Here is a 63,203-nt window from a genome sequence, read left to right on the forward strand (position 1 = left end):
TGATTCCACTTAAATGTGGTGCCTACGCTAGTCAAATCTGTAGAGACTAGAAGTAGAATGGTGGTTTCCAGGGGCCACGAGAGGGGTGGGGTGGAGAATTATTGTTTGATGAATAAAAAGTTTCAGTTTGGGGAGATGAAAAAGTTCTGGAGACGATTGATGTTGGTGGCACAACAATGTGAATGTACTTAGTGCCTCTGAACTACATGCTTAAGAATGGTTAACATGGCAAATTCTATGTCGTGTGGATTTTGCCAAACACAGAGAAAGCGATGCTAAATCTGCAAATCTTATAACAGGAGATCATTGATCCTATATAAGATCATTAATCATTGATCTAATAAAAGAAATCATTGACCCCATGGGAGATGCAAAAGCTTTGAGAAAGAGACTGAAGAACAAGAAAAAGACAGGATCTTGGGAAATGCCTGCATTGAGGGGCAGGAGAGGAAGAGGAGTTTAGTCAAATCTTCCAAGACCTGACATCCCTATCATTCAAACTTCTAGCCTTCAAGTTGAAAGAGAAAAATCTGAGTCTTGTTGATTATTCCTGAAATATTCAGGGAGGCATTGAAATGCAAAGCTACTGGGGGGTGGAAAAGGATGGTGTGATTTTAATCTACTTTCCAAGTTGTTATACTGGCAACTCTATGAATATGTTTTGAACAAATAATAGTAGCTGCTTGCCAAGAAATGAGTTCTTAATGCTCATTGGCTTCTAGCCAGTTTTTCTTTCAGAGCTTGGAGAGAGAAATAAATACATCATAAAATACATTCATCTCAGTTAGTTGCAGAATTGTGGTTCTGGGCTTGTGGGATGTAGGAAAGGATGTGTATTTGTCTGTATGTGAAGAGGAATATAAGACAAGGAGTGATTTTTAGGTTTTAATTACAAAATATAGCACCCCAGAATGCATAATCGTTTTTATTTAGGGTCACTCTGTCTGGAGAAACAGAAATATTAAAATGGTTTGCAGGAAGAGATATTGACTGTCCTTTCTTTGTCATTCCAACCAGGTAAGCAGCTGAAACAAATAGGTCTCTATAAATAGCAAAAAGACTTTGGCATGAAAAGATTAAAAAGAATTCAGTTTGAAATGTGACAAAATTTCCCAGGAATATATATACCCATAGTCTTATTCTCTGGCAGATCTCATGCCCACAGAAGTCAGTAGTAGGGTTTCTCAGGAAACACAGGACAAAACTGGTATATGGTTATGGGATAAAAAAAAACTGGTATATTTGAGGTGTTTTAAATTTGCCTATCTCCTTACTTACCTGGAATTACCACTAATGTACCTGTCTGCATAGTAGAAAATCAACATTTGAACATAACTGCCCCCTTCCCAAAGCTAATCCTCTGTACCACATGCAACTGAATAGGGAGTTTCTCTATCTCTTAACTTTGCAAAATCCTTGATGACAAGGCCTTATAATAAATGAGCAACCAAATTTAAACATTTTTAAACCTCCAAGCATTAAAACAATTTCTTTTCATTTCACAAAGTCCTCTTTGCTGAAGAAAGGTTAAATATTTTGGCGTCTTCTCTTTCTTGCCTACTATGAAGAAGTTGGATTACACTGGACACTGAGAAGTGGTGGTGCATGTACTGAATTAAACAAACATGTATTTGGGGGGGAAGGGGCTAAAGTATATTTTAAAAGAATGTTGAATTATTTGCCAACTTGAAATATTGGGAAATTTTACAGAAAGTTCTCAATTTTAGGGTCCTTTTAGGAAATAATGAAAAAGAAGAAGGTCTGACGTGCTGGACTTAAACCTTTGCATGGTGACATTAGGATAGAGTTGACCTGTGGCTCCCCCTGCCTTCCAGATCACAATGGCTGGGTGATTTCATGTGTTTAAATTACCTGCTTGACCCCTGGCACAAGAAACTGATGAGTCTACTGGAAAGCTTAGAGATATCATTGTTTCATGGTGCTTAGGTTTCAAAGCTCTGCTGGAGGGAAGAACCTGATCATGCCCAAGACATATGATAGCAGAAGTGAACTGAACTGAAACTAACTAACATGCAACCCCAAATTTTTAGTCGACTGAAGAGAGCTGCCCCTCAACCTGGCTTGCTGCAAGAGGAAAGGGCATAGCCTTAGCTGGGAGTGAGTACTACTTATAAATGAACACATACAAACTGTCTAATGCAAAAACGACAAGCTGGTGAAAAAGTGGGCAAATATGACTTATAATCCAGAGGAAAAAAAAATAAGGAAAGCAGACACAGATAACACAACTGTTTGAATTAGCAGACAAGAATTTTTAAATAACTATTACAAATATGCTAAAGAATTAGATAAAAGATGAACAAAATGAACAAAGAGATAGAGAATTCCAGCAGAGAAATGGAAATTCTAAATAGAGGACTCTAAAAAAGCATAATATCTAAAATGAACTATGCATCAGATAAGAGCAGACATATATCATAGGAAAAAGAACTAGTGAACTCCAAGACAGGTCAATAGAAATTTATCCAAACTGAAGAATGAATTAAACTGTGAGACATAAAAATAGAACAAAGAGAGACCAGACACCTATAGGAGAATATTAAGTAATCTAGCAGATAGGTAGCTGGAATCTAGGAATTGGGGAGAGGTAGAGACAAAAAGAAATATTTGAAGAGGTAATGATGAAGAATTTTCCAAAGTTCTTGAAAGAAACCAACCCATATATACAAGAATTGTAGTAAACACTGAGCCAGATAAATAAAAAGAGAACTATACCTAGAGACATCTTAAAAGCAGCCAGATTAGGGGAAAAGGGACAATGATACTCAGGAGAACAAAAATAAAAATGTTGGTTGACTTACTATCAGAGAAAAAGAGGAAGCCAGAAAACAAGAGAATGTCATCTGAAAAAAAAAGAGCAGTCAAGCTCAAATTCTATACCCTGTGAAAATATCCTTTAAAAAACAAATGCAAAATCAAAACAGAAACAGAAAGAAGCTTTCCCTTAAACACTGCACTATGAAGACATACTAAAAGTTTTTCGAGCTGAAAGATGACTCCAGAAGGAGTCCACAAAGGTCATTGGAAAGAACACAGATGTGAACAAATATAAAATACTCATCTTAAAATTTTTTCTTTGGAAGACTATTGACTGTGGAAAGTAAATATAATGGCAATGTACTGTAGTAGGTAAGAAAAAATATATGACATCAACAGCACAAGGTCAGAAGGGTAATAAATGGAACAACTCCACTATAGTAAGTTCTTAGATTGTTTATGAAATGGTACAATAAGGATTAGTTAAGAATGCATGTTGCAAACTTAAGACCAGTAACCGCTAAAAATAATGCCAAGAGATATCACTAGAAAGCCAGTAGGGGAAATAAAATGGAATACTAAGTTATACTTCTATAATCAATCAAACAAACAATAAAGGCAGGGAAGGAAGAACAAAGAAACAAAGAACAAATGAAATTTTTAAAAATTGACATCCTTTGAATCAACCATATCAGTTGTTAATTTAATACAAATGACCTAACACTCTAATAGAAATTGTCAGATGAGATTTTAACAAAAACAAGAAAACAAGACTCAACGATATGCTGTAAGTAAGAAGCACACTTCAAATTTAAGGACACAGACTGAAAGTAAAAGAGAATGAAAAAATCTACTATGAAAACACTAATAATAAGTCATAATTAAGTGTAAGAAGGATAGTATACACCAGGTAATGCAGAAATACAGGTAGACAAGTATAAAGATGCAGAGGGTCAATTATAGAAACCTTCTTAGAGGTGAGGAGATGAGTCTAGTTTTAAGAGATGAGATACATGTGTATTGATTGGGTCAGTTTTGGTTGGAATAACAGAAAAATCTAAATCAAACTGGTTTAAATGATAAATAGATTTTCTCAGCTCATTTAACTGAAAATGCCCCAGGAACATTTCAGGCTAATTTTGATCAGGGTTCCAATCTCATCTTTCCCAGATTTTCACAACCCTGGTCTCTTCCACATCAGCTTCATACTCTGATTGATGTCCCTCATAGAAGCAAAGTGATCGCAATAAGAGGTCTTCTCTCCCAATTCTAGTATCAAACCATCTTGCCTCACAGATTGGTGCAATTCTCGCCAATCCCTGAGGCTAGGGATTTTTTTTCTTTTTTTTAAGATTTTATTTATTTATTCATGAGAGATACACAGGGAGAGAGAGAGAAAGAGAGAGAGAAAGAGAGAGAGAGAGAGGCAGAGACACAGGCAGAGGGAGAAGCAGGCTCCATGCAGGAGCCCGATGTGGGACTCGATTCCGGGTCTCCAGGATCAGGCCCTGGGCTGAAGGCGGCTCTAAACCACTGAGCCACCCAGGCTGCCCTGAGCATCTTTTCAATGTATCTGTTGGTACAATTCATTCTTGTTAATCATCTGTGTGTCTTCTTTGAAAAAAATGTCTGACTCAGAACCTCGGTCCATTTATTAATTGGGTTGTTTGGGTTTTTTTAGTATTGAATTGTAGGAGTTCTACATAAATTTTGGATTTTAACACTTTATCAGGTATATGATTTGCAATTATTTTCTCCTATTCAGTAGGTTGCCTTTTCATTCTATTAATGATTTCCTTTGCTGTGCAGAAGCTTTTTACTTTGATGTAGTCCCACTTGTTTATTTTTGCTTGTGTTGCCTTTGTTTTTGATGTCAAATCCGAAACATCATTGCCCCAGTATCAGGAAACTTATCACCTGTTCTCTTCCAGGAGTTTCAGGTCTTACATTCAAGTCTTTAATCCATTTTGGGATAGGTTTTTTTTTATGTTGTTGTTGTGTTTTTTTTTTAAAGTATGTATGTATGTGGGATGCCTGGGTGGCTCAGTGGTTGGGCATCTGCTTTTGGCTCAGGGCATGATCCTGGAGTCCTGGGATCAAGTCCCGCATCAGGCTCTCTGCATGGAGCCTGATTCTCTCTCTGCCTGTGTCTCTCATGAATAAATAAGTAAGATCATTTAAAAAAAGTATGTATGTATGTATTTATTTATTTTGGAAAGAAGGTGAGAGTGAACCAGAGAGAGAGGGAGAGAATCTCAAGCAGACTCTCCACTGACCATGATCCTGATGTGGGGCTCAATCTCCCAACCCTGAGATCATAACCTGAGCCAAAATTAAAAGTGGAATTCTTAATGAACTGAGCCCCTCAGATGCCCCGAATCCATTTTGAGTTGGTGGTATAAGATAGTGGTCCAGTTACATTCTTTTCCATGTGGCTCTCCAGGTTTCCCAACACCATTTAATTGAAAAGAATGTCCTTTCCCCAGTGTGTATTCTTGGCTCCCTTGTCATAAATTCATTGACCACATATGTGTGCATTTATTTCTGGGCTCTTCATCCTGTTCCGTTGGTTGGTTTTTCTGCCAAATATATATATATATATATATATATATATATATATATATATATACACACACACACACACAATTATATATATAACTAAGCTATATTGGTTACTGTAGCTTTGTGAAATAATTTAAAATCAAGGAGTGTGGTGCCTCTAGCTTCATTCTTCTTTCTCAATATGTTTTGGCTATTCAGAATCTTTTGTGATTCCATACAAATTTTAGGCCTGTTTATCCTATTTCAAGAGTGCCATTGGAACATAGGAAATTTCAACAGACTGATTGGCTTAGGTCTTGGTTACTATCCATCCTGAGCCACTAACTGGGACAAGAGGAATAAAATGGCATTTATAAAGGAGAATTAGTTTTCCCACTCTTGATATTGCTTTGATTGATTCCAGCCTCTCCAGCATCTCTTGGCTCCTGGGAAGATGGGACCAACTCATCTGATTGGAATTTTGTAAAGCCTAGATGAGACTGCTCTATGCAGCTCTGCCCTTTCTTTTGGGAATAGACTTACTCTCAGACAACAGAAGTCCCCTTCTATTTACTCTATGTAGCAGGACCTGCCCAAGTCCATAGTGATCTGTGACTAAGTGTCCAATCTGTGTAATTTGGAGTTGATTATTAGTAAGTCCACTTGGTTGACAGACTTGAGTCGTGTGCTGCACTACCCTGACCTCTGTGACAGTAAAAGTGCTCTTTGGGATCTTCATATTTACTCTTTGTTTTATTTTTCCAGTTGTTTAGCACCTAGGCAGGGAAAAAGATTACATTTACTAGAAGTCTCATTGAAGTCTCCAAAGAAATATTGATTGACTTATGCCAATTGAAGCCTTCCCTTAGAGCAAGAGGTAGGGTCCATACTAATCAAAGCCCCTGACTACTCCAAGGAGGAAGAGTAGATTCCCTGAAGAAAAATCTAGGTGCTGTCAGAATGAGAGAAGAGCCAAAACAGATACTGAGAAGGCATTCATGGGATGCTTATTAATATGGTCTGATTTATAATCGCTCTGTTTGCTTACATCAGTTGCTCAGGAAACATGCTCATAGACTTAACGTCTCCTATGGTCAGAATGTTTCTGCTCCCTATACCCCTAAATTCATATGCTGAAATCTTAACTCCCAAGATGATGGTGTTAGGAGGTGGGGCCTTTGGGAGATGATTAGCTCATGAGAGCAGAGCTCTCATAAATGGGGTTAGTGCTTATAAAAGAGCCCTCAGAGGATCCCTTGGCCCTTCTGCCAGCTGAGGATACAAGAAGTCTGCAACCCAGAAGGGCCCCTGCCTGAGTATGCTGGTACTCTAATCTTAGACTTCCAACCTCCAGTGTGAGAAAAAAATTCTATTGTCCATAGCTGTTCTCCACACAGCCAGACTGATCCTTCAAACACTTCAGTAGTTCCCCCATTTTATTCAGAGTAAACAGTAGCCTCCAAAGCCCCACACTGCTGTGATCTTGCCTTTTCTACCCTTCCCAGCACTTGCTCTCCTGGAGCTGCCCTGGTGTCTTTGCTGCGGTTCAAACATTCCAGGCAAAATCCTGCCTCAGGGGCCTTTGCACAGACTCTACCTTCTACCTGGAATGCTATCCTCTCAGATAACCATCTAATGACTCTTCACTTCCTTTGGTCTAACTCAAATGACAACATCCCAGTGATTTGTTGCCGGACTACCTCAGCCTTGGGAACAGCAGGGAAGGTCTCTATGGCTGAGTTAGTGGTCAGTGGAGAAGTCTACCTGCTATATGGATTTCTTTGAGCCTTCCCAAAGCATCGGAGTCAGACAGGGAGAACGGTGCTGGGCAACAGAGTCATGTAGCAAAAAAGAGCTACAGCAGTAAAGCTGCTCAATGCTTCCAACTGAAGCCTGGGCCTTTCCTTATTTGCTAGATAGGGCAAAAATCCTCACCCAATCTGGATTTTTAGAAGACCCTAACAAGACGGTGAAAATATAGGTGAAAATATAACTAATATTCGATTTAGAATACACAGAGACAGTAAAAATTCACACACCTGGGTGTTATAAAGCAATTCATATCCACCCCACTATATTTGAAGGAAAGCTTCTCCCCAATTCACTCGTGAGTATAAATAGACAAAAGAAGGAGCAAATTATCATGTTGTACACTTTAAATATACACAATTTTATTTGTCAATTATACCTCAATAAAGCTGGAAAAAATAATTTTTTAATTTTAAAAGAGCATTCAGAATAGCACACTTGTAATTATGTAAAGTAAATGTAATATTTTCAATTTACTGAAGCCATATCCATGGAGACAGCAATGTTATTATAATCATACATATATCTGTTGATTAACACAATGAAATAGCTCAGCTCCCTCAAAAGCTTTGCTTCACTCTTTATTATGACAAAAATCACAACTCAAATTAAATCTTCATGTCGCTGATAAAAACCTCAAGTATTTTGGAAATTTCTTTTTTTTTAAGATGCCCTTTTAGCCAAGAAAATGGGCAAAAATCCTATATTCACAAATGGTTTCATATTAGCAACCATTTGTTTACACTATAAATAGGTAGCAAGCTGAACATTTTTGACAACTTAATTGCAGCTTGACAGCTACGAAGGCAAGGCAACAGGCTACCGTGCTGGATCAGTAAAACTGACTCACGTACATTGTATGAGCTGTTTGATCTCGGAGTGATCACAAAAGACAAATCTGTGAAGAGAGGAATTCATAAAAGAGAATAAAGCTTTGCAAAAAGGAACTGTCTTTGGATCTTCAGAAGTGACTAAAATATTTTAATAGAGTTCTTTTAGTGCCTCTTTCTACTTGCCTATGAAATATTGACAGGTCCTCCTGACTGGGAAAAATCAAAACTCATTAAACTCACTGTGTCTTACATGATTGAATAAAGAGAGGTAGAAAGACAGACTCATTATTACGAAAAAGAAACAATAGAAAGTATGGAAATTGGAGTTCCAAACATCAATCTTAATTTGTGCATTCCTGAGCAATTTTCTAACTTAGGCATCAGCTCCCCAATTCTCTTGTCATGAGCACCCTCTTCTGAAAATTCCCAAGGGCATCCAGACTTACCACTCAATACCTTCCAGTGCATATGTGCCTCCAAGGTTGAACAATTGTCTGTTGTCCTCCTCTGCCATTTCCATATATTTCAGATTCCTCCCCATCCCCCAAGATAACACGTGCTGACTTTGGTTCTGAGACCACATCTAAATGCCACCAAACCGACTTTGGAAAGATTGTACAAGTAGAGAAGTCATCCAAGGGCCCATCTGAAGACAGCCTTCCCTCTTTATGGTTTTTCAGTTAAGGAAATGTTATGGTGAGAGAAAAAAGGATGAGGGGAGATTGACAACTTGTGTGTGACTAAAACAGAAATATTTTTTAAGATCTGACACTATTTAGGGGCACCTGGGTGGATTAGTCGGCTAAGCATCTGACTTGGGTTTGGGTCATGATCTTGGGGTCCTGGGATCCAGCCCCAATTCCAGCCCCAGGTTAAGCCTGCATTGGGCTCCATGGTCAGCTAGGAGTCTGCTTGCCCATCTGTCCCTCCCTCCTTTTGTGCTACCGTTCTCTCTCAAATAAATAAAAAATACTAAAAAACAACAAAACAAAACAAAAAACCCTGACACTGTTGAAAGCCAAATAATACAGTAGGACTTCCACGAGGCAGAAGGTAAATCCTGATGTCCCTCCCCTGCACCCTAAGCATGTGATTCTTTGCCTTACCAGCCTTAACTCCTTCAACCACATCTCTGATGACAAAGTCTCAACATCTGTCACCATTCTGGCCATAATCTTGTTTGTTGCATAAAGCAGATAATGTATTTTTTAAAATATTTTTATTTATTTATTTATTCATGAGACACAGAGAGAGAGAGAAAGAAAGAGAGAGAGAGAGAGGCAGAGACACAGGCAGAGGGAAAAGCAGGCCCATGCAGGGAGCCCGACGTGGGACTCGATCCCGGGTCTTCAGGATCATGCCCTGGGCTGAAGGCGGCGCTAAACCACTGAGCCACCGGGGCTGCCCTAAAGCAGATAATGTAAACATTTTATCTTTTATTTTCAATCCTCCACAGCTGTTGGGATTTGGTTAAACTTGCCTCAAAGTGCGGTATTTGCACAGCATTTTGTAGCCTGCAAAGCACTATGCATAGGCTATCTCATTTAATCTTTACAACCCTCAACTTTACGGAAAAAAGAAACTGCTGATCAGAGAGGTTAAACAATTGCCCAAGGATATGCGGCTCCTAGGAAAAAAAGTGAGAGCTAAAACCCAGGTGAAGCTTTATCTTCTAGTTCAGTACTCTTTTCATTCCACCAATTCCACTTGAAAGAGTGGAAAACTTTTGAAGTTCTTGATAAAATTGAAAGGAAGGCTTATTGTTTAAATATACCCTCTGAAATTGTGCAGCTTTATGAGAGGTCTAAAAAAATATGATTTCCTTTGCCTTGCTTAAAAGGAATACAAAGAAAAAATATTATATTTCTTCATTTAAAGTTCAAGGTCTATTAGAGAACAAGATGGCCTGTAAATCTAGAACCTGTTGATTTTACATAGATATGTAAAGTTACATAGATCACTGTATTCTGAATTTCAGAATGATTTATGTTTTGTTTGCACAATTTCTTACAGGTATGTAAATCTCTCAGTAGACTGAAAGTACATACTCTCTGCCCATCAAATAGGTTTTTTGAGAAATGTTATTGAACTGTTGGACTTCATGAGTTCAAAAGCTTGGAAATTCTTTGGAAACTTTTTCTATGTGTCTGAGTAGCAATTAGGTTTTTGCACAAACATATATACATATATATGTATATAATTTATATATACATATATTTATTTATGTAATTAAATTTATATAACTATATAAATTAACTATATAATTAAATCTCTTCCTTTTTAATATTGAAACTTCTTGATTAACTTTCCTTTCTTATGGATTGCTAGAACGTACAGAAAATCATTAATTAAAATAATTACAATGGGCAGGTTTTTTATTCCTAGCTTTAATGGGGATATTGTGAATGTTTCACAACTCAGGAAGATATTTACCATTAGCATTCAACATGTTTTAAAATAATTTCTTTCTGGGGGCGCCAAGGTGGCTCAGTCAGTTAAATGTCCAACTCTTGATCTCAGTTCAGGTCTTAATCTCAGGGTCAGGAGTTCAGAATCCATGCTGGGCTCCATGCTGGGCATGGAGCCTACTTAAAATAATAATAATAACAATAAAAACAACAATTTCTCTCGAAGCATTTGGGTGGCTCCAGTTAGTTAAGTGGCTGCCTTTGGCCCAAGTCCTGATCCCAGGGTCCTGGGATTGAGCCCCACATTGAGCCCTGATCAGGCTCCCTGCTCCCTGGGTCCCTCCCCCCTGCTCATGTGTACTCTGTCTCAAATAAATAAGTGAAATCTTTCAAAATAATAATAATTTCTTTCTGTTTCTGGCATACTAAGAATTTTTATCAGAAATGGAAGTTTGGAATGGAATTTTTGTTAAGGCATGGCTACCTTTAAGACCACACCTGATTCTGTGTGCTTTGAGCTTTTGAGGAAGAGATTTACCAACTACAACTTCATAAGGAAAGACTAGGAAATAAAAGCAGCTGAAAAGAAATTATTTGGTGTAATAAAGCTTTCAACATGAAAGGAAGTGTTCTTTAAAAACACAAACTTTGAGGTGCCTGGGTGGCTTAGTCGGTTAAATGTCTGCCTTTGGCTTGGGTCATGATCCCAGGGTTCTGGATGAGGTCTACATCCCACAGTGGGCTCCCTGACCAGTGGGGAGTCTGTTTCTCCCTCTCCCTCTGCCTTTCTACTAGCTTGTATGCTGTCTCTCTCTCAAATAAAAAAATAAAATCTTCAGGGATCCCTGGGTGGCTCAGCAGTTTGGCACCTGCCTTCAGCCCAGGGCGTGATCCTGGATTCCCAGGATCAAGTCCCACATCGGGCTCCTTGCATGGAGCCTGCTTCTCCCTCTGCCTGTGTCCATACCTGTCTCTCTCTCTCTGTGTCTCTGTCTCTCATGAATAAATGAATAAAATCTTTAAAAAAAAAGAAAAGGAAAGAAAAGGAAAAAAAAATCTCCAAAAAACTTCAAACATTTTGTATATATCTGTGTCTTGGATGTTTCTATATATTACTATAGGGGAAATAATAAATTCAAAAATAATTATAAAAATAATTCAGACACTGATCAAGATTCTTTCTAAATGCACACTAGTTCTTACTCTATTTGAGAACTAATCCAAGAACAACCTTTCTTTTGGTTGTTCCCAACAACCAAAATTTTGTGATTATTTTTATTCTTTCTGATTATGTTCTTAGTTCTGTACAGTTTGGGGAGCAATTTTACATTTATGAATTAGCATTTCTAAAACTCCATCTCAGTAAACTTAATTTCAATATTTGGGTGACTATTTCCCCATATTTTTTAAAATAATGTTTTATGGGGAATCCCTGGGTGGCTCAGCGGTTTAGTGCCTGCCTTTGGCCCAGGGCGCGATCCTGGAGTCCCAGGATCGAGTCCCGCATTGGGCTCCCGGCATGGAGCCTGCTTCTCCATCCTCCTGTGTCTCTGCCTCTCTCTCTCTTTCTCTCTCTCTCTATGTCTATAATAAATAAATAAATAAATAAATAAATAAATAAATAAATCTTTTAAAAAATAATAATGTTTTATGTAAAGCTATGTTTTTAGACTCTTCACTTTTTACATTTACTAATACAGTCCTCATCTCTTCAGAAAGCCTGTCTACATTGGCTCTGGGCATAATAAATCCATGAGTAGTTTTTTGAGGCTTACTCCTAGTTAGTTCCATGGATATAGGTTGGCTTTATTAGTAAGTAGCCCTGTATAACTTTATTTCAAACATGACTCAAACCATTCTAACATAGTGATACCAGCTAATGATCACAAACTAATCATGTGGAAAAAATTGCTTCCTAGACTAAAATCTGCCTTATGCCAGGCAGTTATCCCTCAGCAATATAAGCTGCTGGTGATTAGGGTTACATAAAGAGAGGATGGATCCATTACTGTTTTTGGAAGGAGAAGGAGAAACAAATACCAAGACTGCATGTCCTGGTTGTCTTCCCCAGAAGAAATTCCAGTTTGACCTTCTCATAATATACTCAGAATATAAAACAACACTTCAAATTCAGTCCATTTCTTTCTTCAATCATTATTCTTTCATTAATGAACTTTTTAGTTCCCACAGTCCTTGATATCTCACTGGCATTACTTTTCCTTTTTTAAAAACATTTTTAGAAGGAGAGAGAGAGGTAGGGTGAGGGGCAAAGGGGGAGAGAGAGAGAGAGAATCTTAAGCCAACTCCATGCCCAGAAGGGAGCCTGACAAGGGACTCCATCTCACAACCCTGAGATCATGACTGGAGCTGAAACCAAGAGTTGGATGGCTAAGTGACTGAGCCATCCAGGCATCCCAAGCATTACCTTTTATTATTCCATTTTATATTGTCTTATTTAGCTTATTAATTGTATCTCCTTTTGTTTCTTTTGTTTTGGCTTGGTTTGGTTAGTGCATTTGGGTTTACACTATGCATACTTATTAGCATAGTCTCCCTTCAAGAAATATTATACCACCTGCAATATAAATATAGTATTATACCACCTATAGCATAAGGACTTCATCTACTGTATAAGAACCTCACAACCGTATTGTTTGTTCAGTGGAAGCTTTCATTCCAGCTTCTCTGTTATTGTTGCATGTACTTTACTTTTATATATGGTTGATCATTAGTTGCAGATTCCATAATTGTGGATTCAACTAGCTACTAAAATGTATTTGTAACCCACACAATCAATACTTATGGCATTTTCCCACTCATTTGTGGACATACATAGAGGAAGGAAAAATTAGAGTCATCCAAGGTCCCACTCAAGGCAGAATAAGGCAATACTCAGCCTTATTTGTTTCATCTATTATATTGTAAATAAGTGTCTCATTTGAACTATTAGTGCCACTTTGTCATATTTTGTACTTGGTGGTGATTTTGCTGTTTAACATGGCCCCACAAGACTTGTATACTGAAAACTATAAAGCCACTGAGAGAAATTAAAGACACAAATCAATGGAGATACATACCATGTTCATGGATTGGAAGACTTAATATTGTTAAGATGTCAATACTGCCCAAAACAATCTACATGTTCAATGTAATCCCTATCAAAATCCCAATGGCATTTTTTGCAAAAATAGAAAATCCATCCTAAAATTCATATGAAATCTCAAGGGATCCCAAATAGCCAAAAAAATATTGAAAAAGAAGAAAGTCGGTAGTCTCATACTTCCTCATTTCAAAACTTAACTACAAAGCTATGGTAATCAAAATAGTGGTACTAGCAGAAAGGCAGACTTACAGACTAACAGAATAGAACAGATGGCTCAGAGATAAATGTCAAATGATTTTTTTTTAAGTTCTTTTATTTTTTTGAGTACTCTCCACACCCAACTTGGGGCTCAAACCCATAACCCAGAGATCAAGAGTCACATGTTCTACTGACTGAGCCACCAGGAGCTCCTCAAATGATTTTCAGCAAGAGTGCCAAGAGTATTCAGTGGGGAAAGGACAATATCTTCAACTGAATATCCAGTTTGGAAAAATGGATATCCACATACAAAAGAATAGAATCGGACACTCACTTTACATCATAAACAAACGTTAACTCTAAACGAATTAAAGAGCTAAATATAGGGGCACCTGAGTGGCTTAGTCAGTTAAACATCTGCCTTCAGCTCAGGTCATGATCCCAGGGTTCTGGGACCGAGCCCCACGTCAGGCTCCTTGCTCTACAGGAAGTCTGCTTCTTCCTCTTCCTCTGCCTGCCACTCCCCCTGCTTGTACTTTTTCTGTCAAATAAATAAATAAAATCTTTTAAAAATAATTAAAAAGATGTAAATATAAGACTTAAAAATATGTAACGCCTAGAAGAAATCATAGGGAAAATATTTATGACATTGGATTCAATAACAATTTCTTGGATATGACACAAAAAGCATAAGCAATGAAAGACAAAAATTGACAAATGGGAACAGAATAAATTTAAAATTTTTTGTGCATCAAAGGACAGAACTGACAGAGTAAAAGGCAACCTACAAAATAGGAGAAAATACTTGCAAATCATATATCTCATAAGAGACACAATTCAGAATATATTCAGAATTCCTACAGCTAAACAACGAAAAAATCTAATAATCCAATTTAAAAATGAGCAAAGGGCTTGAGTAGATATTTCTCCCAAGAAGATATACAAACAGCCAACATGCATGTATAAAGATGTTCAACATCCCTAATAACGTGAGAAATGCAAATCAAAATCACGATGAAACATTACTTTGTACCATTAGGATAGCTACCACAGAAAACAAACAAATCACAGAAAATAACAATATTGGCAGGAATATGGAAAGTTGGAATCCTACTGTGCTGTTGGTGGGATTGTAAAAAAATGGTACAGCCATCATGGAAAACAATATGGTGATTCCTCAAAAAAAATTAAAAATAGAACTACCATATGACTCAGCAGTCCTACTTCTAGATATATATCCAAAAGAAATTAAAGCAGGATCTCAAAGAGACATTTGCACATCCATATGCATAGCAGCACTATTCACAATAGCCAAGAAGTAGAAGCTACCCAAATGTCCATCAATGGATGAATTGATAACAAAATGTGGTATATAAACACAATGGAATACCATGCAACCTTTCACATGTTACAGCATGGATGAATCTTGAAAACATCATGCTAGGGGAAATCAGGCAGTGGTCTAAACAAAAGATTCACCGCAGCTTTACTCTCAGTTTTGAAGGGACCAAAAAACCATTTTATTGATATGATAAAAATCTAACGGAAACACAAAAGAAGCAAAGAGAAATCTGTGCATAGATGAGGACAATAATAAGCTGTAAAGGAGAATAAGACAAAGTGGCATCAAATCAGGTACTCACAATAAGCAATCTCATAAGCTGGGGAAGCCGGGTGGAGACAGCCAGGCTGGAGTCCCGACTGGGAGACCTGATCAGAGCGTCCTCCCCTCAGGTGACTTGCAACTCACCAGTCCCATAAGGGCCATATTTATGGGGCAAATGACGGGATCTGAAGTTAAACATTTGTTTGCCTACGTGCATTTTGGAGCAAGCTGCATTCCTATGTTATCATATCTTTACATCTTCAAGGAGCCTGTGCTAGGTGTGCTTGTCTCCCCTCCCAGATTCCATTCTGGGGGGCCAGCCCAGCCTGGAGCCGGAGGAGATGCAAGGCAGGATTTACAGCTCTTGGTGTCTAGACTAGATGGACCAATTCTGACCTGCAGGCCAGCTAATGTCAACTGATCATGTTTCTGAGGTCACCTATGCAGCACAAGTCTCACAAACAACATTCTTTGGCCTGTCTGTGTACATCCAGGTTGAGGTGGTCCATTAATGCAGGACGAATCACAGAAAACCCCATTCATACAACACAGGCAGACACAAAAGAACAAACACTATATTGATTCTACTTATATGAAGTATCTAAAGTAGTCAAATTCATTGACATGGAAAATAGAACCATGGTTACCGGGGGCTGGGAAAGGAAGAAAAAGAGACTTGTGTAATGGGTGTAGAGTTTTGGTTGTGCAAGATGAAAAGTTCCGGAGCTCTGTTTCACAATGATGCAAACATTTTGTATACTGAATTGTACACCAAAAAATGGTCATGATGGTAAATTCTATGATACATAATTTTACCATAATTTTTAAAGAAGCCGCTTTAAATATTTTATTTATTTATTCATTTATTTATTTATTTATTTATTTATTTATTTGAGAGCGAGAAAGTAGGCAGAAGGGCAGAAGGAGAGGGACAAGCAGACTCCCAGCTGAGTGTGGAACCCAACTCAGGGCTGGATCTCATGACCCTGAGATCATGACCTAAGCTGAAATTAAGAATCAGATGCTTAACTGACTGAGCTCGAAAGTAAAGCTTCAAGAGTCACCAAACTAGGAATTTCTGTATGTTTTAGTTACACATATACTCTAAAGTGACTTCTTTAGGGGTGTCTGGGTGGCTCAGTCAGTTAAGCATCTGCCTTTGGTTCTGGTCGTGATCTCAGTGTCCTAGGATCAAGCCCTGAGTCTGGGCTCCCTGCTTAGGAGAGAGTCTGTTTCCCTCTCCTCCTGGGCTTGTGTTTTCTGTCCCTATCTCTATTTCTGTCTCAGATAAATAAATAAAATCTTTTTAAAAAAAGAGAAGACACTTTAAAACATATGTGTAACTAAAACATACAGAAATTCCTAGTTTGGTGACTCTTCAAGCTGCTGTTCCTTTAAGGAAAAGCCAAGTAGAATGGTAGGGGTTTAGGGGGTGAGGTGGGGGATTAATCACTGCAGTGAAACAGACAATAAAGCATACCATGAAAGGAAAGAAGACAGTATTTGTTTATTTGTTTGTTTGGTTTTGGCTCAATTTTTTTAAGAGATTTATGCAGATAAATCAGATAACTAAAGAATCTGTTTAAAGATCACTTTGGTTTACAGATGTCAATGCAGCGTAAGGGTGGACATCCTGCCATTATGGATTGAATTGTGTACCCCTCAAATTTGTACGTTGAAGATGTAACTCCTCATATCTTACGATAGTAAATTTTATGTTATGTGTTTTTTTCAAAATTATAAAAAATATTTTAAAAATAAATAAATTCAAAATAGACCGAAGACCAAAATATAAGAGCTAAAACCCTTAAAGGAAAATACACGGAAAAAGTTTGATGACTTTGAATTTGTTCTTTTGTTTTTGTTTTTTAAAGATTTTATTTATTTATTCATGAGAGACCCAGAGAGAGAGAGGCAGAGACATAGGCAGAGGGAGAAGCAGGCTCCATGCAGGGAGACTGATGCGGGACTCAATCCCAGGACTCCAGGATCATGCCCTGGGCCAAAGGCAGGCGCTAAACTGCTGAGCCACCCAAGGATCCCGATGACTTTGAATTTGGCATTATTTTTTTGCAAATGACACCAAAAGCACAGCAAACAAAAAAAATTTTTTTGACTTCATCAAAATTAAAACTTTTGTTCATTGAAGGACAATATCAACAAAGTGAAAATGCAACCCAAGGAATGGGAGAAAGTATATGCAAATCAAATATCTGATAAGAGAATGATATCCAAAATATATACAGAACTCTTAAAACTCAACATTAAAGAACATCCGACCTGATTAAAAAATAGGCAAAGATTTGAATAGACATGGCTCCAAAGAAAATATGCAAATGATCAACAAGCACATGAAAAGATGCCCAAAAATCAGTAATCATTAGGGAAATGTAATTCAAAACCACAGTGAGGTACAACTTCACATCCATTAGGATGGCTAGTATCAAAAAACAAAACAAACAATAAACAAATAAGCATTGGTGAGGATATGGAGAAATTGGAACCCTTGTATATCACTGGGGAGAATACAAAATGGTGTAGCTGCTATGGAAAAAGTATGGCAATTCCTAAAAAAAAAAAAAAAAACTATACATAGAATTACCACATGATCCAGCAATCCCACTTTTCGTTGTATACCAAAAGAAGTAAAAGCAGAGATTCAAACTAGTATTTATACACCCAAGTTCATAGTAGCACTATTCACAATAGCCAAAAAGTAGAAGCAACTCAAATATTTATTGAGGGATGAACGGATAAACAAAAGACAATATATATATATATACAATGGAATATTATTTAGCCTTAAAAAGAAAAGACATTCTGACATAAGCTACAACATGGATGAACCTCAAAAACCTTATGCTAAGTGAAAAATGTCACATAATTATATAACATATGTCACAAAGGACATATGCTATATAATTCTTCTCATATGAGGTACCTGGAATGGTCAAACCAATGAGTCAAAAAAAAGTAGAATCATGGCTCCAGGGCTGAGGTGAGGGAGAATGGGGTGGTACTACTGCTTAATGGCTATGGAGTTTCAGTTTAGGAAGATGAAAATGTCCTGGAAGTATATGTATGTTAGTGGTGATGATTGAACAACAATACGAAAGTATTTAATGTCATTGAACTATACAGTTAAAAATAGCAGAAATGGGGGGAGGGGCGGCGCCTTGGTGGCTCTCAGTTCAGCATCTGACTTCTACTCAGGTCATGATCACAGGGTCCTGGGATCAAGCCCCACATCAGGCTCCCTGCTGAACAGGGAGCCTGCTTTTTTCCATTCCTCTGTCCCTTCCCCTGCTCGTGCTCTCTCTCTCTCTCTCAAATAAATAAATAATATATTTTTTAAAATAGTTAAAATTGTAAATAAATTTTATGTCATGCGTATTTTTGGCAATAAAAAATGCCAATTACTGCGTGGTGTTCCTAAATGCAAGAAGATTATAAATTCATATGTTGAAATCTCACCTCTCAATGAGATAGTATTCAGAGGTCAAGTCTTGCTGGGAGGAGTTAAGATGGTGGAGGAGCAGGGGACCCTAAATTCATCTGGTTCCTGGAATTCAGCTAAATCATTATCAAATAATTCTGAACACCTGCAAAATCAATCAGAGACCTGAGAAGAGAAATGTTGCAATTCTACAAATAGAAAAATGACCATTTTTGGAAGGTAGGAAGTGCAGAGACTGACTTGAATCAAGGCAGAAATTAAGAATTCTATTATGAAGATGCAGTCACAAATGGAGGCTTTAACAATGAGGATAAACAAGGTAGGAGAGTCAGTGGTATAAAAGACAAAATGATGGAAAATAAGGAAACCGAAAAGAAGAGAGAAAGATAGCTACTGGATCACAAAGCTAGATTTCTAAGACTCAGCAATCCCATAAAGTGAAATAATATCTGGATAATAGGGGTCCCAGAAAATGAAAGGGGGGGGCAAAAGGTGTATTTGAACAAATGATAGCTGAGAACTTTCCTAATCTGGGAAAGGAAACAGGCATTTGAGGCCAGGAGGCACAGAGAACCCTCTTCAAAACCAATAAAAATAGGGATGCCTGGGTGGTTCAGCAGTTGAGTCTTTGGTTCAGGGCATGATCCTGGAGTCCTAGGATCGAGTCCCACATCGGGCTCCCTGCATGGAGCCTGCTTCTCCCTTTACTTGCGTCTCTGCCTCTCTCTGTGTGTGTCTCTCATGAATAAATAAATAAAATCTTTTTTAAAAACAGTAAAAATAGATCAACACCTCAACATATAATAGTGAAGCTTGCAAATTTCAGAAATAAAGAGAAAATCCTGAAAGCAACTGGGGATGAGAAGTCCTTAACCTACAATGGTAGAAACATAAGGCTGGCAACAGACCTATCCACAGAGACCTGGCAGGCCAAGAAAGGACTCACATGATATATTCAAGATGCTAAATGGGAAAAATATGCAGCCAAGGATACATTATCCAGCAAGATTGTCATTCAGGATAGGAAAGATAAAGAGTTCCAGGACAAACAAAAACTAAAGGATTTTATGAACACTAAATCAGTCCTGCAAGAAATATTAAAGGATGAAGAGAAAGCACAAAAGTAATAAAGACCTGAAAGGAACAAAGACAATGTACAGAAACAGTACTTTACAGGTAATACAAAGGCACTAAATTCATCTTTCCATAATTACTCTGACTGCAAATGGAGGAAATGCTCCAATTAAAAAACATAGGGTAGCAGATTGGATTAAAAAAAATGCGGGCATCCCAGGTGGCTCAGCGGTTTGGCGCCGCCTTCAGCCCAGGGTGTGATACTGGAGAACCGGGATCGAGTCCCATGTCGGGCTCCCTGCATGGAGCCTGCATCTCCCTCTGCCTGTCTCTCTCATGAATAAATAAAAATCTTTTTAAAAATGCACAAGACCCATTGATATATTGTCTACAAGAGACTCGTTTTATTTTTTAAAAGATTTTATTTATTTATTTGAGAGAGAAAGAGAGCATGAGAGAGTGTGGGATAAGAGCAGAGGGAGAGGGAGAAGCAGGCTTCCTGCTGGGCAGAGTCTGATGCAGGGCTCAATCCCAGGACCCCAGGTTCATGAGTTGACCTGAAGGCAAATGTACTGACTGAGCCACCCAAGCACCCCAAGAGATCATTTCAGACCCAAGGCACCTCCAGATTGAAAATGAGGGGATGGAGAACCATTTATCATGCTAATGAACCTTAAAAAAAAGCTGGAGTAGCAATGCTTATATCAGACAAACTTGATTTTAAATCAAAGACTGTAGTAAGAGATGAAGAAGGATACTATATCATAATAAAATGGTCTATCCAACAAGAAGATCTAACAATTGTAAATATTTATGTCCCTAATGGGAGAAGCCAAATATATAAACCAATTAGTAACAAAATTAAAGAAATACAATGATAATAATACAATAATAGTAGGAAACTTTAACACCCCATCCACAGCAATAGACAGATCATCTAAGCAGAAGGTCAATGAGGAAACAAAGGCTTTGAATGACACACTGGAGCAGATGGACTTCACAGATATAGTCAGAACACTCTATCCTAAACCAACAGGATACACATTCTTCTCACATGCACATGGAGCATTCTCCAGAATAGATCACATACTGAGTCACAAATCAGGTCTCAGCTAGTACAAAAAGATTGAGATTATATCATGCATATTTTCAGACCACAATGATTTAAAGCTTAAACTCAATCACAAGAAAAAATTTGGAAGGAACATAAAAAAGGAGGTTAAAGAGCATCTTACTAAAGAAGGAATGGGTCAACTGGGAAATTAAAGAAGAATCTTAAAAAATACACAGAAGCAAATGAAAATGAAAACATGACGGTTCAGAACCTTTGGGATACAGCAAAGGCTGTCCTAAGAGGAAAGTATATAGCAATACAAGCCTTTCTCAAGAAAGAAGAAAAGTCTCAAATACACAACCTAATCTTACACCCTAAGCAGCTGAGAGAAGAACTGCAAATAAAACCTAAATCCAGCATGAGAAGAAAAATAATAAAGATGAGAGCAGAAATCAATGGTATAGAAACAAACAAACAAACAAAAAACCCACACAAACCAGTAGAACAGATCAAGGAAACTGGGAGCTGGTTCTTTAAAAGAATTAACAAAATTGATAAACCCCGGCCAGACTTACCAAAAAGAAAAGAGAAATGACCCAAATTAATACAATCATGAATGAAAGAAGAGAGATCACAAACAGCCCTGAAGAAATACAAACAATTATAAGAGAATATTATGAGCAATTCTATGCCAACAGATTATGCAATCTGGAAGAAATGGATGTATTCTTAGAGACATATAAGTTACAAAAACTGAAACAGGAAGAAATAGAAAACTTGACCAGACCCATAACCAGTAAAGAAATTGAATCAGTAATCAAAAATCTCCTAACCAACAACAGTCCAGGGCCAGATGGCTTCTGAGTGGAATCCTACCCAACATTTAAAGAATTAATACCTATTATTCCGAAACTGTTTCAAAAAATAGAAATGGGGAGTGGGGGCACCTGAGTGGCTCAGTGGTTGAGCGGCTGCCTTTGGCTCAGGGCATGATCCTGGGGTCTAGAATCAGGTCCCACATTGGGCTCCCTGAAGGGGCCTGCTTCTCCCTCTGCCTGTGTCTCTACCTCTCTCTGTGTCCATCATGAATGACTAAATAAAATTTTTTAAAAATGGAAGGAAAACTTCCAAACTTATTATATGAGACCAACGTTACCTGGATCCCAAAACCAGACAAGAACCCCACCAAAAAGAAGAATTACAGACCAGGGACGCCTGAGTGGCTCAGTAATTAAGCATCTGCCTTTGGCTCAGGACATGATCCTGGGGTCCTGAGATCGAGTCCTATATCAGGTTCCCTGTGGGGAGCCTGCTTCTCCCTCTACCTATATCTCTGCCTCTCTCTGTGTCTCTCATGGATAAATAAATAAAATCTTAAAAAAAAAAAGAATTCTAGACCAATACCCCTGATGAACATGGAGATTCTTACCAAGATACTAGCTAATAGGATCCAACAGTACATTAAAAGGATTGTTTATCACAACTAAGTATGATTTATTCCTGGGATGCAAAGGTGGTTCAACATCTGCAAATCAATCCATGTGATACACCACATTAATAAAAGAAAGGACAAGAACCATATGATCCTTTCAATGGATGCATGAAAAGCATTTGACAGAACACAGTATCCTTTCTTGATAAAAATTCTCCACAGTATAGGGATAAAAGGAACACACCACAATATCTCTAAAAGCCATATACAAAAAACACACAGCAAATATCATTCTCAACAGGAAATGCTGGGAACTTTTCCTCTAAGGTCAGGAACACGACAGGGATGTCCATTGTCACTACTGTTGTTTAACATAGTACTAGGAGTCCCAGCCTCAGCAATCAGACAACAACAACAAAAAAATAAATAAAAGGCATCCAGATTAGCAAAGAAGTCAAACTTTCACTCTTTGCAGACAACATGATACTCTATGTAGAAAACCCAAAAGACTCCACCCAAAAATCACTAGAACTAATACAGGAATTCAACAAAGTGGCAGGTTATAAAGTCAATGCACAAAAGTTAGTAGCATTTTTATACACTAACAATGAGCCAGAAGAAAGAGAAATCAAGCAATTGATCCCATTTACAATTGCATAAAAAACTATAAGATACCTAGTAATAAACCTAACCAAAGAGGGGATAGGATCTCTGCTCTGAAAACTATAGAACACTTATGAAAGAAATTGAGGAATACACAAAGAAATGGAAAAACATTCCATGTTCCTAGATTGAGAGAACAAATATTGCGAAACTGTCTTTGTTACCTAGAGCAATCTATACATCCAATGTAATCCCTATCAAAATATCATTCAGGGGGTGCCTGGGTGGTTCAGTTGGTTGAGTGTCTGCCTTCGGCTCAGGTCATCATCCCGTCCTGAGATCGAGCCCCATATCAGGCTTTCCACTCAGTAGGAAGCCTGCTTCTCCTTCTCCCTCTTCCTGCTTGGGCTCTCTCTGTGTGTCAAATAAACACATAAATAAAATATTTAAATACAATACCATTCAGTATTTCTCATAGAGCTGGAAAAACAATCCTAAAATTTGTATTGAACCAAAAAAGGCCCCGGATAGCCAAAGGAATGTTGAAAAAGAAAACCAAAGCTGGAGGCATCCCAATTCCAGACCTCAAGCTCCTCAAATCTATAATCATCAAGACAGTATGGTACTGGCACAAAAACAGACACATAAATTCATGGAACAGAATAGAGAAGCCAGAAATGGACTCTCAATGGTCAACTAAACTTTGACAAAGCGGGAAAGAATATCCAATGGAAAAAAAGACAATGTCTTCAACAAATGGTTTTGGGAAAGTTGAACAGCCACATGCAGAAGAATAAAACTGGACCACTTTTTGACACCATATACAAAAATAAACTCAGAATGGATGAAAGACCCAAATGTGAGAGAAGAATCCATCAGAATCCTAGAGGAGAACACAAGCAGCAGATCTGTGATCTCAGCTACAGCAATTTCTTGCTAGACACATCTTTCAAGGCAAGGGAAACAAAGGCAAAAATGAACTATTGGGACCTTATCAAGATAAAAAGCTTCTGCATGGCAAAGGGAAAAGCTGACAAAACCAAAAGGCAACCTACAGAATGGGAGAAGATACTTGCAAATGACATACCAGATAAAAGGCTAGTATCCAAAATTTATCAAGAACTTATCAAACTCAACACCCCAAAAACAAATAATCTAGTTAACAAATGGGCAGAAGACACGAACAAGCATTTCTCCAAAGAATACATGCATGTGGCCAACAGACTCATGAAAAAATGCTCCATATCACTTGGCATCAGGGAAATACAAATCAGAACCACAATGAGATACTATCTCACACTGGTCAGAATGGCTAAAATGAACAACTCAGGAAACAACAGATGTTGATGAGGATGTGGAGAAAGAAGAACCCTCTTGCACTATTAGTGGGAATGCAGACTGGTGCAGCCACTCTGGAAAACAGTGTGGCATTTCCTCAAGAAGTTAAAAATAGAGCTTCATTATGATCCAGCAATTGCACTACTAGGTACTTATTCAAAGGACACAAGCATAGTGATTTGAAGGAGCACCTGCACCCCGATGTTTATAGCAGCAATGTCCACAGGAGCCAAACTATGGAGAGAGCCCAGGTATCCATCTACAAATGAATGGAGAAAGAAGGTGTGATGCATATATATACACAATGGACTATTACTCAGCCATCAAAAGAACAAAATCTTGCCATTTGCAACAAGGTGGCTGGAACTAGAGGATAGTATGCTAAGTGAAATAAATCAGTCAGAGAAAGATGGATACTGTATGGTTTCACTCACATGTGGAATTTAAAAAACAAAGCAAGCGAAAAAAAAAAAAACAAGCAGACGAACATAGGGGAAGGGAAGGGAACTTAAGATCCGACGAAAGCAGAGAGGGAGACAACCCATAAGAAATGCTGAACTCAGGAAACAAACTGAGGGTTGCTGGAGGGGAAGTGGGGGAAGAGGGGGTCATTGGGTAAAGGGCATTAAGGAGGGCAGTTGATGGAATGAACACCGGGTGTTATATACAACTGATAAATCACTAATAAAAATAAAAAAGAGGTGAAGTCTTTGGGACGTGACTGGGTTCTGAGGGCTCTGCGCCCATGGGCAATATAATGATACTCCAGAGAGCTCCCTTGTCCCCTCCCACCATTGTGAGGACACCATAAGAACACAGACATCTATGAACCAAGATGCAGGTTTTTGCCAAACGTAGGACCTGCCCTAGATGCTTGATCTTGGACTTGGCAGCATCCAGAACTGGAAGAGAGAGAGTCCACCATTCTGAAGCTATCCAGTCTATGGTTTCTGTTACAGCAGCAAAAGGAATAAGACAAATGAGCCATGGGCTGTGAGCTAAACGTTCATAAGCTACGTATCAACGACACATATTACATATACTGTCTTTAAACAGAAACACGCTTAAGATGAGGTTATACGTTGACCAGTTGGTGAAAAAGCAGCCAGAGGCTCACAGGAACCTAACCCATACCTCTCCTGTGAGCAATGTTTAATGGTTACAAGTTCACTGTTTGTGACAACTCTATTGAACGTAACTACATGAATACCGAGCATCAACTCTACGGTTTAAACTCTGTCGTACATCATTTTGTTTTAAACAGTCAATTCTCCTTTATTTTTTAAATTTTTAAAAAGATTTTATTTATTTAACAACAACAAAAAATATTTTATTTATTCATGAGAGGCGCAGAGAGAGGCAGAGACACAGGCAGACGAAGAAGCAGGCTCTATGCAGGGAGCCCGACATGGGACTCGATCCCTGGTCTCCAGGATCACACCCCAGGCTGAAGGCAGCGCTAAACCACTGAGCCACCGGGGCTGCCCATCAATTCTCCTTTAAAGACAAAATTTAAAAGCATATTCTATATTTTCCTCACAGAGTTACTATTTCCAGTGTTTTTTGCTCATTTGGATAGATGCAGATTTCCCTCTGATATAATTTTCCATCTTCCTGAAAGACTTTCTTTTTTTTTTCTTTTTTAAGATTTTATTTATTTATTCAGGAGTCCCTCATCAAAAGAGAGACAGAGACAGAGACAGAAGGAGGGCCCTCGAAAGGAGTATGATGCGGGACTCGATCCCAGGACCCCAGGATCATGACCTGAGCCAAAGGCAGACACTCCACAGCTGAGCCACCCAGGTGTCCCCTGAAAGGCTTTCTTTAACATTTCTTGTAGGGATGGTGTGCTGCTGATGCAGTCTTTCTGCGTTGTATGTCTGAAGAATTCTTTATTCAACATTTGCTTTTGAAAGGTATTTTTGCTGAGTTTAGAATCCTGGTTGACTGTTTTATTCTTTCAGTAGTTTAAAGACAGAAGCCCCTGCTGTCTTTGGCTTGCATCCTTCCTGATAGCGTGTCGACTGTCATCCTTATTTTCGTTCCTTTATATATAATGTCTTCTTTTCTCTAGGTTTTTTGCTTTCTTTTTTTTTTTTTTTTTTTTAAGATTTTTCTGTAGGGACGACCTGGTGGCTCGGCAGTTAAGCATCTGCCTTCAGCCCAGCATGTAACCCTGGAGTCCCCAGATCAAGTCCCACATCAGGCTTCCTGCACGGGGCCTGCTTCTCCCTCTGCCTGTGTGTCTGCCTCTCTCTGTGTGTGTCTTTCATGAATAAATAAATGAAATCTTTAAAAAAAAAGATTTTCTGGGGATCCCTGGGTGGCACAGCGGTTTAGCGCCTGCCTTTGGCCCAGGCGCGATCCTGGAGACCCAGGATCGAGTCCCGCATTGGGCTCCCGGTGCATGGAGCCTGTTTCTCCATCTGCCTGTGTCTCTGCCTCTCTCTCTCTCTCTCTCTCTCTCTCTCTCTCTGTGACTATCGTAAATAAATAAAAATTAAAAAAAATAAAAATAAATAAAAAAAGATTTTCTGTTTATCATTATGATTATGATGTGCCTTGGGGTACTTTTCTTCATGTTTCTCCTGCTTAGAGTTTGTTGAACTTCTTGGATCTGTGGATTTATAGTTTTCATCAAATTTGGAGAAGTTTTGGCCATGTTTTTTTTTTTTCCTAAATGTTTTTTCTTCCCCTTCCTCTTTCTCTTTCAATTCCTTCTGGAACCCCAATAACATCTCTAGCCACTTGATAGTGTGCCACAGCTCACTGATGCCCTGGTCTTTTCAGTTTTTTATCTCACCATATTCTGTTGTGGATAGTCTCGATGGCTATGTGGCTAAGGTCACTAGTCTTTTATTTATAGCGTCTTGTGGTCGTTAATCACATCTGCTGTGGTTTTTACCTCTGGGATTGTATTTGCCAATTCCATAATTTTGAGCCAGTTCTTTCTTTAGTTTTTTAAAGATTTGTCCCAATTGCCTTCATGATATCCTAACTTCACTTTGATGTCTAACTGTCATCTCAAACTTAACATATCCTGAATTTTTTTTCCTCCTCTGTTCTTTTTAATGGCAACTTTCTCTCTCTAAATGCATAAGGTTAACACCTTGGTGTCCCCCTTGACCCTTTTCTATCTCTTCCTCAGATTCAGTCTGTCAGAAAATCCTGGCCACTCTACTAGATCAAACCCTAAGAATTCAGTGCTTCTCTCCTACTCCCATTACCTACACCCTGGTCCCTGCCACCATCGTCTCTTACCTGGCTTAATTCCACAGACTTAACTTCTCTGCTTCTTTCAATACTAAAGCCAAATTCATCCTGATGAATCACAAGTGATAGCATATCACTCCTCTGCTCAAAATCCCCCCAAAGCTTCCCAGTTAACTAAAAATAAAAGCCCGTATCCTTACTATGACCTAGAGGATCCATCATCACTCTGACTGCCCTTTTGACGCCCACAGACATAATGCTCTCTCCACTCACTCTACCTTTTCATTGTTTCTCAGCAATTTCAGCCCTGTTCCCACCCAAACCTTTGCACTTGTTGCTATCTCTGTTGGGAATTGTCTTGTTCCAGCCACATGGTCGTTTTCTCCACACTTCTTTCAGGTCTTTATTCCAAAGTTACTTTTTCAGTCAGGCTTTCTCTAATTTATATAAGTATCTACATATCTTCATGTATATACCCTTATTCAATCCTCAACACTCTTATAAGGAAGGTACTGTTAATTATCCCCATTTTACAAATGAGGAAAATGGAAATCAGAGAGGTTAAATGAATCGCCCAAAGTCACACTGCTGGTAAATGGGAGGGCAATGCAAACTGATTCCAGAACCTTCTCTCTCTTTCCATATATGAGTGTGTGTGTATATATATCTCCTATAGATGTATGTGTGCATATATATATATTTATTTATTCTATACCTATAATACCTATAATATATATTTATATATTAACAAACATATCACATATATTTATCACATATGAAATATAGGTGTTTCCCTTTTTTTAAAGATTTTATTTATTCATGAGAGACCCAAAGAGAGAGGCAGAGACACAGGCAGAGGGAGAAGCAGGCTCCATGCAGGGAGCCTGACGTGGGACTCGATCCCGGGACTCCGGGATCACACCCTGAGCCAAAGGCAGACACCCAACCGCTGAGCCACTCAGGCATCTGAAAATATAGCTGTTTCTAACCTTCATGTTTGAGGCAACTGGTGGAGACTTGGAAGCAGACTGGGTGCATTGATTCAGCTACTGTTTATTAGGCATCTACTATGTGTTGGGTGTTGTGATCAATGCTGAGGATATAGCTGCTGTCCTCAAGGCCCTCACAGTTGGGAAAAGGGAAGAAGATACCCAGAAGCCCCATGGGCAGAAAGAACTAGGTAGGACCCAGGGCTAGAAATCACAAGGGAAGATTCTGATTCTCTCACAGGAGTTGTCTCCGCAAAAATGAGGAGACAATTGACCTGGCTAGTCCAGAAGGATTGATTCAAGCGTTACACAGCTGGTAAGCCACTAGGCAACTGCTTTGAGCTGGGATGAAGAAATATTTCAACAGAATGACTATCTGCAGAGATGTGTGTAGGGCTGAGGGAACCCACGAGAATGTTGATGCACCTAGGGACCAGTAGAGGCCAGAAAGCATTTCCAACCCTTTTCCGTGAAGGTGCAGGGAAGCCTGATGGTAGCTGGAGCCTTGGAAAAAGAGGCTCCCGGAGAGGAGATTTCTAGAGAAGAGCAGCAGCTGTCAGACCAGGAACAGTGCAGCAGAGACATCCCCAGAAACAACCAGCACACCTCTGCTTCTCTCTCCTTAGGCTGCTCTGCCTTTCGCAGGGCCACTCACTCACCAAACCCAAATGCAAGCCGCATCCAAGGGGGCTGCAGGAGATGCAGTTCCGGGAGCAAGTTATACAATCCACAAAGGGCGCTGTCTGCGGGCACCCTGCAGGTCAGAGGAGGGGGGACATGGGTGGAGAAGGGCAAGCAGAAAACCAGCACAGGTGGCTAAGGCGGTAGCCCTTCTCGCTAAAGAAGCACAATCCTTTTCCCTGGGGGTTGTAAAAATGAGCGATGGGGAGATGAAAGTCGACCCCGGGGGAGGAGGGATTGGAACCGAAGGGAAGACCTGGCCCTGCTCTGGGCGCTGCGCACCACCTGCCGCGAGGTCCCCGCGGAGCCCCGGGGCTGGGGCCTTCCCTCCTGTGCGCCCTCGGGGACCGTCGGGGCCCCCGGGAGGGCCGCGGAGGCCAGGCTGGGGCACGCGTCCTGCCCAGCCCAGGTCTGCGCTGGGGGGTGGCCGCGACCCTTCAGGAGGCCCCGGCTGCCAGGCGAGCGGAGCCCTCCACGTGGGCCCGGGCTACGGGGTTCAGGTGGCAAGGATCCAAGGCGGAGCCTTCTTCCCCTCCGGGCCCACCCTCCGCCCCTCCCCACCCCCGACCCAGAAAAGGACACGCACACAAAAACTTTTGCCACACTATTAATATATTCGCGTTTCCTCCCACTTTCCCAATGGGCTACCAGCTGCAGAACTCCTGAATAGAAAGCTTAATTGTGCTTTGTCATGCAGAGTACCTCGATTTTCTATAGAAGGTTACAAAGGGCCATTTGAAGTATTTCTTTCTCCCCTAATAGTGAACCATTTGCATAGGGCACCTCTGCGCCTGCCAGACCCAGGTAGCAGCGCCTGAGCTCCGAGGCCCCGGGGTAACAAAACCGTGTGGTTTCCAAGGGGCGCCCTTCTCCGCCTCCAGCCTCGCATCCCGACGTTTCTCTCGGTTTCCTCGGATCGCAGCCAGCCCGGGGCAGCTGATTTAGGGGCTGCGGAGCCCGAGGCCTGCAGGCCAGGGCGGCCCGGCCCCTCTGGCTGACCTCTCGGCGGCCTCGGGCCATCTCGGCCCTTCTGCCCTCAGCTGGCTCCTGGTCCACGCGGGGCCTCGAGACCCCAAGTGGTGTTTTTTGGCTACCACCAGAGGGGCCAGAGCACGGGCAGTTACCCTGCGAGGCCCACCTCCAACTTGCCTCCTGCCCAAGGCCCGAGGGACATGCCAAGGGAATTGGAAGCCGGTTATGATTTGGCTAGGATGCTGTTCCATCTCTCCTGCTTGATTGGCAGGGCTGCCTTCAAAATATCTTTTCTTGTTGCTTGTTTTGACAGTTCAAATCCAGGTCTATGTGACATATAAAGCTAATAAAATTCTAATTTCATTGTTAATCTTATTTCATTGCAGTATAGGTTTTTACTCTCACACCTGCGTGGCAGGGTGTAATTCCATTAATAAAAAAAATCAACATATTCATTGCATGTCTTTTCCCCGATGATATATTGTGAGCAGTGTGAGTTGAAAAAGAACCATTTATTCCCACCGTGAATGAGCCTGCATGGGGCGGGAGCTTCACCTGCCCCTCAGTCAATTAGGAATGTATCGAAAAGTCTAGCAGAAAACGAGTTAAATTAACCGTTCGCTAATTTCCTTGTGTCCCTCCTACATAATCCCCCCTTTTCAGCTTCCAGAAATTACCACATGTTGCAAGGTTCAAATAGTGCCTAATGAAACAGTGACTAAACGCTTCTCCCTCCAGTGCCACCGTCGGGGAGCCCTTTCGCAGGCCTTTTAAAGGGTTAGCACGATCTCCCAGTCCCAGTCCCCGTGTGCATGACTAAAAGAAAGGAAATAAAGAAAGAAGAAGGAGAGAAAGAAAGAGAGAGAAAGAAAGACAGTAAGAAAGAAAGAGAAAAAGGAAAGAAAAATGTTTCTTGTGGTGTCCGTGGTGGAAAGAAAGAAAAATCTAAGCTGTCAAAAACTCTTGATCCAACCGGTAAAATTAAGTTGCCTCCCACTCACTTGTCACCACGGACCACGCGGGGGGTGGGGGACGCCCCGGGTGGAGGCCAGAGCCTGGGTATTCTCCTCTCTCATCAGAAGAAGGCTGGGGGCCCGGAGTTGGGAGGGTTGAGCCAGGACCAGGGCAGTTTGGAGGTGGATAGGGACGTCGGCCTGGAGAACAAAGGAAGAGAAAAAGAGAGAGGAGAGAGAGAGAGAGAGAGAGAGAGAGAGACCCCAAGACAGAAAGAGACGGAGCTCAGTAGCCGGGACCGAGAGACAAATCCTACCAACTCTCCACTCCCTGCTCCCAAGTTAAAACCACGTGTCAGGCTCTAGCAAACTCCAGCCCCTCCGGGCAAAGGCGTTTTGAAGTCTTGAAATTCGACCCTAATAATTAATCGTAGTCATTAATTAATTAAGGAGGAAAGGGGGGAGGTGGCTTGCTGCTGCTTGACCCCAAACAATTTAAATTAGGCTTTGTGGAGGTAGACTCCCAAGGCCTGCCCTCCCCCACCTCCTATTCTTTCTCTTTCACGCTCTCAAAAATTTCCATTATAATCCTCAGCGGTCTGGGGCCGCCGGGCCGCGCGGCCCTCTCGAGCCCTTCCCCGCAAACCCAGGCCAAGCCGCCCCCAGCCCCTGGAGCCGCGGCCGCCCACGGGCAGGGAACTCCAGCCCAGCGGGAGCAGCTCCACCTGCCTTTCTTCTCTGCACCTGCTGTGGGCTGTTTCCCGCTGAACTTCCGAGATCTAGTAGGACCTAAGAATTAGTGGGGCTGCGGGGCTGACACCGGCTAATACTGCAACGATCTCCGGGTCTCTGCCGGCCTCTCTCTCTTCCCTTCCCTTCCTTTGCTCCCTCCCTCTCCCTCTCTCCTTTTCCTCCCTCTGGCTGGGGACTTGAGTTCCTTATTTGAAATGGTGCAGCTAATACAAAGTCATCAAAGCACTATGGTTCTTGTCTTAAAGTGACAGCCCTCTTTATGGGGCTGTTTAAAATACGCCCCCTGCTTTTCAATGTCTCTCTATCCATCTTTGTCTGCTCTTCAGAAAAGCGGACAATATAAAGCCCAGCCTGGCGAGCTCCCCACGCTCAGGCCTGGGCAGTGCCAACCTCCGCCTTTAAGCAGATTGAAATTGTCACTGCTTCATTAATCTGAAACTAGTTACTTTCCTAAGCACACAGCACACACTTCCGATCTGTCGGGATTCACTCAGAGGGGAGCCCCTGGGGCCTTCCTGGGTTTGGGATTTGGAAGGCTCAACAAAGGTGGGACCGAGGGTTCAGGAAAACACAGGGCTCAGCTTGAAGAAAGGCAATGCCCAGTGCAGAAGGGCAGGCACGGACATCAATATCGGGGCACACCAAACGCTATTTTCAGAGACAATGGGATGCCCAGAATTTTGGACGGTGTGCTTGGGAACGAGGAGCCCCGCCCCGGGAACGGACCACAATATCCATCGTGGAGTAGCTTTTGGGACCCTGAGGTCTCATGGGCTTTCCACTCCTCAAATCGAAGAAACTTACTTCCAAATAGGAGTCGGGGCTGGCTTTTGTTTTTTGTTTTTTTTTGTTTGTTTGTTTGTTTTTGTTTTTTTGTTTTTCATCTAAGGTCTGGTCGGAACTGTTCCTGAGAGTTCTCTTTCAGTTCCCATTCTGGTCGGCTCCTCCTCCAAGTTCGACTCCAAGTCACTCCAAGTGCCAGGGCCTGGGGTGTAGGAAACCTGTATCCCTGTAGAATTTCTTATCTTCTGTGAAAGAGACTGCCTTTTTTTTTTCCCCTTCACACTTTCACCATTAACAAAAGACAATACAAAAGATCCTTCTACTTTTAATATTTCAAACTGGCTTAGAATAGCAAGTTTTTGGATTCTATTACATCTAATTTAGGGGAGAGACGTGGGCATTTTTTTTTCAGAGCAGCTCAATTTTCAGTAATGTGAGCCTAAAGATTTATAAAATAGATTTATATTAAATTATGTTAATAGAAGCCTAGTAAATGCACCATTTAATTGCATGGAAAAGTGTTCCCTTTTAAGAGGTCTGTCACCTTAACAGGTACATTCAAAGATTCCCTGTGAATAATGAAAATAGGAACAATTGCTTTGAGGCACTGAGCCGTATTCATCGTCTAGGACAGCTTTAGGCTGTGTTTGGAGAGGGTGGGAGGAGCTCCTTTTAAAGCACTGATTGCTCCTTTAAACCCAATTTCCTCTAGCAAATAGGTTCTATTGGGAGTGTCACTCTCCTCTCCCTCATACCCTTAAGGCTGGGCTTCAGATCCTACCCAGACCTCTCTCTCCCAGTTCTCTCTGCTTTTTCTCCTCTCCACAAACCGGCTCTAAACACCTTTCCACCTCCCTCAAAAGAGATCTCCCAAGGAGTGCCACGAAAAGTGAGTAGAACTTGCAGGAAAGGTAGAGGTGGGAAGCAAAACAAAACAAAACAAAATCTGATGCAAACAACTCTTCTCTTTCCATATATATGACCAACACAGGTGGAATTCTCTCTCTCTCTCTCTCTCTCTCTCTCTCTCTCTCACACACACACACACACACACACACACACACACACAGACCATCTTGCTTTCTGTGACCACTTGCAGTTAGAACAATTCTCTGACCAGCCAGAGTAAACCAAGTAAACTGAATTTCCAATCCTGATCCGAACTGGTAGCATAAGGGTGAGAAAAAGGAGGAGGGAGCCAAAAATCAAAGTTTTTCTTTCTCTTAAAATACCTTTGGATATCCTTGATGCGGGGGGGGGGGGCAGTAAAGGAGATATGGGTAAGGGAGAAAGGAACCACGATAAGATGACCATTTCAGAAAACTTCAGATTAAGGAGGGGATGAGATCTACCACCACCAGCATCTCTATCACCTGGGTCAGTGGATACCCCAAGAATAGGCTGCTGGGTCCCTTCTGACCTGGGCGTGGTTTGCAGTCAGGAAGCCTTGCCAAGTGCTACTATCAATGCTAGGCCCTTGGCCTTGGGCTTGCATTGGTCACTGAGTGGGAGGGTGAAGGGGAAAGGTCTCCATTCCTACTTTTCTCTCAGAATGACAGGACTGGGTTTAGGGCACGAGAGCAGGAGGTCATCCTTTGAGCTTTGCACTCCCACCCAGAACCTCTTCCTGTTTGAAGCCACCGCAGGACTTGCTCTCAAAAGAGGTAAATTTAACCAAATTAATGGCTCCTGCTGTGTCTTTTCTCTTAGTGGAGCAAGATCCTAATTTCTAATTCTCATTTTCATTCTCTCTCTCTCTCTCTCTCTCTCTCTCTCTCTCCATTATGTGTGTATAGGCCCCTAAGAGGCCATATTTTGGGGGAAACAATTCTGTTTTACAAATTGGGGCATAATGAAAAGGTAGCATCTGGTGCTTCCCAGGTAGAGAAATTGTCAAGGGTGACCCCACACATCTCTTTAATAAAGCTGTGGACATTCCACTTAAAGTGCTTGACTGATGTCCAGGTTGTTTCGCAGAGTATGTCCGAATGTTGGCCTAGGAGTTCTTAACCTAAGGTGAAAACTGCAGGACTTTAAAGTCAGAGATTCCAGGCAGCCCAGGTGGATCAGCGGTTTAGCGCTGCCTTCAGCCCAGGGCGTGATCCTGGAGACCCTGGATTGAGTCCCATGTCAGCCTCCCTGCATGGAGCCTGCTTCTCCCTCCGCCTGTGTCTCTGCCTCTCTGTTTCTGTTTCTCATGAGTAAATAAATAAAATCTTAAAAAAAAATAAAGTCAGAGATTCCCAAAGCCTTGTTAGGATCTGCAAACTTCAGAAACATCAACTGATTACTTTGGGCAGGAGTGGGGGAGAGGGTCTTGGGGAGATGTAACATCTACCCTAGTAGAGCGGGGACCTCATGGTTCACTCTGAACGTGAGAAGAAGGTCCACCGAATGTCCTAGAAGCTCCCTGAAACCCCTGGAGAGGGTTTCTTCCGGGAATGTCCAACGTCTAGATAAGCATCTAAACCTGAAACTTTTTGCCTTTGGTAAGGGACGCATTATTTGTTCTCTCTTCCCTAAGGAAAATCCCCCGAAGGCAGGGAGGAGAGGGGCTGGGGCCATGGCAGCAGCCCAAGGCCTGGCGAGAGGGGCGGGCGCCGCGTGTCCCCGCAGGGCGGCCGAGCTGGGCGGTGCGGCAGGTGGGGGGCTGGGCGCTCTCGGTGCGGGGCCCGGCAGGTGCAGAGGCTGGGACCAAGGGTTAGGACCCGGGCAGGGCAGGACCGAGCGCGGGGTGACTGGGGGTGCGGAGCCGGGTGTGGATGGGAGAGCGGCGGACGATCGCTTTGGGCAGGGGCGCGGGGAGCTGCCCCAGGGGCTCTCGCCCCTCCCGTTATTTCCGAACAGGAATTCTCCGCGGACGCTCCTTCTTTGCGCCTCGGGGCTCCTCTCCTCCCCCTCGGATGCTGGCGCGCAGAGAGGCCTGTTTATTGGGAAGGAGGGCGATGGGATCTTCAGGAAAAGCAGCGGGCCTGTGCCTCCTCCCTTCGTGGGGGCAGTGCGACGCGCCCCAGGCTCCGCGTGTGACCGAGAGACCCGGAGGCTGAGCCTCCCAGGCCCGGGCAGGAGCGCGCTGGGCGCCTGTGACCGCTGCGCAGCACCAGGCCCAGGTCGTTGCACAAAGCGGCGACAGCTCCCTATTCAGTCCCTCTCGCCTGCCCTGGCCGGTACCCGAATGGGAGCTGATGGTGAAACTCCTTCTCCTTAGCCTCCTGTGTGTGTGTATGTGTGTGTAAGAGAGAGCGACAGACAGACAGGCAGACACAGAGAGACAGGGAGAGAAAAGAAAGAATAGAATAGAATAGAATAGAATAGAATAGAATAGAATAGAATGGAAAAGAAGAACTAATGAACCCTAGGCAGGGAAAAACCATGATCACATCCCTCCCTCTTTCCCTCTTTTCCCAAAGGAGCTTCCTGACCTCAGCTTCAGAGCCCCATCTCACCTGGTGAGGTTTCAGTTCCTACATCCCTAAAGTAAACCATACCTAAAGAAATGTGTGTGTGTGTGTGTGTGTGTGTGTGTGTGTGCGTGTTGTAATGGGCTCCTACCGCTTGAACCTCTAGGGCGACGTCTTTACAGAAAATAATCAGAAATAATACTAATGGGTGTCAGTGGGCTCAGTTTGCAGGGAAAGAGATCTAGTTTCCATAATTCCAGCGTCACTTCTCTTCCTTAGATGACAGGCCCTGGCTGCCCTGAGCAAGGAGCCAGGTTGCGGCGCTGAGGGCAGAGCCAGAGTAAATCTCCAGGCGCAGGTTTGCAGGAATTAACTCTGCAAGATGATGGGGAGAAAGAGATTAGAAGGGAACAGATTTAGGTTAAAGTTAGGGAGACCAAGAAACACTGCAAGAGTGCAAAGGCACCTGTGAGCTATTTTAGAAAAGGGAGGATATAAATCTTTGGGCAGAATAATCCCCTGTCCCTGCCCTTTTGTTTTCTCAGCACTGATGGGATCAGCTAATTTCTTCGCTAGTGGCTCATGTTTTCAGCCACTCGGAGCATCATTTATGAGTTTCCTTGTGCATGCTTCCCACCTGTTTGATGGATCATTGCTCCTCCTAAAACTATTCTGACTCTTCAAATTCCTTCACATAATTCAGGTTTTAGTACCGAGAGAGATGTAGGGGATAGGGGGGCGAGAGGGGGAACTGCCACAGAAAATAAATACTAGGTAAGGGATTTGTACCTTTCCTGCCCAACCAAAAAGTGTCTGTCATTAATTGTCAGTGTCACTTTAAATGGAGGGACTGTGAGCAGCTTAGCTATTTTGAGGATGGGGAGTTTCAACCTAGTGGGCAACGTGAAGACTGAGGGTGTGCCACAAGCTCCCTCAACCAAAGCCCCACATTACCAGCTTTTTATTCAACACTTTCCTCTAAATTCTCAGACACCTTCCCCCGCCCCCACCTCTGGCTTTCTCTAGTTTTGAGCCAGGGGGAGATGGAGAGAGCCGGTGAGAACAAACACCACAAATTTAAAACCTTGATTTTGTTTCATTTATTTAAATAAATATAAATATAAATTTTATATAAAACTATTCACATACAAAGGGACTCCTTGAATTCCAATCTCTCCCCAGGCAAATTTTTCAGAAAGCGAGACCTACAGGGTTTAATTTTCTAAATTATTTGCAACTCAATACTCCCATTAAAAGAAACAACAGCAACAACAACAACAGAAAATAACCAAAAAAACCCCGTATTCTTCTTAGGTTCTGAAAGACAGTAGGGAAGGGGAAAGGACATGTGCTTTCAAAAACCCCCACACAGTGCTAAACTTCAACCAACCGTGTGTTTTCCTCCCCCCTCTCTGTTATAGGACAGGGCTGAGTTGAATCTAGATTATTTACATTAAAAAAAAAAAAGACCTATCGCTTGGAGCGGAGTTTCAAACAAACAGGTCAAAGAGGAGACTTGAAGGGTCAGGCTGGGCATGGACGCCCCAAGAAGACTAGGTAGGCTCGGTCCTTCTCCGGATGGGACCACGGCAGGGCGAGGGTTTGGGCCCCGGACGCCCGCTGCGTTGGTGAGTGGGGGGTGCCAGGGGCGTGCGGTGAGAAGGAGGCAGGTGGCCCCCTCATAGGGGGGAAATCTCCTTGTCATCGTTGGCCGAGGCCGGCGACAAGGAGTCCTCATCCTCGGAGCGCGCGTAGTGCGCCTGGCTGCCGACACACTTGCAGCCCGCGTGACTGTTCCTCTGGGTGCCCTTCCCTTCTTTCTTATGCTTCACCCGGCGGTTCTGAAACCAGATTTTCACCTGCTTCTCCGACAGGTTCAGGTAGGTCGCGATTTCGATCCTCCGGAGTCGAGACAGGTACATGTTGGAAGAGAATTCCCGCTCCAGCTCCAGGAGCTGCGTGCTGGTGAACGCCGTCCTCATCCTCTTGCCGTTGGGCACCTGGCTGGCGTCCGAGCCCCCTGCAGACCGGCCAAGACAGGGCAGAGAGAGAGAGTTCTCGGGTGGTCCCATCCCCACGTGCCAGCCCTGGGGAAGGACCCACCCTCGACGCCCAGCCGGACCCCTGTATCCATCCCGCACCCTGTCCCATTCCGAGGCTCTCCGTGCCCCAGCGAGGGGCGGGGGTGGGGGAGGACAGGATAGAGACGCCCTCGGCGAGTGAAGGCCTTTGATGTGTGAGACGTAAAGTCAGAGGCTGAAAGGCGGGGTGGGGACTTGCGCTGTCCCGTGGTCTCCCTCCAAGCCCGGCGGGGACGCAGGCAGGCTTAGCCAAAAGGATCGCCACGCTCCAGCCAGCCCCGACGACGGATCGCCGCGCTGAAGTTCAAGGAGACCCACCCCGAGCCTCCGCCCGATTAGCCTCGGGGTTCTCAACCCTCCAGGTCGGGGTCCCAGAGCCCCCCCCCCCCCCATAGCCCGCAAGGCTCGGACACCGGGTCCCGCGAGGGCGCGCACTCCAGCTGCTTGGAGAGGTTCGAAAGCCAACCTCCCCCTTCGTTGAACTTCTGGGGACGACTCCACACTTACACATAAAGCCCCTCCTCCCTCCTCCCCCCCACCTCCCCCCCCCACCGCCCCCCGGGCTGCCACTTCCTCCACTGGAGGCGGAAAGTTTGCTCCTGGGGGCCCAGAAGGCGCGGCGCGCAGGTGCCCGGAGCCCCCGCCCTACCCATGGTGAGGCAGTGGAATCTCCGCGGGTCCCCCACGTTGTAGGTGGTGGCGGCACAGACAGGTGCGTGGTGCTGAGGATGCCCCAAGGCCGCCGCGGCCGCCGCGGCCGCCGCCGCCGCGGCCGCAGCGGCGGCGGCAGAGCCCGGCTGCTGGGGCTGGTGGTGGTGATGGTGGTGCTGCGGCGGGTGGTGGTGATGGTGCGCGTGGCTCACGCGCGGGCAGAACTGCGCGTCCCCGGGACCCGAAGAGAACTGACCCTTGAGCAGAGGCAGGGCCCCGGCGCCCCCCGGCGCCCCGCCACCCCCGGCTCCCGCGCTCCCGGCCCCCGCGGCCCCGCCGCCGCCCGAGCCCGCGGGCCCGCGCGAGGAGTGCAGGTGCGAAGTGACGCAGAGCGGGCAAACGCAGAACGCGCCGCTCTTGCGGGACGGGCAGCCGGGCCCAGACACCGACATCACCAGCGGGGACGGCATGCCCAGCGGGATGAAGAAATCTGGCCCGGGGTGCGGCTCGGGCAGCGAGGGCGCGGGCCGCGACGAGTCCTTGATGATGAGCGAGTCGACATAGAAGGAGCGCGACATGCCGAGGGGGGTGGGGGGGACCGGGGGGGACCCGGCGGCGGCGGCGCCCCCTCCCCTCTGCGGCCGGAGCTCTGCCCGGGGCGCGGCGCGGACGCGGGCGGTCCGGCCCTCGGGGACGCGGAGGTGCTCGGCGTCTGGGCGGCGAACAAAGGGGTCCCTGGAGAGGGCTGGTCCTCACGTCCCCCGCCCGGCGCCCCGGCTCCGGGATTTTATAGCCCCCACCCCGGCACGTGATGCTGCGGAGCACCGCTCGGCTCGGGCTCCCGGCAGCTCCCCACCCTCGGGATAGGCTGCCCGAGTCACAACAGAAGCGGCGAGGAGGGGCGGGCGCGCGGCAGGGAAGAACTCGGAGGAGGGGGATGGGGGAGACTTTGCAAAGTGTAGGTTTTGTTAATTTCGCAGGGAGGCCGGCCTCCTCCCCCCTCTTTCTCCACGCTTTCTCGGGAAATCGGAGCCGCATCCTCCCTCCGGCCCCTTTCCCTAGCCTGGGCCCCAACCCAACTCTTCCCCACGCCCCCCAGCCAAAAAGCGCACCAGGTGGGGACCTTGAGGTCTTTCGGTGGGGATGCCCGACGCTCCCTCTCCTCCGTGTCAGCCTCTGCTGAGGCGCAGGAGAGTGTGGGGCCTGCGGTTTGGAGCACGATTGTGTGGACAGCGGCCCAGTCCCGCACCCCGGCGTGCACCACGGATGCGCGCGCGCGCACACACACGCGGTCCCCCAGCATTTGGACTTAGCCAAAGCCGTTCAGGTGGTCAGTTCGTGGCGGAGCCGGGGTGCACCAGTGAAGCCTCCCAGCTAAGAAGCTGCGGGGGCTTTTCATCCTAATGCTTGAGAAGCTCCAAAATGCCTTTGCACTTGGGGCTTTCTTGGGGCCACTCAGATCAAAGACACTTCCTTGTGCTCCTTTGTAGTCGGCCGGGCACCCTTCGGCGGACAGACCCGTCGAAGAGCCACTCTCCATTCTCCAAGCCGATGCATTTCCAGGACAGCCCTGCACACTCCATCCCAATGATTTTGGAGAGAGGACCCACACCCCCAGCCCTCCTGGAGACCACGCCGGCTTGGGGGGGGGGCGGGAAGCCTGCCTTTGCTCTGGGGTCCTGTGCTTTTCTGCCCCTTTATATTTTACAGATCTTGAGCAGCTGGCAGGCTAACCAAGCAACACTCTCCCCCCTCCCCAACCCCGTCGGCCGGCACCCCTTTAAAAGCTGAAAGAGGTTGAAGGAATTTGAGCCACTCAAGGAATCCTGCCTCAGGATGGGAGAAGTGGCTTGGTAAAGGAAATCTGTGGGGCACAGGCTCCAGCAGGAGACTTGTGCTTTAGCGGCTCTGTGAGGGAAGGTAGCGGCCAAGATAGGGACCGTTGAACTTTGGGGAAGGTAAGGTGGCAGAGGTGACAGCGTTCTCTTTCTTCCTCCCTGTAGAAAATCTTGTTGGAGCAGGGAGGGTGAGCAACAGCTACAAGTCTGCTCCTTTTCCCAAAACAGCCGACTGCAGGCCTGAGTTCACAATGGTGTTAAGAAACTTGGGGACAGGACTCCCTCCACTTCTGAGAACCAAGTGGCCAAATCCTAGAGGAGCACCAGCTTCTCAGCTGGAGCATGGCTATCTCTCTGTCCTCTGTCCGTCTCTCCTTGTCCCTTTTTCATCTCTGGGACCGTTTCTTTGGCTTGCTAGAGAAGTGTAATTGGGTTGTAGGGACGCCCCGCTCTGGGGAGCCCAGGATTTATGGATGGCAATTAAAGTTTTATGAATTGCAGCTGAGGCTGGTTATTGAGCTATTTGAATGTGATTAGAATTCAATTAGAAAGCGGTTAGTGGACGGTGGGTCTCCAGAGTGTAAACAGACAGCTATTCCAGAAATGTGCTAATCCAACATCTTGTGACAACAATTAAGGAGTCTCAGGGCTTAACTCAGGGCAGCTCAGCTGTAACTACTTTTGTACCACAAGGTTTGCCGATGCAGCCATCACAGACGCTCAGCCTCAACCCAGCCTGCCTGCCCACCCGCCCTGGCTCGTGTCAGGAGAATGCAGGTAGTCCCCAGGAAGACTGCAAGCTCAACCACTAAGAGATGCTTAATGGGTGTTCAAATAGGAGACATGACTTCCCCGTTCCCTTTGCAAGTGTGTGTGTGTGTATAGATATATGTGTATATATCTCTATAATTTATATAATCTATACTTAGCTGTATTTGTTCAGCTTACTTTGCAAGTGCTCAAAGAAGGTATTGGGTTTTCCGTTTCCTTTTTTTTTTTTTTTTCCTCTTCTGGGTTGGGTAGAAGGTTATCTGAGGTCTGTATGGGGCTTACAGTTTGGGTCACTGTGTTCCCAGTGGTTCTGGGTATGCTCACGGAAAGAACTCCCCATGCTAATGTGCTGGAATTTGCGCTTATGTGAGGACCATTTTACTTTAGAGAATCCTAATCATGAAGCTTGAGCAACTAATTTAATTTATGTCTAAGGATGGAAACATCCAATTGGAGTGGGAAGGAATTTTGAGAAAAATGAGAGGCCCATGGGGTTGCCTAGGGCTGCAAGGGGGGCAGACTGGAGGCAGAAAGCAGACCACGTCCGGGAAACTTGCCTATGAGAGAGGACTTAGGTAAATTGCTTGAGCCATCACGATGAGCACAGGGCGATGTATGGAAGTGTTAAATCACTATATGGTGCAACTGAAACTAATATAACATTGTATGCTAAGTGGAATTACAATAGAAATTTTTAAAAATTTAAGAAATAAATCGCTTAAGCCCACCACCAGTGAATATTTTGGGGTCATGTTCCACCATTGGGAGGCTCTCAGATTCTCCTTATTAGTTCTCTTTGGATCTCTCAGTCTTTCTCTCCTTTCTCTACTCCAGCCCCATCTCCAGAAGTTGGCCCCACTGTGCCTCCTGTGCCACCCCCCACCCCCAAAGGAAGCCTATCCTTCAGGATCCTGAGCAGCTATGTGGCCGCCGGCCCAGTCAGACCCTTGCCCAGGACAGCAGCTCCTTGAAACCGCTCAAAGCAGAAGGGGACCCCTGAGCAGCCTGTCAGTGTGCCCCCGCTGCCACACAATTTTATTTCTCACTGATTCTGTCCGATAAAATTTCATCGTCCATTAAGTAATCCCTGAAATGAGAGCTCTTATGAGCCTATAATGAGCTCTAATTGCCACGACTCGGGGAGCCACGTGGAAGGATTTATTTGGTATTAAGCAGTCGGGTACAGAGTACAGGCTGTTACCTAAGCCATTACTTTCATAATTCAAGGAGAAAATTAGTTCTTCTAAAGGGGCAGGGGGATCCTTTGACTTCCTCCCTCTTGCTGGGATGACAGGGGATGGCTTTGTCTTCCTTGAGCGCAAGACGGTGTCACAAATACGAAGGTAGCACAGTTGTACCCCCTCCACTCCCCCTAACACATACAGTCAGGGTACCCCACCCTAACCCTCAAATGAGAAAGAGAGAGAGAGAAAAAAAGGCAGTTTGGAGGGGCCCCCTTCTTGCCCTGGGACTCTCCAACTTGAGCCTGGATGAGCAGCTTCCTCCTTGCTCAACCTTGAGATGTGAATTCTCCGTTGTAGCTTTCAAGAAGTCTTCCAATACTTCCCCCCCATCTGGGATCACACCTGACCTGGACCCCACCTTCCCCTCTTGTTTCTCACTCTTTCTGTTTCCTTTCATGGGCAAAGTCAGGGAAAGCAAAGAATGTGGACTTAGCATTGCTTATTCCACAGGCCCTGGAGTTCTGACCTATTGATGTGCTTAGCTGTTTTATTGGCTGTAACTCCCACATTGCCCTTCCCTCTGCACCCGTCCCCCCCTCCCTAACAGCTCCCCCCACCACCTCCCCATCCCTAGTCCTTTTTTCTCTCATTTTTAGCGTTTGCCCACACGGTTCTCCTGCCCCAAACGGAGGCGGCAAGCAGGGCGGGACAGCCCAGGAGTTGGCGGGGCGGCCTCGGATTTATTTGCTCCTCTTACATTGATTTCATATTAGTTTCCAAAGCGATGAATGATCTCAAAGCTGGGTTTTGTTAGCCGAACACAAACAGGAGACAGGACTTACTTGCCCCCAGCTCCCTTTAATGAGGTCATTATCAAAGCGTGAACAAGTCTATGAATGTTTTATTGAAAGCGCATCGTTAACTTGTATCCATCCTTTTCTCCGAGTGGCATTGTGATATTGCTGTCTGTGGCACATCTTACCCGATATAGCCCGAGATTTCCCCATTCTCTGTAACCAGGCAACCCTTTCTGAATACCCAAAAATTGAAAAGAACCGCTTAGTCTTCAAGAAAGTCCTCAATAATAGTGGAAAAGAACAAAGATCCAGGAGACAACAAAATGCCACAGGGGTGACTTTTCATGAGCAATTATCTCTCATTAATCAGAAGAACAGCTGCAATATTAATTTTCTCTCTTTCTTCCTCTCTTTTCACAGTCCCCAACATTTGAATAATCATAAATTTTGATTTTATGAAGGAGTCACATTTTCCGCGGCTGGAGGAAAGCAGCCACCTAGGTGAAGACAAGGAGAAAACGCTCTCATTTTATTTACTTATTTAATGGGGAGGGGGGGGCCTCGCTGGGTAAAGCTGCCAACAAAGCAAAAGGAAAAAAATAAAACAAAAATACAAACAGGAGGGATAAGCTGGAGAATATGGTCCTCCCCCCCCCCTTTCTTCTAGATGGTGGCTTAGAATCGGGACTCTTTTTCCCGCGCCGCCTCCTGACAACCCCCTCCCTCCCTCCTTCCTGCCCACCCGGCTCACCCCCCCTCCACCCCAGACCGATTCCCCAGTTCTGCCCCGAGCAGGGCGGAGGGAAACGTTCGCCGGCGTCTGGCGTGGGAGTTTCAGCCGGGTTTCTGCCCGTTTAACTTGCAAACGTGAAGCCAAGCGTTGTCGATCTGACCAAAGGGACACTCTTGGGGCGTAACTCGCATTGTGGCCATCAAAAAGCGCGCCAGCCTCGGAGGGACCGAGACGTGCATTCAGCAGAAATGGGGCGCTCGCTCTCCTTTCAGGAGCCCCAGGGGCGATTGTTCACAGGATGTGTAGCCGGGGTGGAAAACGAGGATCCCCGGTTAGGGCTGTCACCTGCAGACCGGCCTGGGGCTGCGGGGGGGGGGGGGACGGTGCGGTGGGGGGGGGGTTGGGTGGAGTTCAAAGAATCTCATTAAAGCCGAGGCTGCAATTAGCAAAGAACACACCCTCGGAGGACCCTAGCCCCCCCCCCCCCACACCTCCTGAAAAGCCTGGACCCGGGATGAAAGCAAAGCGGGAGCACTTAGGAAGGAGTCAGTCCCCGCATTCCTACGCTGCCTGGCGGAGCGGAGAGGGGCGCCCGGCTCTCCCTTTTCAGCTCCCCGAATATTCCTTGGAACGCAGCGCAGGCGAGCGGCCGCGGGCTCACCCACCATCACCACCAAAAAAAAAAAAAAAAAAAGGTCTTGCTTCTCCCTCGTGTTTATTCAGAGCGGATGGGCCTTTGAGAAACCTCAATTCGCCTTTTGTGCTCGCGACGACAGGCGCAAGAGTTCAATTCGGCCCTCGGAGAAGGGGGGTGGGAGGGGGCTCCTGGGAAAGGCGTTGAGGAGTCTGGCTCTGAATTTTTTGGGGGAAAACCCAGTCCCCTCCGAACAGTCTGGATGGCACACAGCCCCTCTGCTCCCCACTTCCCCTTCATGAATGTTCGCCCGCCCCCAAATCCTTGGGCCTAAACAAGGCATCCCTGCCCCCAGCCTTAAAGCTCTCCTCTGTCATCAGGGTGAAATTTATTGAGCGCCTACTCGGTGCCCAGCGTGTGCGAGGCCCTGCGGGGAGCGCGCCTGAAAAGGCCGAGACTGTATCCAATAGAATATTGTTTCATTTCAGTAACAATGGCCTGAGGTGGGGAACAATTATCCGGATAATTGAAGCAAATGCTCCACCTCCCTCCCTCCCTCTCCAGTTCCCCTGGAGCTGGCCTTTTTTTTTTTTTTTAAAACTACCTTTTTTCAAAGTTGGTGGTTTTTGTTTGCTAGGGGAGGGTGTTGCTGGGAGCGTAAGGGGAGGGCTGAATCATTCACACGCATACGAATTCCGCACTTCCCTCGGCCTAAAGTTTGCTGAAAGCCTTGGTCTGAAATAGCCGCTTGGTAATGGAATTCAAGACAGGTTTTTGATTTTTTTTTTTTAACTGCTGCCAAAAAGAGTGAACCCTGTAGTTTTTAGCGATCCAGCCCTTTTTGGTGTTCAACCTTGGTCATCTACAAAAATCACCTGGACAGCGTTATAAAAGTATGCATGCCTTCGAGATCTTGATTTAATGGTGTGGGGCCCAAGCTTAAAAATTAAACAAAGAGAAACTGCTTCCTCTGCTTCTGATGCAGGTGAGGGTTGAGAAATAACGGACAAATCCTACCCCACTAATCCTGGAACCTGAAGAGAAAAACTTAACCTCTCTGAGCCTCATTCAGCAGCTGGTGGTTGGAAAGCGGGTATGGAGCGCCTACTATATGCCAGGCTCCTGGCATACAGGCATTGCCTTGCACAAGACAGGTCCCTTGGGAGTTTCCAGGAAGGTTAAAACGAATCAACAAATCATCTCAGAGGCGGTGAATTGCAAAAGGTCCTATGAATATGAGAGAAACACCCACTTGGCTTTAGAAATGGGTAAAACTGAAGTCTGCAGGGGACTTGCAGGATTAGTGGCAGTTGGCCTGGGAAAGAGAGATGGGGAATGTGTTCTGGGCCACCCAAGGGCTCACACGAAAGCCGGGAAGAGTTACTTTGGTTATTTGCAAGAACTGAAAGGAAGCAAGGGAGAATGTTCGAAGAATCTTAGATTCTGAGTCTGTGAGATAGGAAAATGCCACCTTCCAATCCTTGTGAGGAATTGAGGACTGCTTAGCGCCAGGCCTGGTGCCTGGGAAGAGCTCTGGGTGGCTCTGGTTTTTATTATTATCCAGGATCTGCAGGTCCATGTGGCCTTGAGGCTGGGGAATGAAGTGTCAGAGCATTGGGCTTTGCAGCGAGGAACCATGGAGCTGGAGCAGGGGTCCCATCATCTCTCTGAGATGACACACCTTTTCCGAGCTGAGTTTCCACTTCCAAGACTCCTTCGCAGCTTGGTGCCCAACGTGAGGTTTCTCTAGCCTTCCCTTTCCAGATGTACCTGTCTCCTTGGCACCCCCATCAACCTAGGTCTTCCAGGGCAATTTCCCCATGCCCCCTCTCCACCTGCCTCAGAGACCTCACTTCCTTACTTGGGACTGTGCCCTAAATTTCAATGCTTCTTTGGCCTGGAGAAACCTTGCAGTTTTGCTGGTCTGTTTTTTTTTTTTTTTAAGGTTTATTTATTTGTTTAGTAATCTCTAAACCCAACCTGGGGCTCACACTCAGGGCCAGGAGATCAGGAGTCTCGTGTTCCTCCGACTGAGCCAGCCACTCAGCCCCTGCTGGTCCGTTTTGCACCAGAGGAAGCAGGTGACATTCCAGCATGCCAGTCTTCACAGCCACCATCTCCTGAGCTCCTGAGCACGCATCCTCTGAATGAGGAAACTTGCGTGCATGACCTCATTTGATCTGCCAGATAAAATGTCCTTATTATGGCTGTTTCTTATATGAGAATCCTGTCTTAATGAAGTTCAAAGACTTACAAGGTCAGACAGTTAAAGATGGCAGAGCCAGGACTCAGCCCCCCTCTGGTGCAGGGGCGTGGGGTCTTAGGGACGAGGTAATACTATCTCCTAATGATACCTAGCGTTTACTGAGCGCCTATTACGTGCCAGGGTATGAGTTAAGCTCTTTAATGTATCTTTAATTTTTCACAAAGACCGTGTGAAGTAGGTACTCTTATTATTTACTCCTTTGCTTTTTGTCCGCTTCCTGGCATGTGGGGTTTTCCTATATATCAAAGCTCACAAAGCCCAGTTTAATGTGGCCCGTGGTATGACGGGGCACAAACTGGCACTGGGATGAAGAAAGGGAATGCGATTGCTTTTAATCCCCCTACACCCTGAACATTTGAAGTGGGTAAAAGCAACAGCTTATTCTTTTACTTCGAAAGCCTCCACGTAATCAAGACATAGGTCCTCGGGTGGGTGGAGCACATGCCCCTCCCCAGATGCCCGCCAGCTGCAGCTGGACAGCTGGACAGCTGGACAGAACCGGGGTCTGTTTGGTTTCCTCGGCACGGGCGTCAAACACCCAGCCTAGGGCAGGCATGTCGTAGGAGATAAATATTTGTTGGAGTCCTCAGTTTGCGGATAAGGAAACAGGCTCAGAGAGGCTCCCCAGTGGCAAGAGGGGGCTCACGGAGGCCTTTCTAGCACCAAGACCCGCCCCCCCCCCCCCCCCCGTGCAGGTGCAGCCCACAGCGTCCTGCGCTGTGTCCCCCGGGCCCCCGGGGCTGGGATGGGGAGCTCCGGGATGCGCGGCTGGGGGCCGGGCCCAGGTCAACCCCGAGCCCACCCGTGGGTGCAGCGGAGGGAGGCGCTCCCGAGACGGGGATGCGGGAGCTGGAGCCCCGCGCCCTTGCGCCCTCCCTGGCGTCTCTCTCTGGCTCGCGGCCTCTGCTCCTCCCGGATCCCCCGATCCGTAAAACCAGGCGCCTCCGCGGGATCCTAGTGAGCCCCGAGCCTGAGGACGCCGCGAGCGGCCACGCCCCCCGCACACCTGGCGCCCGCGCTGGGGGCCGCCGCCTGGCCGCCACGGGTGCGCATGCGCGAGCGCGCGCGAGGAGGGGGCCTCTGCGTGGCCGCGTGTGCGCAAGCGCGTGGGAGGCGTGCGTGAGCGTGAGAATGAGGGCGCACGTGACCGCGCGAGCCGGGGCGCGTGCGAGGCGGAGGTCGTGGTCGGCCAGTGCGTGACCGGGGCAGGGTGCGAGCGTGGGTAGGAGCCTGAGCGCGTGGGTGTCGCGGAGCCCGAAGGGGGCTGTCAGCCTGTGAGGATGGGGGTGCGGCTGCGCCAGGGGCGAGCAGGCTGCGGGGGCGCGCAGTGCGCATGCGCTCCGGGAGTCCGAGGGGGAGCGTGCGCGCCGGGTGTGGGAGCGGGAAGGTGGCCTCGGAGCGCGACCTCCGCTCTCAGCGCTCCCGCCCGCCTGGGGCGGCACCCGGGGCACCCCCCAGGGCAGCACCCAGGGCAGCACCCAGGGCAGCACCCAGAGTATCCGGGGCAGCACCCAGGGCAACACCCAGGGCAGCACCAGGGCAGCACCTAGGGCAGCACCCGGGGCACCCCCCCAGGGCAGCACCCAGGGCAGCACCTAGGGCAACACCCAGGGCAGCAGCCAGGGAAGCACCCAGAGTACCAGGGGCAGCACACAGGGCACCCCCCCAGGGCACCCGGGGCACCCCCCAGGGCAGCACCCAGGGTAGCACCCAGGGCAGCACCTAGGGCACCCGGGGCAGCACCCAGGGCAGCACCTAGGGCAGCACCCGGGGCACCCCGCAGGGCAGCACCTGGGGCAGCACCCAGGGAAGCACCCAGAGTACCCGGGGCAGCACCCAGGGCAACACCCAGGGCAGCACCAGGGCAGCACCTAGGGCAGCACCCGGGGCACCCCGCAGGGCAGCACCTGGGGCAGCACCCAGGGAAGCACCCGGAGTACCCGGGGCAGCACCCAGGGCAGCACCCAGGGCAGCACCCGGGGCAGCACCCGGGCAGCACCCAGGGCACCCGGGGCACCCCCCAGGGCAGCACCCGGGGCAGCACCTAGGGCACCCGGGGCAGCACCCGGGGCACCCCCCAGGGCAGCACCCGGGGCACCCCGCAGGGCAGCACCCGGGGCAGCACCCAGGGCAACACCCAAGGCACCCGGGGCACCCCCCAGGGCAGCACCTGGGGCAGCACCCAGCGCACTCTGGGCAGCAGCCCAGTCTTCCCTCCGCCGCCCGCCCTGCGAAGGAAGGAGGGGACACGCGTGGCCCCTCACGGTGCAAGCCTGCAAACAAGCGGGGGGGGGCCTCTGGGGCCGTCGCCAGGCGCCCCCCTTTTTCACCCATCCCCCAGTTCGCCTCCTTCACCCTCTGGATCGTCCTTCTGGCTGTTTCCCCAACAAGTATTTATGGAGCGCCTACAGTATACCAGGCTCTGCTCTACCCGCTAGGAAAACCGGCAGGGCCGGGCAGCGGAGGAGCCCCGGGGCTTTGTGTTCGGGTGTGGCCCCTGTGCAGAATGCGAGTGTCCGGACCGAGAAGGTTTGGTCTGGGCCTCAAGCCGAGGAGGGCGCGTGGAGAGCTTAGAAGACAGCGTGGCAGCAAGAGACAGGTGCCTCCCGTCTCCACCCAAACCACACCCCTTCCACAGCGCCCTCGGGCTCGAGGGGAGGCGGTCCTGGGTGTGACTCCCCCTCCTTGACAGTGGACATGGCAGTGGTACTCTTCTTGATGGGGTGGCGTGGGTGGCCAGTGAGTTGTCATGCCAACCGTGGGTGCCAAGCCTGGCACATGCTTAGCACTCAGTCTGTACAAGCTCCCGTGATGCTGATAGTGGTGTTTTGCTGGCCTGATGGAGTGCGGTGGAGAAGGGGAGATGTGTGGTTTGGTGGGGTTTTAAAAATCAATCAATCAATCAACCAATCAATTTATCTATCTATCTATCTATCTATCTATCTATCTATCTATCTATCTATCTATCTATCTATCTGAAGGGGGCAGAGGGGGCTAGATCTCCAACCCTGAGATCATGACCTGAGAGGAAATCAAGAGTCCCACACTTGAGCAACTGAGCCAGCCACCCAGGCTCCCCAGTGACAGGTGTAGGTTACACAGTTTGGGAGACTGCAGACTTGAGGTAATGTGTGTGTGTGTGTGTGTGTGTGTTACAGTGCTCTGCGGCATCGGGTTGTGAATAGTAAATGCGGTGTCTTTCTACTTCTCCACTAACTTCTTACCCTCCTGGACCAATGTCATCACTAGTGCTGTTGTTAAGGGGAAATGAAAAAGTATTGGGGGGAACCTACAAGAGCCAAATGTCCTTTCAGGCAGCCTTAGAAGCATTTCTAGTCCTCCCATGTGCCATGAAAAGGGAAAGGGAATATTTTCGCGGTGACACAAAATGCTGCTGTAATTTAACCTTGTGAGCTAAACTTCCCATTAAGTATGACATAGGAAGTGCACTTCCCGATTAGCCATGCACTTCCCTGGACAAGGTACTGTATAAACAATTACGGGACATGGTAGTTTTGTTTTGTTTTTAATGTCTTACCATCTTGCTAAGATTTTTTTTTTTAGGAGTTCAGACTAGGACCATAAGGTCATTTTGTTTTACACCAAAAAGTGTATCTTTGAAGATTGAATTTCCTTATTGAGGCTTTTTCAAGAAAATAGATATTTTCAAAAATCATGAAAAATACAAGAACTGGTTGCAGCATCTGGGTTCTCAAATTTAGCAACTGAAAATATGTTTTGCTGTTATCCAGCTGACCCATTCATCTTGTGTGACATTCAGAGAACCTGAGGTCCAAAGAGAAGTAATGTTATAAGTGGTGAGTCCCTCCTTCCAGCAGTCACCAAGTAGGACCATCTCAGTTTTGCTCCTCTGTCCACACTATCCATATATTTGTAGGAAGATGTCCTGGCAATTAGGAGGAGAAAAGGGGGAGGATTTCCAGCTCGCTTCTGTACTGGCACAGACCTGTTGGCTGGCAACTCTATTTTCTGGTGTCTCAGACACAAACCCTGGGAATCTTCCTTGAATCTTCTCTATTTCTTTGTACAGTTAACTTGTGGGGAAGCCCTGATAGCTCTACCTTTAAACATATCCAGAAAGTGACCACTTTCAACCTCCCCACCACTATCACCGGTCCAAGCCGCACTCTGGTCTCCTGCAGAGCCTTCTGACTCAGTCCTTCCTCCCTACCTGATTCTACAATCTGTTCTCGATTTAGCAGCCAGAAGAAGCCTCTAAAAACAGAAGTCAGATTGGGTCACAGTAAGAACCACGGACCTTACAAAGGACAAAAAGGCCCTCCACGGTCTTAACAGTGGCTCTCTCTCTGAACTCCTCTCCTCCGCTTGGCCTGCTCACTCGCTCTGCTTTCCTTTCTTGCCTGGCCCTCTCCTGCATTGTCCTTCCCCTCAGCTGAGAACTCTTCACTGCAAGTCCAGTTGCTTACCTTCAGGTCTTCCATCAAATGTCACTTGCTCACTCTTCTGAAACTATCGAAGCCCCTACTTTGCCCTCTGCATTCCCAACCCCCCTTACCATGGTTTATTTTGTTTCCCATAGCATTTACCACTCTCCAACATACTATATAATGCATGGAGTTTATGTGTTTGTTGTCTGAATTCCCCCCCCCCTTTTTAAAAGGTTTTATTTATTCATGAGAGAGAGAGAGGCAGACAGACAGACACAGGCAGAGGGAGAAGCAGGCTCCATTTAGGGAGGTCGATGTGGGACTTGATCCTGGGACTCCGGGATCACGCCCTGAGCCGAAGGCAGACGCTCAACCCCTGAGCCGCCCAGGCATCCCCTGAATCTCCCCTTTTGAGAAAGAAAACTTCTGGAGGATATTTATGTCCGTGGGGTCACTAAGAACAGTGCCTGGTATAATAGTTGTCCAATCAATATTTGATGATTCAAAAGAAGAACGCCAGTCTTCTTGGTAGATGTACTACAATTCTATCTTACCTCTGCATAGCACTTGGGGGTTGACAAGGACTTAAATATGTTATGTCGTTGGATGTGCACAGTTGTATAAGCTGGATAGGACTTTTTTTTTTTTTAATTTAACTTCCAGGGCCACCTGGCTGGCTCAGTGGTTTAGCATCTGCCTTTGGCTCAGATCATGATCCTGGGATCCTGGGGTCGAGTCCCACGTCGGGCTCCCTGCAGGGAGCCTGCTTCTCTCTCTGCCTGTGTCTCTGCCTCTCTTTGTGTGTCTCTTGTGAATAAGTAAATAAAATGTTAAAAAAAGAGAGAGTATTATTTTCACAATGAGGTATTCAGAGATTAAAGATGCATCCAAATCAGATTCAAGACTAGGATCTAAATCAAAGTGTCATATTTGGTAGGTGACAAGTTCTCTATTCTAAACCTCTTGGCTAAATGAGGAAAGCATAGGTTACCGGAGTCAATGTGGATCCTTCTAAATTCTGGCCCTGGGATGAGGGCTGGGGTCCTTCCTCCACTGTTTGCTTTGGGTTACATACTGGGCAATCCCCAGCTAAACGGGTGGTGCTTGGGAGAACATTCCATAATGCCACATCCTCTTGTTTTTATAATTTGCACAGGGTTGAAAATAAGAGATATTGTCTTGTTGTTCGCTCAAGCTCATTTGGAGTCTGGCCTGAATCTCTTGACTTGGCTGGATGCCCTCCCTCATCTGACTGCTCTGGGCAAACCAACACACTGTCTTAGTCAGTGCATTATAGTTCCTGCTTCATGTTTGGGTTCTCTGTCAGTCCATCAGATTTAGCTGATGAGCTCATTGACAACTGATTGAGCAAGACGACGTTCCTCATTCTCTAGTCACATACAGCACCATTGTCTTCCACAGATACTAGTAATAATTGGCATCCTCTTATGAGGACATTAATATCTCGTCATTAATCAATAGCTGCTATCAGAGAGAGAATTTATCACACTGAACTACAAAGATAGTGGAAAAAAGTAATATGATTCAGAAAATAGATGTAAATATAAAATTACCAATTCTGAACAAGTTTTTAAGATACCATTATTTCTGGGGCACCCAGCTGGCTCAGTTGGAGAAGTATTCCATTCTTGATCTAGAAGTTATAGGTTTAAGCCCCACCCTGGGTGTAGAGATGACTAAAAAATAAATAAACTTAAAAAAGGATAACACCATTTCCTCAAGGATGTTCATGTGTAGTAAATAAATGACATTATCTCGTTGTTATCTTTCTTTTTTTTAAAGATTTTATTTATTCATGAGAGACACAGAGAAGCAGAGACATAGGCAGGGGGAGAAGCAGGCTTCTTGCTGGGAGCCCAACGTGGGACTCAGTCCCAGACCCCAGGATCACACCTTGAGCTGAAAGCAGATGCTCAACAGCTGAGCCACCCAGGTGCCCCTCTTTTTTAGAAAAAAAAAAGATTATTTACTTGAGGGAGAGAGAGAGAGAGAACGATTGGGGTGAGGAGCAGAGGGAGAAGCAGACTCCCCGCTAAGCAGGGAGCCTAATGTGGGATGATCCCAGGATCGCGGGATCATGACCTGAGCTGAAGGCAAACTCTTAACCCACTGAGCCACCCAGGCACCCCTCTTTGTTATCTTTCAAATACCATAAATTATTACTTTTTTATGTGAATGAGGAAAATGTAAACATTTTGAGACAAGAAAAGGAACAGAACAATTTGCTTATTGAAATATTAATTTGAGGAGCACCTGGGTAGCTCAGTGGTTGAATATCTTTCTTCAGCTCAGGTTATGATCCAGGCGTCCCAGGATCGAGCCCCTCATCGGGCTCCTCACAGGGAGCCTGCTTCTCCCTCTGCCTACATCTCTGCCTCTCTCTGTGTGTCTCTCATGAATAAATAAATAAAATCTTTTAAAAATATATTAATTTGATGTTTGGTTATTCATGGATTAACACATGCCATCTCCACTTGGAATGTAATACATGTTTCAGTTATGTACTATTTTTCTGTTTCAGGTGCCCTAAAGCAACAGAGATGTTAATTATAAATGCAGAAGGCATAGTTCAGGAAGGAGCAATGGCACTCACAGTTAACTGCATCATCGCTGTTCCAAAGGGGGCTTTTTTAAACCTTGAGTTGTTGTTGTTTGAGATTGAGCAAGTAAATGGAGTTCCAACAATGTACCTAGGAATGATCATACTACCATTTACATTGGCAGAGAATGACCTCTACCCAGAGAAGTCTTTGTGTACTTACTTGCCAACAAAAGACAAAGCATCTTAGATTATTGGCTACTTTTAAAGGTAAGGCCTAGGTCATATGGTTAGATGAACTTCTGGAAATAGAGCTACAGTTGCTATTGAAATTCACCATCATTGATCAAGTATCTGCATGAGATAGGTGCTGGGATGTAAAGATGACTAAAGTCTTACCACGGCTGTCCATGAATTCTTTTTTTTATATTTTATTTATTTATTCATGAGATACAGAGAGAGGCAGAGACACAGGCAGAAGGAGAAGCAGGCTCCATGCAGGAAGCTCGATGTGGGACTCGATCCCAGAATCACGCCCTGAGCCAAACAACCGCTGAGCCACCCAGGCGTTCCTTCTCCATGAATTCTAATAAGTATATGATAATGGAATGCAGTAATCTATAGAATCATGGAGGAGAGAGTCATTCTTTCTTCCAGCAGGCATCAGGGACTCTGGGATTGGGCCTTGAACTATTTATAGGATATATTCAGATTACAAACAACAACAACAATAGCACAACAGTGAGAGAAGAGACTTCTAGGCCAAGGGTCCATGAGTGAGCACAGGCCTGGAAGATGCATTCTGTGGAGGTGGTGCATGCAGCAGGGAATAAGGGCTGCTTAGCAGCAGAAACAGAGGGTCTGAGTGGTTGGTGAAGGAGTACGAGGTATCTCTGTATTAGATGGCTAGTCTTGGAGGACTCTCTCTAAGGAGAAAACCAAAGAGATTACGTAGAAATCATTATAAAGGATGGATTGGAAGAGAGAAAAAAATTAGAGGCAGTTAAATCTTGGCATCAGTCTCCAGATGATGAGGGTGGTGGGAGAAGAGAGGAGAGGATAAATTCAAGAGTGCCAACAGTCTTTGGTTGCTCTTTTTTTGTTTGTTTTTTAAAGATTTTATTTTATGTATTGATGACAGACACACAGAGAAAGGCAGAGACCTAGGTAGAGGGAGAAGAAGGCTCCATACAGGAAGCCGGACATGGGACTCTATCCCAGGACTCCAGGATCACGCCCTGGGCCAAAGGCAGGCGCTAAAATGCTGAGCCAGCCAGGTGACTCCCTTGGTTGCTCTTTAGGTGGGATGTGGGGACAGAAAGAGAAATGAGTCAGTGGGGAGTTGGATTTCTGGCTCAGGCCCTGTTAGTGAGGGCACTGTTAACAAATACAGTGGTTACAGAAGATGAGCAGTGTGTTTCATTGTTCCAGATGGGCTTGTAGATAGAGTGGGTGGAAGAGGACCAAGGTGAAGTTTTTGGTGTTAAGCGTACTGTCAGAACAGCCAGTGGGGACATTTTTGATGGGTAGTTGCAGTTGGAAATACAGATCTGAACTTTAGAGAAATTGGGGTTGGAAATAAATATGACCTCAGCCTGTGGAATTTAGACTATATATAATTGTTGGAACATCAAGGTAAGATGAAATTACTGAGGGTTGAGGTGATGGTTAGGATGGTGGGGGTCATTGTCTTGACCTAGTATCTTTCTGAGTAATTGGCACAAAGTAGTTAACATATTTGTGAATACTGACTCTGTCCTGGAGCCTCACTTCCTTTCTCTGGGGAATTATCTAATCTTTTGGTCAGCCTATCTAGAGGTAATCAGGTACCTACCTCTTGACAGTGAGACTGGAATACAGTGGATTTGGAAACCCTATTGAAGTTGGAAGGTAGTTTGGTGTGGATATGGGATTAGAGTTAAAAATAGCCTCCTTTATGGGCACCTGGGTGGCCAGCTGGTTAAGCATGATGCCTTCAGCTCAGGTCATGATCCCTCTGCCCTCACGCACTTGTTCTCTCTCTCTCTCAAAAAAACAAAAAACAAAAAAAAACCTTTAAACAAATTTTTAAAAATAGCCTCCTTTAGCCAACCAAATGCCTTAGAAAGTTGGCCTGAGCACCCAGTCCCCATCCCATCCCATCTAATAGAAATAGAGTGAAGTAGGGAAATCCCGATGTCATATTCAGGTACCCTGCTTTGTTTTCATTCCAAAAGAATTCTTTTCCCATACAGATATTAGATATTTTCTGATAGAGTCAACCTTATCTTCACAGGGCCTGTTGATGACTTAACATGCCAAGGATCCATCAAGTAGGGCAGCCAGATGTTTCTGGCCTGGTTCTGGCTCATTAGCACAGCATTGCTCAGATTCCCAGTCTGAGTCAGAATCCTAAGTGACTGTTCCAGGTCACAAGATGTTTGTGTTTCCCAAATAATTTTTTTTTGGGGGGGATGGATTTAAAGTGCTTGCAGAATGGTCTGTTGTATCCACCTCTAGAAGGAAGAATGGCTCATCTTTGAGATCCCATGTAGATAGAAAAATGAAGGAGAAATGACAAATCAATGCACAGAATCATATACAGTGTCGCCGTTTGTCATTAACTAGAACTTGGTATTGGTCCCGTGAATTGCCCATCAGTTACCGCCTGCCCCAATTGCCCTAACATCCTCTGATGTTCTCAATCAACCTCTCTGCTTCAACCACGCAGGCCTGTTTGTGGTCATAGCCCACAAAGCCCCATATGTGGGTCTTCCAACCCACACCTTTCCCCACTTGAAATGCTTGTATCCTTTTCTTACTTGTCCAGTTTTAATCTTTAAAATGCTCCTCAAAACCATAGCTTCTTCATATGACTTCTTCTGCCTAATGATAACAACTCAAATTATCCAAAATTCCTCAGTGTTTCCATGTATGGTAACTATAAGTTTTATCTCTACATAGTATATACTGGGGCATAATTTCTTTAGGACTTACGAATACCCTTAATTTTTCCAGAGCAATATCATATAGATGAGCCCTCAGCATCACCTAGAAAGATTATTGAGTTGACTCAACTGTTCCACTAAGTCAATTTGAAGTTTTTTGGATGATGGAGCTAATAATGATGATGATTCCTTCACTGAGTGGTATGGCACTGTACTAAGACCCCTGTACTAAGCATTTTGCCATGTTATTACATTTGATTGTCACCGTAAAGAATGAGGAGGAGATCATTTTCATTCTACGGATGAGAAAATTGGGGTTCAAAGAGTTTAGGTAATTTGCTTGAGGTCACGTGACCAGTAAAGAGCATAACCTGGGTTAAAACCCCAGTCTTTGAGACTCTACAGTTCATAATCTTGCCGTGTTTTTAGTGTCTGTTTTTTAAAGGACAGAAACAGTTTCTGGTATTTTTTTCACCTTTTTCCATTCCTCCTTGTGTAATGAATGTCAGAATTAAATTTGAGGTTGCAGGGATACATGGCTCTTAATTCCTTCAGCAGATGAGTGTTTTGGTGAGGATAGATGGCGAAATAAAGGAGAGTAGGATCTACCTCAGCAACTACAAAGCCAGACCTCGTGGAGAAGTGAAAAAAAAAATCACTCCTCCTCATGCCCATTTCTTCAGAAGGGGCTTACTTAGAGTTTTATGGATCCTCTTTCCCTGTAAGAGAACAAAGCTTTCAGATAAAAGGCCCTTCACAGGAAACCAGTTCTTTCATTAATTCCATAGATATTTATTGAGTACTTAAAATATATTAAGCACTCTTCAAGGCAGCAGTGAAAAGTGAGCATAACAGATAAATTTTGTCCTAATAGGGTTTCTGTGCCAACAGTCTTCTATTAAGTTTTAGTGATAATAAATTTCATGGGGGCTATTCTCTTCTTGATGCTTATTCTCTAGGTTTGAAGTCTTCCTCATTTTCAGGACTGTACTTGAACTAAGAAGTGGGTATAAGCCAGTATTCCCCAAATTTGTATATAGTGGACACCTGACACCTGTTAGTTGCTTCTACAGCATTAATAGTGTATGGTTTCAGCCTTGGAATTCTAGGGAAGCTGACACTGCCTATGGCTCCACAGAGGAACAAGGATCTAGGCTAAGCCAATCAGTATGTTATCCCTTCCACAATGACTGGCTTGGGTAATCACATGTGACCTAAGAAGGTCTAATAAGAACAAACCTCAGAAATTTTAAAGAATACTGATTCTTTCTAATCCTCTGGAGAGTGTGATGTATACAAATGATGGCTGGATCTGCTGTAGTCATTTTGCAGAGAAGAGGGAAGAATTTAGCATGCAGATGTGAGCAGAGTCCAGAAATGGAGCTGGAGGCCTGGGCAAACTAAATTTTGCCTGCCCCACCTCTAGACTTTAACGATCAGTAAAGCCAATAAATATCTTCATTTTTGGAAACAGTTTGAATTCAGTTTTGTTAATTGCAACTTAAAGCAGAGGTTAAAAAATACTAATACTTAGGGTAAAAAAAAAAACAGAAAAGAAAGGAAAATGAAAAAATACCCTTCTCTTTGTTTTTTTCTAGAAGCATTTTATAGGACTAGGTTTTCCCAGAATAAAATCACATTGGGAAATGCTGATTTTAACAGTTGATAACTATTAACCAATATCCCAGAGAGGATAAAATATGCATCGCTTTGACTACGATTTTTTTTTAAGATCTATTTATTTACTTGAGAGAGAGAAAGAGGTGCAAGCAAGGGGAGGAGCAAAGGGAGAGGAAGACAAGTGAACTCCCTACTGAGGGGGAGCCCAGCAAGGGGCTCTATCCCAGGACCCTGAGATCATGACCTGAACTGAAATCCATAGTCAAATGCTTAATTGACTGAGCCACCTAGGTGCCCCTTCACCACATATTTTTGGAAAATTTTCACTGTTAATCTTAAAAAATGGTGTGTAGTTAGTATTTTTAATACAGTTGTTTAGTCAGTGTTTAAAAGACCTTTTTTTAAAAGAAGATTTTATTTATTCATGAGAGACGCAGAGACATGGGCAGAGGGAGAAGCAGGGTCTTCACAGGGAGCCCCATGTGGGACTCGATCCCAGGACCCCGGGATCAGGCCCTGAGCCACCCAGGCATCCCTAAAAGACCTTTGAGATATTAGTTAAGGAAAGGAAGAGAGGAAAAAAGAGGTCACTGTGATTCTAATCAAAGGAAAGAAATAACATATCTCAGGAGAATGAAAATATAGAAAAGATGGAAGAAATCAAAACATAAGGATAAAAGTTTTCTGGAAAGAGAAGTTTTAACACTAACCTGGAAGAGAAAATATACAGTAAAATTTCTAAGATTGTATAATTCATTGTCATATAGGAAAATGCACAAATAATAGCTAATAAATCACAAGAAGATCTCTTCAGTTTGGACAAAAAACTGAAAGGTTCAATACAGATGAATATAGCTCAAACTATATTAATATAATTGTTTCTATGTTATTTTAATTATGATCCAGAAACAAATGGGGGATTAAAGAGAATTATAGGACTATTCCCTAATGGTCTGAGCCTAATCTGGCTCAATTAAATCTGACTGAACTGCTCTGTTCGACATGACCATCAAAATGTTGTTTCAGATCATTTTAGGAATGAGAACAGAAAGTAATCTAAGCCTTTGGCAATGGCATTTATCAGAATGGCAGTTGACGTGTGTGTGATAATAGGGTCCTGTAAGCTCATTTCAATAACCTGAAAAAGCCACTATATTAGTTGGGCACGAATTATAAAATCAGCATGTGAGAAACATTACATTCATGGGTTGATTGGCATCGCTTATAGTCGATCTAAGATTATCATCTACGAAGCTTTTTATTTTGGATTCATTTGCCAAGTTACATCATTCCTAAAGCATCTTAAGTCAGGCAGGACAGGGTAAAATAGCATGCTGATGCCGCAGGGTATAGTTGGATCCGAATGGCCTTGATTTAGCCAATCATGAATGGTCACCTGCTCTGGGATACCAACAGGGGTGATCGATCACCTGCTCAGGTGACATGCCTTTAGACATCAGCTCCTCATGGTCTGCGGTCAGGTGGCAGGAGGGGTGCTGTGGGAAGGGCAGTTACAAGGATCTAACAGATCACAGGCAGAGTGAGATCTCCGAGCCAAAGTGGGATCACTTCGAAGGTGAACGGCAGCCGTAGCAGCCCTGCGAGGACATTGGGCGGAAGTGATCTCCTTGTGGGTGGACAGACCTGTCACAGGCTAATCACTATGCTAATCCAGGCAAAATAATCTATTTCTTAGATTGATGCATGTGTTGCCCCCTCAGCGAACCTTACAGATGATACGAACTGTCCATTTGAATCTCAGAAAACAAGTCAAGTTGACCGTTCTTTCCAGTTTGACCATTGAATTTTTAAGTTGCTCAACATCTGTGTAGGTCTGAATGGATGACTTCTCCTAAACCCTTTCCACTGCCCTGCCATATGACTTAGCTCAGAAGGGCAAGGAGAGAGAAAAACCAGGACAGAAATAGTGGCGGTATTTTCTTGTATTTCCGTGTGCCTTTATAAATGCTTAGAACATGATCCAGCATGATGAATTGTTTCTGTGAAGGAGGCACCTAGACAGGAACATTGTCTTCATTCTCTAGAAAAGAGAAGTCAAGGAAGATAATTTCGGGTAGGCTGGTTACAAGGCAGCATGAAAATGCAATCTATGGCTCTTTATTCTTGTATTCTATCCACCCTGATTGAAATAACACTGTCATCAATAATAACAACTAACACTTACTGAATATCTACCATTCTTAACATATATTATCTCATTTAATCCTCCCAACAACTCCATGCAATGAGAGCTATAATTAGCTCCACTGCACAGATGAGGATAACAAGTATTGAGTCAACCTAGTTTCCTGTTTCTTAAATATCATCCTGGGAATATTAAGTGTTTGGAGAGGTAAATGAGCTCTTTTATAACCACTCAGCAGTTCCTCATTATGCTGTGTAAAAACGGTTAGCCTCGTTTTCTCATTAAGTTTGTATTTTTTTCCTTCTTATTTATCTACCCTTCCTGGTAGTGGAAACTTACCCACAGAACCAAGAGGAGCCTTTGATCTTTTTTTCTTTTCTTTCTTTCTTTTTTTTTTTTTTTTCCTGTTCACGAGAGACACAGAGAGAAGGCAGAGGGAGAAGCAGGCTCCATGCAGGGAGCCCGATGGGGACTGGATCCTGGGTCTCCAGGATCACGCCCTCGGCCAAAGGCAGCCGCTTAACCCCTGAGCCACCCAGGTGTCTGAGTCTTTGATCTTCACTGTATCTCAGCCTCTCAAGAGCCACTTGAACTCAAGTAAGTCATTTAACCTGTTTCCTCCAAAATTTATAGAATGGGAATAATATCCCATTGTTTATTTCATTGGATTGTTGTAATGGTGAGAGGAGACATAAATAAAAATGTTTTGTAAGATGTTTAGCACTATGTAAACACTGATAAAAATATTGTTTTTACTTGTAGATGGTTTCTTCTCTTTGCCTCCCTTTCCCCCTTATTTTTCTGAATAAAGACTCCATTCTTTTACCTGTTCATATTGAATGTCTTCCCGTGGTGCAATTAACTACAACAATAAGGATAATAGCAAGATTTCTGAAGAAATTCACTTACAACTATTTCGTGCCTCCAGGTATAAGTTATTCTCGTGGCAGGTAGGTACACTTAATTTTCTGAACCTTCAGAATACCTCATAGCTCATTACATCTTCTAAGGACACATTAGTATCGTTAAATGCATCTCGCACTCAGTTATCAGTTGATCTCCCAAAGCCTAAAATTGTTCACGCTTCTTAAGTGCTTAAGGTCGCCAGGAACAACACAATACCTTGAATATTGAAGCCCTAAAGTTAATTTGAGAGAATTCCACCTTTAACATTTAGTTCTATATGAAAGTAACTCACATTTTAAGAAGACGTTGAAACATGGTAGCCAATGACCAGAAAAGAAGGAAACTTCAGAAGTGTGAATGTAAAAAGCAGACGTTCAGAAAGAAAATCATATGAGAAAATACTATTAGAAAAAAATTAGAGTATGAGGAAAAACACACGATAGCAAGGCCTGTGCGTATGTGTTGGGGTGGGGTGAGCAGTGAGAGAGAACAGAGGGCGGGCTGTCTCCCACATTCCCACAGGGAGCTGGGTGCTGGCTAACCTCAAACACATAAGAGGTCCAGCCTGACTCTAACTACTAAATCCAACTCTTTACCACGTTCAAAGAAGTGTACAAAAATTAAAAAACAACAACAACACAAAGGAGTGTACAAAACTCTCAACATTGGTAAGAAGGCCATGGCTCCCAGGAAGAGTTCCACAAAGGATGTGGAATAGATTATCATCACTCCCATTTAGGAGCAAGAATTGGTTGTGCCTCTCAAGCCTTCAAGGTAAAGTACAATATTTCAAAAACTATATACTGAATGCCTTTATAAGTATGGCATTATGGCATTGGCACAGAGGCATAAAGCAAAATAACTAAAAAAGATACCAAAGAGACGTTTACACATGGACACACACACACACACACACACACACACATTTCCCCCAAACCTTCAAAATTAATAGTTTCATCTGTTCAATCTTTTTTTTTTTTTTTTGGTCTTCCTACCATTTCTTATGATATCCAGTGTCAAGAAGGAAAAGTAAGTCCCTGTTTCTTCTGACTTGGCTGTAATAATGATCTATTGCTACAAAACTTTGTGGCTTAAAGAAGAATAAATATATATTGATTATTTCTGGCAGTTTCTGTGGGTTAGGAATTGGTAAGGACCTAGCTGCGTGTGTGGCACAGCATCTCTCATAATATTTTAGTCAGCATGTTAGGTGGGGCTGCAGTCATCTGAAGGCTTGATTAGGGCTGAACAATCTGCTTTCAGGATGGTTTAATTCACGTGAGTGGCAGGGGGCCTCAGTTTCTCTCCATGTGAACCTCCCCATTATGGGATTTGAGTGTCCTCATGACATGGCAGCTGACTTCCCCTCAGCATGAGTGATTTAAGAGAATTATATGGATACCACCATGTCTTTCATAACATGAACTCAGAAGTCACATACTGTCACGTTCGCCAATCCTATTGGTCATACCAGTCAGCTCTATTCAGTGTGGGAGGGGACCACAGAAGGCATGAATACCAGATGATGAGGCTCAGTGGGGATCATCTTAGAGGTTGGCTCTCACACTCATCAGATCCCTGGTTTTGAACCCTAGGTAATAAAGACTATTCACCAAACAAAGCTAGGAGTCAGGTACAGTCTCTGCAAAGTGTTAGGAACTTGAAACTACCTTCTTGAAGGAAAAATGATTGATATTAATG

At 44.6% G+C, this 63,203-nt stretch overlaps 1 protein-coding gene across 1 annotated transcript; it reads right to left on the minus strand.

Annotated features, from left to right (window-relative positions):
• Window positions 1–37,647: 37,647 nt before the first annotated feature.
• On the minus strand, window positions 37,648–39,289 carry GSX2 (GS homeobox 2). Its single transcript, XM_055341148.1, has 2 exons — window positions 38,710–39,289; window positions 37,648–37,999 (listed from the first exon to the last, which is right to left on the minus strand). The coding sequence occupies exons 1-2, from the start codon at window positions 39,287–39,289 to the stop codon at window positions 37,659–37,661; spliced, it is 921 nt and encodes a 306-aa protein (XP_055197123.1). The 3' UTR covers window positions 37,648–37,658.
• Window positions 39,290–63,203: the final 23,914 nt, after the last annotated feature.

This window comes from Nyctereutes procyonoides, unplaced genomic scaffold (assembly GCF_905146905.1).
Source record: "Nyctereutes procyonoides isolate TBG_1078 unplaced genomic scaffold, NYPRO_anot_genome, whole genome shotgun sequence".
NCBI classification, from domain to species: domain Eukaryota; kingdom Metazoa; phylum Chordata; class Mammalia; order Carnivora; family Canidae; genus Nyctereutes; species Nyctereutes procyonoides.

What these genes read in the sequence shown, in the direction of transcription:
- GSX2 (XM_055341148.1), bottom strand. Translation starts at nt 39,289, where the DNA reads ATGTCGCGCTCCTTCTATGTCGACTCGCTCATCATCAAGGACTCGTCG. An exon ending in ATTCCACTGCCTCACCATGG is followed by an intron (nt 38,000 to 38,709) that starts GTAGGGCGGGGG and finishes GCCGGTCTGCAG; the next exon opens with GGGGCTCGGACGCCAGCCAG.